General features: G+C 37.1%; 1 protein-coding gene across 1 annotated transcript; it reads right to left on the bottom strand.

Annotated features, from left to right (window-relative positions):
- Positions 1-35,408: 35,408 nt before the first annotated feature.
- LOC134740797 (SOX domain-containing protein dichaete-like) lies at positions 35,409-37,217 on the bottom strand. The gene has a single exon (XM_063673414.1). The coding sequence runs from the start codon at positions 36,790-36,792 to the stop codon at positions 36,055-36,057; it is 738 nt and encodes a 245-aa protein (XP_063529484.1). The 5' UTR covers positions 36,793-37,217; the 3' UTR covers positions 35,409-36,054.
- Between the last annotated feature and the right edge of the window lie 34,872 nt (positions 37,218-72,089).

Consider the following 72,089-nt stretch of genomic DNA (forward strand, 5'->3'; position numbering starts at 1 on the left):
GGAATATAGAAACAAGGATAATTTGAATAACACGTTGATCTTAAACATGTCACTTAAAAATCCGGACATCCCGCATCGTAGTTTATGTCTGCAACAAAACGCCGGTTGACTCCTTTCGCTCTGGTTTCTCCATACAAAACTATTTATATTCAAATGTTTCTCAAAACACGTCACGCTCACGTCATAACTAAGCATCAACCGTCACCCCACAATCGATAGAGACAGGATCCATGGGAATTTCAATCACCCCAACCACCTGAACCCTTTGCTATTAACTGGTTTCACATAATAACTATTTAAAATACATGTGTCCGTGCTAGTTGAATGTATTATTGATATTATATGATAGTTTATTTTAGAAGCATTGTGTTCTGGGACGTTCCTGGATTGGATTGTGATGGTCGAACAAAACAAATTGCCTATGGAAATACAAGTTTATCTAAACAGTTAGCGGCGTCACTTTAATCTTTCCTTTTCTTTTCTTTTTCTTACAGTTGACTGTAGTTACAATTTTGTTCGTCTGCAGTTAGTAAGTTGGTGGTCAGTAGATTTTGGTCTGAGTCGTTAGTTCGGGTCACCGGGCCCGATGCGATTTGGGACAACTTTTGACGGCTGTCAAGTTTTATTCTTATTCCTTTGATTGACAGGCAAGGGCTGACCCGTCCTATCCTGCCGGACAATAGATTAGTTACTTTAAATATTTTGAAATACTTGAGACTATTTTGTTTTCCCATTGTTGGAATAAGATATCTACAATAAAATTCTCGTTATATTTTTGAACGTATTTTCTTCCCAACTTCTACGAACTTAACCATTTTTTTAATGTAATTATCATCATTAAAATCTTCGACATCCTGACATCCTGATTTCAGAATCATGACAATTTAAGAAAAATATAACATTTAAAACTTTCGCGTTTTGAACACATATTAAATCCAATTTACAAACGGGTCTATCGCGAATTTATTTTGTTACCTTTATTTACGGACGTTTCGACACAGGTTTCACTGGTCGTGGTCGCGACTAACACCAGCCGCCGCCACGACCACGACGAGTGAAACCTGTGTCGAAACGTCCGTAAATAAAGGTAACAAAATAAATTCGCGATAGACCCGTATGTAAATGTGAATTTAAGAAAAATGTTATACATTTTTGTATGGAACTGTGTTACTGTTGTGTTATGCTGATGCAAATAAAAAAAATCCGAATAAGAAGTGGTTAACTATAGTATATATTCTGAATAATAAATTAAGAAAATAAATACGGATAAAACTGTTTAAGCCTGTGCAAAATAAGGAAAGCAACATTTCTTAACTACACTTGGTCATTTTATACGCGGTTTTGCATACTGATAATAACGTGGTACATTATTTACGTTAAAATTCATGTGGAATGACGATTTTTGAACACATACACATTAAATACTTCCACATAGGTACCTACTTTGATGAGGATATTTTTTAAAGGTGAAAACATTGAGGTGTTCTCTATAATTTATTATAGAACTTAGGGCCTACTTGTAGATCAGACTTTGCAAATTAAATCAGCCAGAAAAAACCGATCTAATTGATAAACTTCTTTTTTTTTTAATCAGAAAATACGATGAAGATCTACACAAGTCTATTGAAAACTCAATTTTTGGCACATTCATCTTCCTCGCGTTGTCCCGCCATTTTTCCACGGCTCATGGGAGCCTGGGGTCCGCTTGGCAACTAATCCCAGGAGTTGACGTGGGCACTAGTTTTTACGAAAGCGACTGCCATCTGACCTTCCAACCCACAGGGGAAACTAGGCCTTTGGGTCAGGTTTCCTCACGATGTTTTCCCTCACCGAAAAGCGACTGGTAAATATCAAATGATATTTCGTACATAAGTTTCGAAAAACTCATTGGTACGAGCCGGGGTTTGAACCCGCGACCTCCGGATTGCAAGTCGCACGTCGCACGCCCTTACCGCTAGTACTTTTTTTCATTTTTTGCACATTAAATCCAATAAATCCAACCACGTGACACAGTGTTTTATGTCCCATAACGAATCCTAAAAGCCCGCTATTAACGCATAAAGAGCCGCATCACTTTTGTCACAGCCTTTCAATAAGCGTTGATCCGGCCTCATTAATCTAAGTTTAACAACGGTTTAAAAAAGGTTTAACAATGGAGACGGTTGTACTGAAGAATGTTGTGTTATGTTAATGTTTGTTGTGTACTTTGTTGTGTAAGGACTATTCTGGTAGGTACTTTACTTGACGGACTTCTAGTAGGTAAATCAAACCTTTAATTGCGCACAATGAGTTGTGACTATACGTGACTATATCAGGCCACTATAGGTTTAAAGTAGCTCATTGGACCAAAGAGGACAGGAGCCCGATTTAGATTTAACGACTTCCTGAATGAATGAATGAATGAATGAGTGAATGAACGATTAATGATCGTTTATTTGCATTAATCAAGCGTGTATATACATAGGTGTTCAATATTTAATTACAGTTTTAACCTTACTGGTTTAACGGTACTTTTGTAATTAAGTTGTATATTATGTGTATTTACCTGAATAAATAAATAAATAAATAAAATAAATAAATCCTTTTTTGATTCGACCTTGAAGATTACTCATGCTAATTAGTGCATGCAAAATGAAGTAAAATTCGTGCGGGAGATTCGCGCTAATCACCAAAACGATTTTGTCGTCTCAAAACCAATTCAAAACTATTTAAATTGCAAAGAAATTTATAGTCGGTGCTTAATCTTGTCTAGATTTGATAGCACAGTGTGGAAGGTTATTTTAATTGTCATAATTTCATTCAAATTTGACACTTCCACACGCTTAGCTTAGCACAAGTTAGCTTTGACGGACTCTATATTGTTACTGTTACGTTTAGCGGTCATAGGCAGTAGGCAGTCAATACCTAAATCAGCAAGACCCTAACTTTATCTAAATCTTAATCAAAGTACCTGCTTCATATTAGCAAGCCGTCATAAAAGGGCAAACGTGTCCACCAATAGCGGTCATTGTTGTGACGTCATTAACTTCCTTCAATCACACTTTACGACCGATCCGACATAAAAATATTTAACTATTTGTTTACAGATAATATTAACGGCTTGTAAGCCCCTTTCTATTATCGTCCTTATGTATAGTGTGTTAAGGGTGGAGTGTTTCGGCCGTTAAATTAATTAATGTAAATATTTGTGTTGAGGTTGAGAAATAATCAAGATCCATGTTGATGGATTAGATTGTACCTACAGTATTAAACGGTAACAGTAACATGTAGTCTTTTTTTTTCTTTTCTTGATGGACTTGAGGGCGGTGTTGCCCGTAGCCAATGTCACGTAAAAGGGTAGGAACAAAATAAATGCTCTTAGAGCACGACGCTGTTCGGTGGTTGTTGTAGTTGTCTCGTAAAACCGATAGCTGGATTTTACGAGAAGCACGTGGACTACCGGCCGTTGACTCCAAAATGGTGGTTAAACACGCTTTGAGATTAATTCTCCATTCACTGCACACTACCACATTAGATTATTGTATAATAAAGCTATCGATAGTACACTTTAAACAATATTAATGAGCAAAAAACAAAGGAATTAATCACGAGGCTACTATCAAGATGGCGTTCGAACCGGAAGTCCCAACATGTAGTCCATCTTCTTTAAAGCTTTTACTGTGTTCAGATGGCAAGGCGATTTCTTTTTAGAACGACGCGGCATTGTAATGAGACGATGGATTAATTAATAATTTACCGACAATATCCATTTTGATTGAATCACATCTTGGTTTTATCGAAACATAAACATACAGAAATATTCACAATTAATTTGAGGAAGCAAAATTACGTAAATAAATGTGACGTTTTCAACTAAAAGGTACTACATTGTCGGTTGTCGATAAGGTTGATTACAAATTGAATCTTTACGGAAATAGCGCCTTATTGACTACCGACAATAAGTACCTTTCTGGTTGTAAATGGCACGAATATTAATGTGATAATTTAAGCGGGAAACCAAGTTGGAGTTCGAACTAACCTTGCCAATTAAGATGGCAGTTTGATTTTAAAACCGAAAAGAATCTAGGATATATGTAGGTAAGTAAAAAAACGACTCAAGGAAAACACCAAGAGAAAACAGAAAAATAGTTGTGCACGGAATATGACCGATATCTAAAAACATCGCCTGGGTGGAAAAGATTTGCAAGCTACGAGTATGCTATCTTTGTTGTTTGACTTTATTTGCCAAGTAGACAATGTAGATTTTGTAGACATGTCTAGTATATATTGGCACAAACTAACAAAAAGTCAGCATACAGCAGAAAACTAAATGGTGGAGAATAAAAGCCAATAAAGTACTAGATTTCATGAATTTTGTATCTGTGTATTCATCGAATCAAGAACGAAATCCTTTTTGTACGGACCAAATACAGATAATATAACTATACCTACACATTTTTTAACCTAAAAGTGTATATAAACTGAACTGTCGCCTGCGGTATTTCCGGACCGATATGACCTTCAAACCTTCAAGAAAAGAGCGTACTCCCATCTTAAAGGCCGGCAACGCACTTACAACCCCTCTGGTGTTGCGGGTGTCCATGGGCGGTGGTAATCGCGTACCATCAGGTGATCCGTCTGCTCGTTTGCCTCCTATTTCATAAAAAAAAAGCGTTCTTAAATTGTATTTTATTATCACAATAAAAAATACTTTAATTAAGTTTATCTGGCGGTAAACTAAGCTAATTTTTACTTTAACACACATAAATATGCTGCCATTGATTCTGGTTGCATGTTTGAGCCGTTTGGGATGGAGACCCTCGGGCCTTGGGGACCCGGAGCACATTGTATATTTAGGGAGCTAGCAAAGCGTCTCACTGATGCTACGGGTGACCAGAGGGCTGATTACTTCCTTGCCCAGCGCATTGGTATCGCAATTCAGCGCGGCAATGCTATCAGCCTTCTGGGCAACTTACCATCCGACGCCGAGCTAGCTCCCATTTTTTACTTTTTTTTTAATACCACGTCGGTGGCAATCAAGCATACGGCCCGCCTGATGGTAAGCAGTTACCGTAGCCTATGGACGCCTGCAACACCGGAGATATTACACGCGCGTTGCCGACCCTAACACTCCTCTCCCTCGTTGAGCTCTGGCAACCTTACTTACCGGCAGGAACACAACACTATGAGTAGGGTCTAGTGTTATATGTAGATATTTTTAGTTAATTTATGTTTTTATATTTTTATGTTTGTTAGAAATAAAAATATACACATAATGGGTACAATTTCATTACAAGGCTAACATCATTGACTTCGTTTATAGATATTCTTCAGAATTTTTCATTCCATTTAAAGGTAAAGAACGCCAAAGGAGCCAGTTATCGGGTCCAATAAAGTAATAAATAATAACAATCAGTCAAAGCGGCGGGTTCTGGGAAATAATAAAATTATTGCATTGTGCGCTTCAAGACAAATGCTTATCTGATTAAGCAGCGTCATTAGGACGAACCGTCGATGCAGACGATAATAGATACGGCGATAATACCGATAGTATTTTAAGCCTTTAATAGTCATCCTCTAGCGGCTAGCTATACAAGAAAATTTGGCAGTGAATCTTGAATCATTATGACAAATTAGGCCTTTCCTAAGACGAAAGTGGATGACCCGCGCGAAAACGCCTTTTCATACAAACGTAGCTCTCATTTTCCTCTCTGGATATTAACATTATTGCAAATATTTTGACACAATTTGTTGAATATCAACCACAGCTATGCCCCTGCGTTTGATTTTTTAGATTTTTTTATTATTATAGGAGTTAGGAGCATTTAAAAATTTGTATGAAATCTGTTTTTTACTCCTAATTTTTACCATAATCAAAAAATCAAAAAAGTCAAATTTAATGTAGGGGCATAGTTATGGTTAATATATATCCAATTATGTAAAAAATATTTTCCATAATGTCAATATCCAGAGAGGAAAATGGGGACTACGTTTGTATGGAGAAACGGCCGTCCCCTTTCCTCTTAACATCTTGAGAAATGATGATGTAGGCGGATTTTGAAAGAGCCACTGTTATTACTTCGTTAATTTCTTCGGAATGAATTCTTTATGAACTTTTGTAGTGAAAACGAATTGGTCATAACCTAGAAACTAATTTTAACTCATGTGAAATTCGCTCCGAATCCAAAGAAATAATGTAATTGGCTCTATCAAAACTTAACACCTTTATGCTATTTCCTCCTACTAATTGGATTTTGGTGTCCTATCAATTTAACTGCCGAATCTACTTTCGAAATCATCTACGGCAACGTTCCACAAACAGTAATGACGATCATTTGCTTGTCACATTACATCGATTCGACCGTTCACGATGCAGAGCTTTGGCGCGACAAGATCCCATTCACTCGGGATTCTGTAGCGTATGGGACTGTGTCAGGATAAAGAGGCGTGCGATAGGAGATACAGAATCGAGTGTCCGTTTTCTTTGAATATTTTGGAATAGGCATTACATTTCTAAAACAAGTGAGCATAATATGTATCCATCTTCACCACTTAGATGGTTGGCAGTCTTCAATTGTTCGTTTCTCCAGAAACTTACTGCCTCGCACAGCTAAACTGTGGAACGAACTCTCTCCCTCGGTATCTCCAGACTCCAGACCGATACAACGTTAAAGAAAAGAGCGTACTTCCATTTTAATCTTTTGGACGCCAAGAACCACTAAATAGGTCGTGTGCAGTCGTGCCTGCCACGCCAGCGACACTAAAGTGGTCATGGCGGACGCTGTCAAAGCAATTGTCCTGCTGACAGATAAGGTTTATATTCGTTATTCACTAGAGATATTGGCGTGCAGACCACGTCTTGACGCTTGAGGAAAAGCGTTCAAAAGGTTAAATGTTGCAGGTGGCCATGGGTAATTGCTTACGGGCGATGCGTCTGCTCGTTTGCCTCTTATATCATAAAAAAACATGTCCTGTCTAGATCCTTGCTCTTGGAGCACGATCTCCAACGCGATAACGGCCCGTAGAGTGTTTCTTTGTGCGCGCGTCAATCTCTGATCGATGAAAACGGAGCGGACTGCGCTTAGTGTTTAGTTACTATACTCGTATGCCCACGACGACGTGGAAATGTGAGTGACCATAAAGGCTAGAACACCAGTTAGTGACTAGGGTCGCCGTGCGTCAGGATTTTAGTCCTTTGTCCGGGCGTCTCCCTACACTACATTTTTTACATCTAGACAATAAGCATAGAATCAGTAGACTTACTAGTTGGTTTATTTATTTAATGGTATGGCATAAAATATAAAAATAGTATTAACATTATTAGGTCTAGTAATTTACACGTCAACATTCAGGGTGCTCAGCTAAGCAGCTGCATCAGGTGTGAGTTGCAGCAGATTTTCTGGTGGCCCCTGGTATAAATGGAGGCACATATGTTCCATGGTCTGGTCCTCTTCACCGCGATCACACCGAGATGAGTCCCTCCACTCCCACTTGTGCAGAAGGTAGTTACATCGGCCGTGAACGTGAATCATTGTTTTCCTGGAAGGTCAAACCCCTGGAAGTCGACGTGTAGGGCTTGTGATTCTCGAGTTTGCATTGGCGGCGGCCCATTCATTTTCTTATTTTACCTATTTTCCGACGCTTCAGCTAGGTTGCACTAGCTGCGGGTACGGAAGACTGACGTCCCAGCAAAATGACATTTACATAAACTAATGTCGGCTAGTTTAGTGTTGTTTACCAATATCTCAATTGACATTTTGCTGGGCTAGCTGAAACGTCAGAAAAAAAGGTAAAATAATGAAATTTAATCGCGTTAGACCCGGGTCTAATTTATGTCATTACCGGTAATGACATTAATTATATGCGGGTTTTCTAGACTTCAGACGCTGGTGAGGTGTGTTACAGAAATTTCTATGAATGGGTAAGGAGAGATGTTGAGATGATCTTCTCTGTTTCCCTCCTTAATGCATGCTTCCTACGCAGACGTTGAAGAGGTATGTGGCACAGAATTGGTAGCCAGTATGTGGGGGACGGGGGAAGACTTGACGGTTCTGGTGAAAGCTGAAATATTCGCAATGCATGGAATGCTAACTACCTACTAATTATACCTACGTAATGCTTAATACTTATAGTCAGGAAGCGAGCATTGTCTATTTGTCGCCTAAATTTATATAACTAGTGGCTTTGTGAGCTGTAGATCTCGCGAGCATAGCTTAAAACTCAAACAAAAAAATTCAAAAAACGAATTGACAAAAAGAATCAACTTAATCATCGAACGTACTGACAAATTTTAACGAGAATCGGTTGAGAATTGCGACCTGTAGAGGAGAACATCCGGACATACCTACGAAAGCCTTTTATTTTTTATTTATTTAGCCCAAGCTTTTTGCCCAAGCTGAAACGTAGACCTTCGCTGACGCTCGGTGAATTATAATTACTATAGTTGTGTGGTTATACTAATACCCCTTTGACTTTTCACATACTTACAGGCCTCTTACTTAAAGCGAAAAATTCGAGGATCACGATGTACAAGCTTTTGTAAACGGCCGATGCACATTTTCATCAGCTAGAAATAACAGACAATTTTCTGCTTGAAAACACAGGAAAAAGATTATCAGTAATGTAATGTAAGAGCGTTTGTGCTCGAACTATTAGTTACGGCGGTTCCCTGAGCCAGAAGGCGAAAAATCTCCTTATACATATGATCATGTTTTTCTAAGAGGCGTTGATATTCGTAAACATGGAAAAAATATCTGTAGTTCTTGACTATATTATCTTTAATATCATAGCTTACGATACACGAATTATGACACTTCGCTCGATACAATTAATTCCCAAAGTAACCTCTAACTCGGACTTTTAATCCAACTTTACTCGGTTATTTATTATGTGATACTATAAACAAAAAAAGAAGAAAAAACAATCTTAACTTATATAATAATTTCATAGCTTTCGAATTTCGATATTGTAAGGTAACGTTTTTTGAATAAATAAAAATCGACAAAATTCGATCAAAATTGACACTTGGCGCGCATGATCTTTCCCGTTCTTTCTTGCGAAATGTGACAGTGACAGCGGAAAACCGATGGAATGGCCTTAAGAATAAGTTGCCACTATTCAGGTGATCTTTTATAATATAACACAATAAACTGTAGTAACTTATTGCGGCCATGAAAGGCCGTTCAGGAGGCTCTGTTTGGGATGCCTCAAAAAGCCTCGAAATTTTACAAAAACACGTTATTACATAACAGTAGCACGACAATAGTCAGCGAGCTGCTAATTGTCATTGTGGCTTTGTGACTAACAACCATATTGTCGACGCATAGATGCCAATCGGAGAATAATGGTGTGGCGATACTTGCGACACGACCGCTTTGTGGTCGAATGGAGGAAAAGTCAGCGATAGGGAGCGTGCATAAACTGTGACTTGTACCAATCTACTTTAAAATCTCAAACCTGTGATTAACAAAAGTATTTGCGTATGTTTGCACAGTGGTTAGCGTCGGCGACAATGATATGGTCGACATTGATAATTGTTTGCCACAATGCGAGGAGCGCCCACAAGGATGTTAGTGCTTCTTTCTTAGATGGCGCCGTGAATTATAGGAATATTATGAAAAGATTTGACTAATCTCAAATCAAATCAAATCTTTTCAAAATATTCCTATAATTCACGGCGCCATCTAAGAGAGGAGCGCCCACAAGGATGTTAGTGCTTCTTTCTTAGATGGCGCCGTGAATTATAGGGAGGGAATTATAGGGAATTATAGGGAAGGGAGGAATATTATGAAAAGATTTGACTAATCTCAAATCAAATCAAATCTTTTCAAAATATTCCTATAATTCACGGCGCCATCTAAAAGAGGAGCGCCCACAAGGATGTTAGTGCTTCTTTCTTAGATGGCGCCGTGAATTATAGGAATATTTTGAAAAGATTTGACTAATTCTAGGCAGGATCGCTGGTAGTCTAGCGGTAAGAGCGTGCGACTTTCAATCTGGAGGGTTCAGGTTTAAACCCTGGCTCGTACCTTATGAGTTATTCGGAAGTTACGTACGAAATATCATTTTATAAATATTTAACGGGTCTCTATTGTTTCCCATATAGTTTTAAGTCATAATGTATTGTTTGTCCACATTTTCGTTAGTCATAATTTCTTTTTTCTCAGAAACACGTAACTTTTCAGGATTGTCTTTAAAAACAAACCCATATCTATAGGATAACCCGAGGAAAATCCTGAAAAGTTAACGGTTTCAGAATTATGACTAATGATAATATGACAATCATTACATTATGACTTTCAATAATTTTGTCAAACAAAGGGACCCCATATGTGGTATTTTCTATAAAAAGGGACCTTATTGTCGATGGCGCTTACGCCATTATAAACGATGCTCCGAAATAAATACAATGCTGCGCGACGCTGTGCGGCGTAAGCGCCATCGACAATAAGGTCCCTTTTCAGAGAAAATGCCCCAAATAACAGTCGCTTTTCGGCGAAGGAAAACATTTTGAGAAAAACGGACCAATCCCAATAAGGTCTAGTTTCATCCCTGGGTTGGAAGGGCAGATGGCAGTCGCTTCTGTAAAACCTAGTGTACGCAAATTCTTGGGATTAGTTGCCAAGCGGACCCCAGGCTCTTAAGAGCCTTGGCAAAAAGCCAGGATGGTGATGGACTAGTTTTAGGTAGATTTCATAAAAAGCGTTTAATCGTTTTCGTTAATATTTAAAATTCAAATAGAGAGTCACATATGTATGTACATAGGTAAGTAAATTTTTACTTAGGTACAATTATTATTATTATACCTAAATAACAAATTAGATTAATTTGGTAGATACCTAAGTTTAGAATATAAATCCTTGAATGAAACTTAAAATTGTTTCGTAGAAATTTCAAAATTCGTGGAACTTTTGGCACCAAAGTTAGTAATTGTTATCTTAATAGGCATTCTTTGAACGTTCCAAATAACGTCAAAAAGAAATACTACACATCATTACCAAAGTTTAAATGCAAATGAAGAATAAGGGCGTATTTACGCTCGAATAAATTCAGCGTTCGTGAATTCTGTGATAAATTATCACTTTGCAGCGACTTTACGTAACATAGCTAATAACGCTAACAATTATCATATTTTTGATATTCACAAATACATTGTATACTTTTCAATAAATTCTTAAACTTGTCTGTGTCCAAAGCATTGCTGTTCTAAATAGAATCTTCAGCAGTGGCAATATGAAGGATGTTAAAATTATCATTTGTAGAAATAACTTTGTCAAGTGCTTTTTCACATAATTATCTTGCTAAGTTAGGCTTCACGTTGGCTTTTTGTCGTTTGTTTGCGTTCAGCTTTTGACTAATATCCGTAAGTTTTTCAGTCGTGTGTGTGTCATTCTCGTGTGCGACAAAGGGCACAATATTTTTGGCCAACAATACTCTGGATTTTGTATTGGTTGGACAAATAGTGGCGATTTTTACTTGTTACTTGTCGTTATTTTGCGTGATGAATGATCTGCCTTGTTTACTGTAGGCTGTTGAAAGATGGGACTTTTCACGGTTATTTTAAAAACCGGCCAAGTGCGAGTCGGACTCGCGCACGAAGGGTTCCGTACCATTACGGAAAAAACAGCAAAAAAATCACGTTTGTTGTATGGGAGCCCCATTTAAATATTTATATTATTCTGTTTTTAGTATTTGTTGTTATAGCGGCAACAGAAATACATCATCTGTGAAAATTTTAACTGTAGCTATCACGGTTCGTAAGATACAGCCTGGTGACAGACAGACGGACAGACAGACAGACGGACGGACAGACGGACAGCGGAGTCTTAGTAATAGGGTCCCGTTTTTACCCTTTGGGTACGGAACCCTAAAAAGCTAAATATGCTTTATTTGGTTTGATTTAGCGTCATATCTTAAGTTAACAATCCTCTGAGAACGATAAAAGGAAAATCTTAGATAATATAACCAGTAAAAAGACCTGAATCACCCGACACCCGATTTTACAACGATAATATCAGATCCAATATTATTGCCGATACAGTTAATACAATACAACGATTCATTCCATAAAGTTCCATAAAGCTCTTTTAAAAACTTGAATAACTTTATAACCCACAATGTCTAAGTTTTGTAGAAAGAAAAGGCATCAATAAAACGCCTCGGATTCTGCATCGCTCTTAATTTTCCTTCATTTCGTGATCTTCCTGCCTCGCACAGCGAAACTGTGTAATAAACTGTCGCCCGCGATTTTCGGACCGACACGACCTTCAAACCCTCAAGAAAAGAGCGTACTCCCATCTTAAAGGCCGAAAACGCACTTGTAACCCCTCTTGTATTGCAAGTGTCCATGGCGATCAGGCGATTAGTCTGCTTGTTTTCCTCCTGGCTCCTATATCATAAAAAACAAGATACTGCATTGCTCTTGATATTCCTTTCATTTCATGAACTACCCCACGATCCGAAACACTACAACATAACGTATTAGACGTGATAGATAAGACACACGTTTACTCCGAACATCTTAACAGAAGCTCTGAGTCATCCGCCCTCAGACAATGAGGGTAATCGAGGGCCAAGTATGCATTAAACGGGCCTGCCCAGGGGACTGGACCCGTGACTCGCCACTTCAATGTCGATAGGGGAGACAGGCTACAGTGGACTCATTTTACTGAGGAAAATAACACAACGCTGCTCGTTTAGTAGGTGCAGTCGCCATCAAATATATCGGAGCATCTCGACCGCTCATAAATATCTGAACACCCACTCTAACGGCTTGACAATAGAAGCATGTTGTGATATTTGTAAATACCATGGTCGCTTCGATATATCTGATGGGGACTGTAGCTAAAGGAAACTAAATACGAATAATTTAAACATTGACTCCACTTTTTTTCACTGCAATTATCATGAGAAGTAAACTGCCTAACTTATGGAGGTTAAGGTTAGGTTAAGGAAATTTAGTCTGCAGCAGTTGAAAGCCCTTGTTCAAACTTATACGTAGTGAAAGGAGATGCCACAAATGCCACAATGCATCTGTACAATCCGTTTTACTCATGAGGTCTACGATATCTAACGCAAATGCGAGTTACTAGGGCGCTACGGCGCTAGCTTGTGTCTGCCAGGTATTTTTATAAATATTGGGATATATCTCAAAATTTATAGTTTACCTAGGAAGTTCAAAAGTTCTACACATCAGAATAGGTGACCTCTAAATAACTTGTCACTGAGACATTTAGTTCAATTGCTATCCGTCAAAGTGAAACCTAAATAATTACACAAAATTTGGTAAGTATGTCAGTAGATAAAAAGATAGTAGAAAAAACATCAACGCACTTCTTACTCATTAAATAGTAGCGCATTGATGTCTTTTGTTCTATCCTTTTGCGACACATGAATCACATGATTGGTCGAATTCATTACAGTTGACGAAAGTGTTTTGTAAGAAGTCATTATAAAGTCGGAAGCCCATAGTGAAAAGCATGCTATTACATTATTATTTACAACGACGGGACTTAATCGCGTAAAATAAGTATTAAATTTACCTCCGACGTTTCGAGGACGGCGTTGTCCCCGTGGTCTCGGCGTGGTCCTCGAAACGTCGGTGGTAAATTTAATACTTATTTTACGCGATTAAGTCCCGTCGTTGTAAATAATAATGAGTAAAAATCGTGAAAGTTTAAATCAGTGTCATGCTATTACAGTTTACCTAAACGAAGTTTTGATTCAACCATTAGTTGACGAAGAAAAAAATCTTTGAGGATGATCTGCATCTTGAAAGGGTATTTTAGTGAGACAGCCTACTGTATTTTCTCTATTGCCCTCAAATCCCAGCGCTCATGCAAAAAGGGTCACGCGCAAGATTGATTGTCTCAGTACTTTGAATACGATAGATCCGAACAGATCCCGAATACATTCGAACTTGAGTTATTCACACTATCCAACCAGACAATTAGATCCATGGTTACTTAGAGCTGCTACCAATCTCGAGGCCAAGTAGTGTTGGAAAGCTTATATATCAGTATATAATTTTGTGAATATATAGACGGTGCCATTGTGAAAACTGGCCAATCATCGGTTTAAAAAGGTTTCGCTTATCTGATGAAAGGTCGGGAACTATGATAGAGGAGTGATTTAGCAAGGATTGAAAGGAACTGTAGGTTTTCAAGTTGCAAGCAGAAAAGAGATATAATATATGGAAACTTCTAAAAAAGCAAGTCTATCAACATAATCAAACTGATCGCACTTAAACTATCGTGAGACATATTTCAAAATGCACGCGGCACGGGCAGTGCACGACGTACAACCGCCGCGGACACTCGTGCCTGAGGAAGGATTCCCAAAGAATCCGAAACATGTCGCCAAAAGCGACTAAAAATAATAGCGAGTAAAAACCGTACTGATAAATATTTTATAATCAAACTGAATGAAATTGTAATCATAATAGGCGTTTTGTACATATTTAGGGATAATAGTTTCAATGAAATGAGCAACAGTATAACAGTATCACTCAATGCAATAACCTAACCTCGAAAGCATATCACGAATGTTTATAATGGGCATTGCATCACGTTGTAAAATCATTAAAAATATATATTTTAGGTCGTTTCACGAAAACAGCCGCGCTTCTTTCCGCCATGCCATCGCCCCTCGCTCTACGCTTTTCCATCTTCACCACTTAGATGGTTGGCAGTCCTCTACTGTCCGTTTCTTCAGTAACCTTGCCTCGCACAGCTAAACTGTAACTTCCAAATAGGAAAAAAAAAATAACGGTACCAATATTATTATAGGATAGGATAGGATAGGATAGTAATCCTTACATTTTATTTCAAAAAGTATTGTAACAATAAGAAACGCAAAACACCGACAAAATCGCTATTTCCTTGTTTTCCATACATCGAAACGGCTTCTAAGCAAAGGGGCACAGTGACGTCACGATGTGTTACCATTGTGTTAGAGCGTTTGCTCTGTAAAGTGCGAGTGCCTGACTTTGACCATCATTTGTGACTTTTGTATTGCTTTAAGACAATGGGTCCCATACAGACATTTGATCCTCAAAACAAACCTGATCGACGGATCACGGATGCCATACAAAAACATTGTCAACTACCCAATTATCATAAAACGGCCTCCTAGTTTGCTTGAGTCAAAAGTACTGTACGCGATAGGAATGCTCTGCCCGTCGGATAGTCTGCCGTTGACAACAATAGATCCCCATTTTTAAGAATTTTGTTTCGGACCTAGGGTGGGTTAGGGTTCGAGTTTCTTGTTCAAATTGAATATTGATTCTGCAGCGATAGGTAAGGTGAAGTTAGAAAAAAAAGGTCTCGAAAAATTGTAACAGCTGTGAGCTTGCAGGATACACTATTAGACTTAGTGCCAGTTGCACCATCCGCACTTGACAGACTGATCAACGTCAACCGGCGCGCCGCGGCGGTTTACTATGAAACTTTCCATACAATGAAATTTAGCAAACTCTTTAACGATCACAAACAGTTGGTGCAACCGACCCTTAGACTATTAGAACTTGAAAAAAATCACAACTTTATAGGTATTTGTTATTGTATATAGGTAGGTATTATGATACAAGCTTGTCAAGTCTCGCGGTGCATCTGGCGCGCACCAATAACCCAATCGTCAGTGCTGTTAATTGTTGATTCTAAAAAACAGTGTGTGCGTGTAATCTTTACGCGCGATTGAAGTAAAACTTCTTTGACGTTTATCGCTATGTTGGCACTTTGACGTGTGTCCTATTGTGCGTGTGTCACTACTGAGCGTTAATTCCGTCAGAAAAAAAACTGAGTTACCCTCTAGTCGCGCCTAAAGAAGTTTTACTTCAAAATAGCACTTGGATGAACTTTCTACTGGTATATTTTTGACTAGAAGGAACCCATTATTTTTGTAGAATCGTTACCTATGCAAAAAAAAACATTAATTCGTTTAATTATTCAAACGTATTTAATTAGTTGCAGCTTAATGATTCACTCACAAAGGTACATAATTTTAGAACATTTTTTGTTCCACTATAATATTATAAGAATAGCGGCATGTATGATGGATTATATGATTATAATAAAGGTGTACATTGCACAATAACTCCACTCAAAAATCAACAATATATCGCTTTCAAAACGGATACAGCCACTTGAGCAAAAAACATTCGAATTTGAACCTTATTGTAAAGAGGGAGATCGCTAATTTAATTACTCGTATTATTGTATTATGTGTTCCGATTTTCTCATCGAACACAGGCGAGTCGTACGTTATCGTGAACCAATGTAGTAAAACTTATGAACGTCAAATAAAGCTACGCCGCGCGCCGTCTATAAGCCTACATCTCTGCCCTGCTAATATGGGGCTGATTATATGGAAATGTCATGACATTTGAACGAACAATATATAATAAATATTATAGTCTGACAAAAAAGAGTAGATATTAATAAGTGGCAATACTGTAGTCGTCCCTTTCAAATCAATCTATATAAGAAAACGGGACGACACTACATAATAGTATTGCCACTTTTTAATTTCTACTTTTTTTTGTCAGACTATATTTCAGATTTTAGTTTTAGGACAAAAATCGCAGTATGTCACTTTCTTTGATACAATGAGTGACGGATTGAACATCATAATCGCGAATAATGCGTAATCTAATGCGGCAAACGTCACTCATTTTATCAAGGAAATTGACAGATACAGCGCCCGCGCTAAGGCCGTGGCAGTTTTTTTAATTTTCATTTAAAACACCATAAAGTAATATGTGCAATTGTGCATTACATGGTATGTCGTTACAAGCAATCAAATACTTAAAACAGTAATGTCACAACAGAAATGCAGCTGCAAGTTCCATCCAAATGTCACTTACATATAGTTTGTCAAAGGACCGTCTTATTTCAAATATAGACAGAGAGAATCATATTATCTTTGTCTTATACTAGTACTAGCACCCAAAAGATGAAGATGAGTATAGTTTTTTTTTGTTCTTATTTACTGACAATTTGGTTTGACCAACTATACCTGTATAAAGCTTTGCACTTGATTTTGACTCTCATCTGTGTGTGTGAAGTTCCATTCGCTCTTCTAATATACGATATCTATACCGATTCGCCTAAACGTTCGATTCGGCAAACGTTCAGAATAACAAAACTGAACGAACAATAGGAACCGTAACACTGAACGAATGAACGGGTCCACTTGAAAACCGGAAAGCTTCAGTTTTTGCGCACGAATGATCTTCAATGAGCGCCATAATGTACATGGTATATATTTTTAATAATATAATAATACAGTTTAATATGGAATGATAGAGGAACAAAGAGAACGTGCGTGGAATAACATTTATTCAAGAAGGCCTGTTGGGTTGGAGTGGGTATGTTAGGGGTATCATAACTGAGGTCAAAATGCGCAGCTTTCAATTATAAACTTGACAAGGTAACATAAAGAGGAATGATGATACGTAAAAGTTTCCGTTATCAAGAATTTCGTAGTTAAGACTAAAATAACAGTCTCGAAAATATCGCAAAGTAGGACACGTATCGGGACACCTGATTCATCTAACAGAAATAATTAGAAGGTAGCGATACAAGAAAATTGGGAAAAATCTTATTTACTTTATTATCTACATACTTTACTATAGTGCGAAAAATAGATCGATCTACTTTAAATGTATTTGGCCCATCAGACGATAAAACCAAAACGGCTGTGGTTTTTTTTTTAATATTTTAGACTATCACTTATCGCCTGTAACCCAGGTTATAAGAAATCATCAATTCATGTCTCATTGGCAACTTGTGCGAACAATTCTGGGAAAATATTGAATCAGATGACATTATAGGCTAGTAATTTTTTCCTTATTTATTATGCCTTATTAAACGCAATAGGGTCATCAGCTTATTAAGTTCATATTTATCAAAATTCGGATTTTCTCCCACGTTTTCATTGTGAGCTCTCGGACCCTCAAAATACCCTATCAACGCTAAATTCGGTTTACCTCCACGTTCAATTCATAAACAAGTTGATTGTGCTGTTGTTTCCACCAACAATGTGTGACCTAAATAAGTTATTGTGTCTCAGGATCTTATTCCGTCTTTGTGACATTGTGTAGCGAAACAAAACATACCTATACATGAGCGGGGTTTCGGTGATTGTGTAGCTTGGTTATACAATTTATGTTCTGTCTGAATTGTTATATTGCGGATATTGACGTATAGGAATAAAGCGCCAGTGGGTCTATAGCGCTATTGGCGCTTAAGACCATTGTGACTATTGTGAAATAATGACTCAAGCAATTAATATTTTTCACTTTTACATTATTTTACCTTATCGCGAGGTCTAGATTTCACAGAGCCACTAACTAACTAACATGGCTCATCGACCCAAAGAGGGTCTTGGCCTCCGAAACGAGACCACTCCACTTCCCGATCCTGCGCTGTTTCCTGCCTATTATCGGCTTGAAGCTGTCGCAGATCTGCTTCTACACTGTCTCCCCAGCCGAGCGGTATCTGGGCTGACCTACCGGGCCACACTGACACACACACAGACACACTAGCCACACACAGCAGAGCCACTAGTGTTTTAAAATGCACAAGAAGGTTGCTACCTCTACATTCTCAATTTAAAGTGAATCCAATTGTCACTAACACCCGAGTAATCAAACTAATCAATTTAAATACGCCTCACAACAGAATGCCTAAATTAAAGAGTAGTAGACACCCTCGCGTCGTCCCACCTCGGTTTGACATCTTTAAAGGCAGGCAGTGCTGTCGCTACTACTACTACTCCTCTGGCGCAGCGACCCAAAGTGTGTCTTGGCCTCCAATACGACAGTTCGCCACTGATCCCGGTCCTGTGCCGTTTCTCGCCAGTCTTGTCGCTACTGCTGAAGCTGCAAAACGTCGCAAATACGTGTCATCAAATTGCTGTAGAACCTCTAGGTCCATGGAGCCGGAGGCCCTGAAACTTAAAAAAAAAAATATCTTCACATCCGTTCCACGGGTGACCGCAGGGCTAACTCGTTCCTCGCTTAGCGCATTGGCATTGCCATCCAGCGAGGAAACGCGGCCTGTCTTGTGGGCACACTCCTAAGTGCCAGCGGCGGGCATAGGGGATATTTGTAGATATAATTTAAGGGGTCCACTGATTATCAGTCCGGAGGATATCGGCCTGTCAGTTAGAACAAAAATTTGACAGTTACGAACAACTGACAGGCCGATATGACCCCATGGGTTAAGATAGGTTAAGTTTAGTTTTTATTTGTATAGATGTGTTATTATTGAGATACATTTTCGAATAAATATAATTAGAATAAAGAGGTTTGTCTTTAATTTGAATACGCAATGTTTAGTGCAGTCGGCACCCCAACAAACACATCACTTGCAATATGCTAATACGCATTGAATTACGCAACATGCGTTTGAGACCGGTTATGTTTGGGGATATACAGTTTTTGTGACGCTATGAAAGGGTTTAATCGAAATGTAAATAAGCTTTCACGGAAATTGAATATTGAATAGTTCACAATCTTTATGAGAGAGATAGTCTCTAGTAGTCTGACTAGAGCTACAGAATAAATAATAGTACTAGGTATAGAAGGTTCACTCTAACAAAACGCCTCTATTACGACAGATATGACCGCTAGATATCGTATTCTTCTCGTATCTAGTAATTATCACGTTGTTAGAATTGACCGGTTAGTCTCAATTTCTTGATAGAAGTCGCGCTAGACGCGCAGTTTCAGAATTTAGGTACCCTTCTTAAATTAAGCGTATACGTAGCATGAAGTTTTAAAATCAGTTAATTATAACTGAATGAATGAATCTACTGTTGTACATATTAATGTACAACAGTAGATTCATACCTTGTTTAAATGTGCACTTCGCAATCGTCGATTTCCGATATAGATTGAATATTTAAAAAAATATAAACCACCCTAATGAGACAGGGTATTACGTGTGAGTTGTCGCCAAGGACTTATGGTTAAGGGCATTTTGTGCAAGGCAAGGGCTTGAGCCCTTACGCTATAATGGGAGCTCAGCATTCATTTATTATTTCTTTAAAAAAGAGCAATTTGGAATTAAATGGAAAATATGGGACGAAAAGCTGTAATTGGTTTGGTATTGGTTTTATTTGCCTATACAGAACTCAGTAGCAATCTACCAATGTATGTGTTTGCACGTTTTGAATAAATTAAATCTACTTAAGAAAATAATGGTCACTGTCCGTCCTTTTTGATAATATTTGACTAGGTTTTAATTTGCTTCTCTTGTTTTCCTTTCCATATATCTTATATTATAATATTTTTCAGAATTAAATGTGGCAGATCTAGACAAAAGTCCTCCACCAAAGCAGGACATAACACTCGTGTGAAGAGACCATTAATAAAACATGCCACGATACATTAATAACGTGATCACACCATCCCACTGTCCCGAATCGCATTCTCTCCGGCAATGCACCGCAATAAAAATCACAATCGTATCATTGCTGTATTTAATTATCATGACAAAAACCTCACTAAGTTCCCTTAAACAATCGTCAACAAACAACAATGACTCTTTTGCGTTAGTAATAGAAGTTACTTCTCTTTATTAGCCATTCATATTAGCAAGCACATCTTCGACATAAACATAAGCTTTAGGGTTATTTGAATTGGGTTGGAATTCATCTGTATCAGGTCTCGGGTGCTGACCTCGGAACAAAGTATGAATATATTAATTTGTAGCGTAGACCATTGTGCTATAGTTTCTATTATTCTTGTCGGCATTAATTGTTGAAGTTCGTCTGACAGCTACACATTGGGTTAATGCGTTCTGTGTGTTCAATGGTTACTTATCCTTTGTTACACTGTTTTAGGATGAAAGCTCCATTCGGGTCGCAATCACTGAATTAGAACTGTAATAACCAGTGAATGACCGCTGGGGATCGAGTTTATTAGCCAAAGGATTATTCAACTATGAGAAAGGTTATATAAGACTCAAAGGTCTATAAACGTTGAAGTTACTTCGAGACTTCGACCTTTCTTAGGTATTTTATTGACTTGTGAACTCATGTATTTATAAATTTATGAAACTTTATTAGTTTATGACTTGAGAAAAGAAAGCAAAGACTACAACAATATGGGAATTCTATAAACATGTTTCTTTGATTAGAATTGAACAATGGAATGTGGTGTAATAAAAACCACGACAGCAAACATATTCCAAAGCGCGTCCCTGATGACACTGGGGCAATAAATATCCGCGACAACGCACACGTGGATCGCGAATAAACGTCACCTCGTCTTGCCATTTATCTTTTCAACAATCATTTTTACAGGCTTTCCATGCAACCCCAGCCTGTGATTAATGATGGATGGATTCCTGAATAATTACCAAGACTTTTAATATTCAAGTGATTTTGTATTGTTGTTGCAAAGGATACTGAGTTTTATAATAATAACGAAAAAGCTCAAGTTGTAATGTTGAAAGCGGATGACCCTTCAGGATTTTGCGATTCTGAAATGATTCAAATACAAGTCGAAGGTGTAAGAGAAAAGGAGCTTAAAGATGATGAGTTTATGGTTGTTTTTCATTTGGGTTGGTGTTGAATAACCAACAAAAGCGAGAACACCATTGAATGCAAATCTCCACTGGAGTTTTAAGGGTAGTGTGTGCGTTATTAATTTGTTATAATTGTCCCCTCATACGCATGCGGCATTTTTATTGCAAATTAGTCGCCATCATTAATTTTGTTTTTCTTTTCTCCCGTTTTGTAAAGTTAATGTGTTTCGAGTGCGGTATTATGGGTGGAATAAAAAATCTCAATTGTAATTATTACGAATGTATTGGGTTCTTTTGTGGGTGATTGTGGCGATCGCTTACAGCTTGTAATATGCACGTGTATTGTGTTGTGTGAATGATTATTTGCGTTTCGATTGAAGTTATTAATGCTTGTGCTTGCCAACAGTCAATCTGTAGCTATTCAGATGTTGAAATGTGGAGTTTAATAACGGTTTTTGTTACAGTGTTATGTTACCGTTTGATGGTATGTAATATGTAATTAAAGAAAGTATTCTTTAAACCGCCTTACAACAGGGCCTTCTCGATTACTTAAGTCGTGTAAAAACAAGTATTACTTTGTGTTTATAAACAAAATACTTATTAGTATTCAGTTCATTTGTTATTGAATCAAATAGCAAAATAACAACGAAAAACAATAAGTAAGATAAAATAACGCACCCATTCAATTTATGACACAGAAAACTGGTGAAGATTAAAGCTGGCCAGTACAAATTTCTAAATAATGAAAAGAATTTCAAGTTCACAAATTCTTCTTCTTTTTTTTATTACTGTATACCTACACGTAAGCAAGCAGTGGATGCATCATCAGATGTTTCAACTGCTTGCTTGGTTAATAAGGTGCCATTCATTTTAAGTAAGACGATTTTTGCCAGTTTTTGACCCCTATTTTGCCGATTTTTGCCAGTTTTCTTGACGTAAGAAAAAATAAGAATAGCCGACCCCCTCCCCTCTATATTACGTAAGAATCTTAAGGAGGAAATGAATACACTTTAGTTGACTTTAGTTTTTATTTTCCACAAAAATCATTTCTAGAACGTTAATTTTGTAACTACAAAGGTACCGGAGTCTGTCTAAGCTAACTCTGCACCGTATTTGATAGCATAGTGTGGAAGTAATATTTAAAATGTCATTAAGTATTTCATAAAATTATTAATATTTCTTATCTTTGTGATTATACGTAAGAACTATGAAGACCCCTTTCCACCCCCTTGTAAGAAAAAGTAAGACAAGTTCGACCTCCCTTCCCCCTAAATCGTCTTACGTAATAAATGAATGGCGCCTAAATACTATACAAAATAATCTACCTACGTTTCATACGTAATAACTACTTAGATTTTTCTTATAGGTATATTCCACGAAAAATGATTGTTTTTTTTATTTGAATTAGTGTAGATAATTAGTGTGAATAGTTTTTGTGTTTGTTAGGTTCTAGTTTAGGTTAAGATCTTTGTAATGTTTTATTTTGTATGACATGTGTGTTATAACGTGTAGATAATAATTAATTATCATATGAATTTACTAACTTATTAGCTAGCAAAACCACCCGCTTGTAATACATTAAGTCCCCAACAACCCCTGACACGATCATCAGTGTTTATTGCGTTACGCTGCCTCTCCCGGGACCGAACCCCGGTCCCGTCACTCGCAATATGCTAATGCTCGCTAAGCCCACATTACGCGATTTATAGCTTAAATCATTTGTTAATATACATTTTTAATTTTAGATTTACATGTATTAAATAGGTACTTTAATAAAATATCAGAGGGCCTACCGCGAACATTGCACATCAAAATTTCGTCTCTCTATGCAATAAGTAATATAAAATCTACTTACTCGTAATATGCAAGGCAAGAGTGAAAGATTTTGAAAGATGTTGAAGGCAACGAAATTTGGATTTTCGATGTTTGCGATAGGCTTAGTTTGACCGAGCACGCTTACAATATGTCAAAAAAACGAAATTAATATTTAGGCAATTTTTCCAAGAATTATATTTGTCTAAGCAAAGGCTTATTAAACATATCAAACCTCCTCGGCGTTCAGTATCTTGAACGTAGTCAAAATAAAGGTTAAATCTATTCGAAAATACGAACTTAGAAATAGGCCTCACAATGGCTGTTCTTATAAATATCCTTCATCTTTAACCGTGCGGTTCTCCAGAAACTTCCTGCCTCGCACAGCTAAACTGTGGAATGAACTGTCGCCCGCGGTATTTCCGGAACGATACGACCTCCAAACCTTCAAGAAAAGAGTGTACTCCCCAATGCACTTGCAAGCCCTCTGGTGCTGGAGACGTCCATGGGCGACGGTAATCGCTTACCATCAGGCAATTCGCCAGCTCGTTTGCCTCGAATCCTATATCATAAAAAACGAGGTCTTTGTTCAACATTGGGATGTAACTTGTATCCAAAAAAATTTTCAAACCTTTGACTGCCACACAACAGTATTTCCACATAGGTACCTACTGGATTATTACTCCCTTACCCTCACATACTAAATAAAGAATTCAATGATTTCACAAATAAGACGTGTATTTTGCATCCGTCGGAAATTATTTCGAAGAGTCTTTGCCACGCTTTCTATGCGTCAAAGGGAAAATACGTATTTGATTTGAGTGGGTACCTAATACGTGATGTGCGTGAATACTTTATTTCGTCGCTAATTTTACAATATTTATCGATTGTGTAGGTAGGTCTAGGGGCCTTCGAAAGTCTTACCGGTCAATTCGAACAACGTGATAATTACTAGATACGAGAACAATACGAGATCTAATAGATACGTTATAGTTCTCAACTAGTTATCTTTTGCAGTTCGATTCGAGTAACCAATTGTCATTTCACGCTACAATTATTGTGACGTTTTGGGATATCCATTAGATATCCATTGGATGTCTAAGTAATATCTTAAGCAAATCTTAAAGAGATCGCCAAAGAGGACATTCGGAATAGCGGAAATGTCAAATTTGACATGACTTTCTTAAATATCTCGTTATCGTTTCTGTTTCATATCTAGTGGATTGGATATATAGTTGATATCTAGATCATGTATGTATGTATGTATGTAAACACTTTATTGCACATAAGACAGGTTAAGATATACAATTAAACAGAAAGTATACAATGTACAAAGGCGAATTTATCCCTGTAAGGGATCTCTTCCAGTCAACCTTTGAGCGACTGAGAGTAGACAATTAAAAATGAGTCATTTTAAATGACAGACAAACGAACACTATGTACAGAAAAGTGAAATTATGGTTCAATTATTATACGAGTAAATCGATCATTGTTTGAATTGGCCCGAAAAGAGTCTTAAAGTACTCTGTTACTATGAGGAAATTGCCTGCAAGGATTTGGACAACTTTGAAGTTACTATAGACCTAGGGGCCTAGCCAAAGATGACAATCATTTGCGCTACGACAATAAAACGCTATCCGTCTCTCTATCACTTGGATTGTATGAATATTAAACACAATCTTTTTTAAGCTTAGAAACAAATTAAAAGTGGAAAAATTCACTGTCTTGGATGGGACTTGAACCTCTGCGCTCTGCCATCTGAGCTACCAGGACCGTACCTAATACATCAAATGTGGTATTTTCTATAAAAAGGGACCTTATTGTCGATGGCGCTTACGTCATTATTAACGATGCTCCGATATAAATACAATGCCGCGCGACGCTGTGCGGCGTAAGCGCCATCGACAATAAGGTCCCTTTTCATAGAAAATGCCCCAAATATTTCCACCATATAAGAGCCTTAGGGAGGCTCTAGCGACGTCTACCTTAAGCTTAATAAAATCTTAACATCGTTCGCAGACGTTTCTGTCTGATACAAAATTAATTTAGAATCTTTTTAGGGTTCCGTACCCAAAGGGTAAAAACGGGACCCTATTACTAAGACGCTGTCCGTCTGTCTGTCTGTCACCAGGCTGTATCTCAACCGTGATAGACAGTTGAAATTTTCACAGATGATGTATTTCTGTTGCCGCTATAACAACAAATACTAAAAAGTACGGAACCCTCGGTGGCGAGTCCGACTCGCACTTGGAAGGTAGTATAAGGTGTCCAGTTATTGAAAGAAGGTAATAGACGATTTACCCTACCAATCAACTTTGGGCCTTACTTCACAGTTCATGGACATTTGCAATACGAACACGTAAATTAGATACTCATCTTTATTGAATTTTCATAATGAAATATTGCTACATCCATCTTTTATTCTTTGCAATTAAGTACTACTTAAAAGCGTTATATAACTTGTATTATTACCTACAAATGCATTGAGGCCTTAATTTGAAATTTTACCTAAACATAAAGACAATTTTGTAACATCTTCCAATGTATATGTATACAATATGTTTTAATAAACAGTAATGACAAGGCCGATGCCTCACAATCGACAAAAACCGTAGGACGCAATGCAACTGTATAAGAAAAAAACAATATGAGAACTACGATTTCAATATTGTAACCAGTATTTCAACTCGGTAAAAACGCGCATTTCTTAGAGACACGTTTATATCAAGAATAATTCGTAGATATATACACAGAAGTTGTTTAATTGTCATTTTATTGCTAAATGGAAGTCAGATTAATGTAAATTTAAAAGTGGAAAAATTACTGCCTTGGGTGAGAGTTGAACTCACGGCCTCTGGATACTCCAGCGCTCTGCCAACTAAGCCACCAAGACCTCATCCATAGTCAGTAAATCTTCCCACTATATGGGTCTAGGGGACCCTAGCGACATCTACCGTAAGAGTGTTACACTTCTTAAACGGCCACCGGAGTTCCAAGTCATATTGGAAATTCACCAGTTACGATGTGCTAACCATTCTAAATTAATTTTTAACAAGCAGAAACGTCTGCGATCGATGCTATTAAGCTTAGAATAAAATTTATCCAAATAAATTAAATATCCAGATTATTAAATTATCCAGAGACCTCGAGTTCAAGTCTTACCCAAGGCAGTAGTTTTTCCACTTTTAAATTTATTCTAAGCTTAATAGGATCGATCGCAGACGTTTCTGCTTGTTAAAAATTAATTCAGATTAATGTATTAGAAGAACTAGTTTTTTTACGATGTAATTTTATTATTCACTAAAACGGTTCATAACTTCATAGTTTCATAGTCGAATAAGCTTGTAAATTATCTTCGTTTTGCCCGAAGGCGACACTGTCACGTTTTAGTTATTACGTATCACTGTCACATTAGTTTTTGTCAATAAATAAATAAATATTATAGGACATTCTTACACAGATTGACTAAGTCCTACAGTAAGCCCAAGGACGGTAGGGTCAATGGACTTACAGATTATTCAAAAGCCAGGGGACCTAGCCAAAATGAATCGTCGATAGGAAACGTCAAACGGAACTTTAATAACGTATGGAAATAGTCACGAGACTTTACGTAGCATCTGTCATCCCGCTACATGTTTACTTTTTGTTTGGCGTTGTCGATGTACGATTGACATCTTGGCTAGGTCCCCAGACATTAGTAAAAGGATTAGATTTGAAATAACACAGCCACTGTAGGGCCACCCCACTCTATAGCGTCTTTTGACCGTCGGCGTCTAGTCAGCGCTATGGAGAATGGCGTCGCTGCGCAGTTGCATCAACGTTGCGTCGGGCAGCAGCCATAAAGTTGACTGGACGTTGACGCTCGGGAGACGCTAGTGTGGGGTGGTTCTTAGTTGTAAGTCGGAATACTGTCATCCATACAGTAACCGTGCTAACGGCGTATCTTTTCTAAAGGCACCGAGTAACCGCACAAAGCTACCCGTTCTGAATTGCCTAACTAACTATTTAAGCAACAGTTTGGGCTTTAATTAATCTTGACAAGTCATTGTTGAGAACCATTTATCAATATCAAACGCTATCCGGGCAAGAAATGACGTTTTGATCGGGAGAATTACCTATAGTCACTTTTCTATGGAAACATTGCTATTATACGACTATTGTCTTGGTTTATCGCTAAAAAATTAAGTGAGGTTGTGTGTTATTCGATTCTGAACTTAAATAGTATATAGTAAGGTTCTTTTAAAATTGCCGTGTTGACAAGAGTTTGCGATACTCATTTCCACGTTGTTTTAGATTAAAAAATCTCGTTGATTCGCTAAAATAGGCTTTACTGCTGCAAAAATAAACAACAAGTGAAAAAATAACAATGAAAAAGCCAATTTAAAACGTTTTAAACGTCGAAAATAATTGACGTAATTAATAGATAGGCATTGACGGATATGTGGTCAAAAGAACGGTCATTATGGCTCATTGTTGGCCGATAGATGTCTCTTTTGTACATAAATAGAACGTGCTGCCATCTATGTCGCAATAGTCAATAGTTTATTTTTATTAAGAGGTATTTTCCTATCTTTTGATATGTATTTGGTATTTGTTGTATTCATAGTTTCCTTTGTTTTAAAATTGTTATTTGTTCGACTTTTTTAGTGTGAGTTAAGGTTATGCAACTTTCCTGTGGACATTATATTTAAAGAGACTTTAAAACGTTATTTTTGTACTTTATCCTTATAGGCACGTTAAACCCTTCCTAAAATTTGTATGATCAAGTCTTAGAAAAATGTTTAATAATTTTTATTTACGAGCTATATAAACGGTGATTCAGAAAATATGCAGACAACAATATTCTTAAACTGAAATAAATGTCATATACGAAGGAAAAAATGACCAAAGCCTGATGATGAGTTTATAGTTTAAATAGTAGTGTGTCTACTTGAAAAAAAAACACAAATTAAAATATTTTCATAGAAAATAATTTAATTCGTTCTGAGAACAATATTCTTCGCTGATTTACATTACATCTCGTTGATTTTTCCAGCTTCGAACGTATTAAAAAAATTGTAAATAACATTCTTCGTAAAACATTACGGTACCCGTCTCCAATAACGCGATAAAAAACTGCACAAAACCCCAGTCAAACCTCCCCGAAACACAATGTATTCAAATTTTCAAAAATGGAACGCGTTTGAATTAAGCCCGTAGTGTTGCCAGCCCCGAGTGTGCCCCATTTTCCCATTTCGATCCAACATTGTCGGGAAAATATATTTTGTATGCCCGGAATTACAATGCGGGCCGTGTTATTTATTTAGATGTATACCATTGTGAGTGGCTTCGATCCCAGTGGCCAGACGGGAGGCAATCGAGGACGGGTGTTGCCATTGCTGTGAGTTGGAAGGTCGGATGACCAGAAAAGCTGTGACCTCGAGATCCTGAGGGGCTAGAGATGGACTAAACTAACCTCTGCATAGCATGCAATAACTAAATATGTAAATAATCATTAATGTCATAATATCTGTGAAAATAGTACGTTTATAATGACACTTCCTTACTTCTGCTTACGTGGGTGCAATTGGTGCAAAGTTAGCTTAAGCGGACCTCCTTGCGACCCGCGTCCTACATGTACGACAAAGGTCCTAATTAAATTTCGACTCTTTGTCAACTTAACAGAGTTCAATTTAAGATGGCAAGTATTGAAACCCGGTCGTCAGGTTAAATATTGTTACCCGAATATTGAAAGACCGAAATGTATACAGAGATTCTTTAATTTTCACGGCTGTCAGCTACCGCGAAGATTAAAGAAAGTACAGACACAGGTCAGATACAGATACAGGTCAGCCTGTATAATTAGGTTTATAATTATTATCGTCGTCGTCGAGTAAAGAAAATAACACAATTTGACATTTTCCATCAGTATCCGTATATTTGATGGTTAGGTACAGGGTTTTATAACAAAGTATTCCGTATTAGGTTTTAACTACTTACTCAATAAAACCTTTCTTAACCGGGCCCAATTTCCGGTTGCAGTTTGTTTTATCCCTGATATGAATGTACATAATAATGTGTATGTTCATGTAAATTAAATTTGTTATATCATAGTTTCTGATTTTATCATACTGCCCCCAATGGCACAATTGAAAATCGCAAAAAAAATTCTTCAGATCACCACTATTTTGTTTTTGATTAGTTTAATTTTCTTCCACAACATAACATGCAAATTTATTGCTCTACAAAATGACACAAAATTCATTTGGATGCCTAATTCTAAATATAAAGTTACAGCCTATTTATTTATTTATTTTTTATATTTAGTAAGTGTAAGTAGATAATTGAAGAAAAGGACTGGCAATTACTCCACCGACAAGAGCAAAGCTCTTAAGTGATGATGATGATGATGATGAAGTAGATAATTAGAAAAAATTTCGAACTGCTGGGAAATGAATGTAGTGCACTTCTGGTAAGTACCTACCACAAAATATATCTTCAAAGATTTTATTAAAATCGAAGTACATGCAGCACATGTGACGTTTTCAATCAAAAGGTACCACATTGTCGCTTACCATAAGGACAAAAATGGCTTGTATCTTGAAAAACCTGTCAGAGCGTCCTTATGGCAAGCGGCAATGTGGTATTTGCTTGAAAACGACACACATTTTTTAAATCAATTTGTTGAAATCATATGGAATCGCACATTAACCATCCGATCAACTTACTCGGTAAGCAATCAGAATAAGGCATACTCCAGGACTTGTACTTATACAGGTAACAGCTAGGTATTGGCAAATAATTGAAAAGGACCACGAGTACCTATCGAAAAATGGCGATATTACGGGGCTGAATAAATTAGTGTAACTAGAGTATTCTGTAGCTACGTATAGTTGAGGGTCTTGAGAGCAGTGTTGTTATTGAAAATATATGTTTCGGTAGGAGAGTAGGTAGATATTTATTATAATAAGTTTATTTTTTCTTTACATAATGAATGCGAGTTTTGAAAAATAGAAGAAAACAATCTACGATAACGGTTCTTGAAGGCTACTACAATTGTTATCTATAACTTCATATACGCAACACATAATTTAATAAGAATCAATACTGATTTTCTTTCTGGTTTTGCCTCAGTTTTTTCTTTCCTTTGTGAAAATGTTTTACTCAGCCTCATTCAAATAATATTCACACCTGAACGAAAATATTCGTGTAAGTTTTTGATCATTAGTTGGGAGCTTTTCCTTTTAGTAGGGTGGTTAAAAGATACATAACTGATAACCTGCTAGTCCTGCCACCTACCAGCTGATGGTAGTACTTCAAAATTGGAACGCGAACCTTCAGTAACTAGGTCATACCACTCAGCCTACCGCTTCAGACTCATGAATACCATTTAAATGAATAAATTTGACAAATAATCCTGACTTTAAAACAGATAAATCCACTTCATAAATCCAACAAAGGGTCCAAATCGTAACTCCAAACAATGACCTACCCAACTAATAATTAATTCAAAAGTCGTTGAGTTCCTTTTAAATGAGGCCGCGAAATCAGCGAGTTCGGCACAAGCGATGTCAAATTCATATGATTCTTTTAGCAGTTAGTGAATGAGGCGAAATAAAATTTATTAAATTTAATTTATTTATGGAGCGCAGTATACTAGGTGTTCGCAGAACTGATAGAATCAGAAACACGGAACTGCGCTCCAGAACTCGAGTTGTAGATGTAGGTGTCCAGACCGCTAAGCTTAAGTGGGACTGGGCTGGGCATGTCTGCCGCATGCACCCTGAAAGGTGGGCCAAAATGGTTACCGAGTGGGACCCACGGAACACCATAGATGGTGCTGGCCGGGGTGCAGGCAGGCCGAAAAGGAGATGGCGGGACGACTTAGACGCATTTTATCCGGATTGGCGGGACACTACAAACGACAGGGTCGAGTGGAGGAAACGAGGGGAGGCCTTTGCCCAGCAGTGGGACACTAAATTAGGCTAGTAAAAAAAAAAAAATTATTTATTTATTTAATTAAATTAAATAATCATCTCGAAATAAAATGTGAAAAAAATGTGAAAAAAAATGTGAAATTAATTCTGTTTTCTATCTCCTCTTCTTATAGGCTTTAAGTTATGTTAATTAATTGTATACTCATTCGAGTCTGGGTTACCTACGAGACAGGCTAAGCCTAGTGTAGGAACCAGAGTAACCTGACTGTATTTTTCTATGCCAGGTACATTTTGTCAACTGTGTTTAATTTAAGTTAATCTTACGACCCTGTAAATATTTTTGTGTACCTACAATTTTTTTTTTTTTAAGTTTTTAAACAGTACCCATAGTGTACATTTTATTTGACAGCGTGACGTGACGTACGCATTTGCGTTAAGTGTCATTTTGTTAGGGATTTTGAGTTACCACAAACTCAATAAGGCTTATATTGTGTACATAGAAAACACACAAATAAATACCCTTACCTGGATTCAAACACTAGTAAGATTGTATAATAAACTTCCAAATATCATCACAGAAATGCCTGCTAATAAATTTAAAAATTATGTAAAACGTAAGCTTATCTCTAAACACTGTTAGAAGTATTAGAACAAATTAAATTATTTACAGAAAATACTTTAATTTGTTTTTATTTTAAGTAGAAACACTACCATATAAATTATAAACTGAAATAAATGTCATATACTAAGAAAAAATGACCAAGGCCTCCAGTGCCCCAGGCTGGAATCACATGGATGATTCAGTTAGAAGGTCGAACCATACTGTCCACCTTAGGGATGTCCAGGGGGCGCCTTAGCCTTTAGTAACAAGTGCATATACTTGGAAAATTTCGACCTATCCCGCTGTGGCCCAGTGGCCGAATGGCCTCACCTGCCGCGATAGCAGAGGACGCTGGTTCGATTCCAGCCTGGGGCACTGGAGGCCTTGGTCATTTTTTCTTAATATATGGCATTTATTTCAGCTTATCTCTAAAGCCTAATAGCACAAGATAAATGAATGATGAAACACCGTGGGATTATGTGTGATTGAAAATAATAAATTATTTATGATTATGTTAATAATTATCAAATTGATAATTCCATGAATATATTAGGTAATCCGTATTTTTTGACATTTCGATTTATATTCTAGAAAGTTCTAGACTAGTATTTTTTATACAGTTTTGGTGTTTGACGATGCTTTTGTGAAATTCTTATTATTCAGTTTGTTATATATATAACTATAATAATTTTAAGAACAATAATAACTGCATCAATAAATTGCTCTGATATTTAGATTAAGGTATTTTTTCTAAAAATTGACAATTTAAAAGTGCTTGTTGCTGGGACTATTTGTATAAAGAATATATTAACTTTGACTTTGAGTACCTACACTAAAACACTTTCCAACATAGTAAGCTACCATCTAAATCTTGCAGAAATCGCGAAGCGTCTGTTTGACGTAACTGGTGACCGAAGAGCTGGCGGCTTTCTCGCACAACGTATCAGCATTGCGATACAGCGGGGAAATGCCGCCAGCATCCTTGGTACAATGCCTCAAGGGCCTATTTTAGATTTAAGCTAGTTATTAATTTCGTTTACGTAGTACCACTGTATATATCTTGTATGTAAATAAATTCTTCTTAAAAAAAAAAAAAAAAACTAAACTAAATCATATAAAATGACCTTTAAATAATTTTAATCCTCCATTCCCGCTCATCTCCTGGCTCTCTCGCGAAAGCTACGGAAGAATGGGATAAAACAATTGAATCGAAAAACGCCCCCAACTGAAGCGGGTCCGTAATTATTAAATTGAAATCCGTGTTCGCCGCCAACGGGGACAGCCCCCAACTTAGCTATCGATCGTCTATTCTGTACCTGCAGTAGGTAACCAGAATTTGAGTGATATTTATTGTTCTTTGGGTTTTTTTGTAAGAATCCAGGGGTTTACTTACCGTACAACTACACAAAAAAACGGGCAAGTGCGAGTCGGACTCGCGCACGAAGGGTGCCGTACCATTACGCAAAAAACGGCAAAAAAATCGCGTTTGTTGTATGGGAGCCCCACTTTAATATTAATTTTATTCTGTTTTTAGTATTTGTTATTATAGCGGCAACAGAAATACATCATCTGTGAAAATTTCAACTGTCTAGCTAGTAGCTATCACGGTTCATGAGATACAGCCTGGTGACAGACAGACAGACAGTGAAGTCTTAGTAATAGGGTCCCGTTTTTACCCTTTGGGTACGGAACTTAATTATAGTCTGATAGAATGTTGGTTCTACTAAAATCGGCAACTAGAAGTAATTAATAAAGAGGGGCTAAAGCTTTTGCTACTACTACTACTAACTCTTTTACTATTTTTACTATTTTTATTTTTACTATTTTTAGTAGTTCTTATACTGATTTTTTACACGTTTTAATCAAGGGCAAATGCCATGGAATCCTCCTATTATCTACGCAAAGGTTAACTGTAAGAGATCGCTCAAAGGGATAAGTTTGCCTTTGTACTTAGTTTCTCCTAATTGTAAGTTACTTGTGTTGGACTTATCTTCGACTTAGATAAAAAATAAAATATGAAATTTAAAATTGAAACTGAAAGTTTTATTTAATACATGATTGGTTGTTGTTTGGCCTCTCAACATTTTATAATATATATATTATTAAAGCCTGACCAGGGGCCTATTTCTCGAACGATATTAGTCTAATATTATTAGTGTGTTGTCATGACAACTCATACAATATGACAGTTCGTGGACTAATAATATTAGTCTAATATCGTTCGAGAAATGGGCCCCAGTAATATAATATGTAATTATTATTATGATCATTGTGAAGAAAGCGCTGTTATTCTCATATGTAGGTAGTCAGTAAGTATAGTATGAAAAAATTTGTTTCAGTAAAATTCCGCAACATGGCGCGTGATATGTATAGATATTACTGGTCAGGCTTTAACACCAAGGTACATACCTAATTAACTTCATCATTTACAATAAAACAGTAAAAAAAGTATAGTAACTAAAAATGCCTATGTGGAAGAGTTAACGGTCAAGCTATTTGGATTTACTCACTAAATACCTACACATAATATGTAACTAAATAAATATATCAAATATTTATCTTTAAGATTTTCTGTAGGTACCTAATGCGTAACTACATAACTTTTTGCTAACGATTCATAAGAAAAAAAAAAATCTCAAATATTTAGAAAATATGTATGTACTTACTAGTGGCGACATCTAGCGGAGTCTTTCCGCTGAGATAAAAAGTAAACTACAAAATCTGTTTCTATTTTTTTAATACCTTTACTAATTATAATTGTGTTTTATACCTACCTATATTACATATTCACAAACCTATAAAACTGAGTGTCAATATACACATCACCGTTCGTGCCTTTGCCTTTGTGCGTAATATTCTGTAGGTACGCATGGTACCTATTTCTAAAAAGTTAGTACCGTTAAGCTATGGTCCAAAATTAACACAATATTAATTCAGGTGTAACTATTATTTGAATGTTGTAGTTCTGCGGTATACCTACAAATGGAAGAAATAACTCGTAAAAAAAACAAAAAAAACATTGATATTGATACTTAATTGCGTAGGTATTGAACTTGTAGCATGGCTACAAGTATGGAGTATAACTATGGAGTTATTGTACTATACTATACTTGGGTTTTATATGGTACTGAGAAAAATAATAAACTATATGTAAGAGTAGATAACTGGCGACGGGTGTTCTGCTTGTCCAACGCAGTAATAATGTGCAAGTAACGAGACTTGCCCCAAAACTTCCCCAAAGGGTCACGTTAAGTCTCGCCAAAATATACTTTTTATTTGAACAACATTTCCATGGATCACTTATAATGTCGTGTCGATCAATTTTATCTAAGGCGTTTCTTGGAAGTATGTATTATGTGCAAAAGTACCTATGTGTTTAATAGGGTAAATGATAAGTAAAATCCAAAAACTTAATAGGCGGTCACAAAATTTAAATAAATACACAGATAAGTATGACGAAAAGTAGGTAGTTATATAAAAAATGTGTTTATTAAGTTTTCGAAATTCACTTAATTATTTTGAAGATTCATTTTAATGAAGGGTTGTATGGCACGGAAGAAAAATAAATTTTAAAATAAAAACAATTTAGTTTATTTTTATGGCATTAACAAAGTTTTTTCCTCATACTATACATCGTTGGTACTGACATCGAATTATAATTAAACACTAATATTTACATTTGGGATGCACTAATACCTTTCTTAGCCAGGCGGCTTATCGTAGACAGGCTAACACCTAGTATACTAGGATCAATAAATAAATTACACAGTAATTGTTAAAAGTAAGGCTAAAGTCTTGATCGATACGCAGGAAACAAGTAAACTCAACAAGCCGACGCGAGAAGATTACGAAACAAATCTGGAACCAGTCTTAAATATTTAGCTAAATGTCGCGACATCTATAGAAAATAATCTCTTTTTGGTACCAATCTCACTTCACATAACCAGCGCTACTTTACCTTAAACATTTAAAGACGCATCGAAAACAAAAATCACAGTTAACACAATTCGATACTCTATTCGTTAGAGCCTAAGCTATCATAACTCCTCGTCATAATTATTTACAAGCACTTGATATGAGACGCACTCTTTACAATTCTCTAGTAACTATTTAATTCAATAAATAAAGTACGCGCATATGGCCTCACAGTTCGTAACACTTATAACTACACTGCCAACCTGGAAGGTGTTCTTCAAGGCAGGCAAGTTGGTCTTCAATATATGACGGAGACTGGCCGCCGGAGCTGGTCGTCGTGGGGGCTGTGCTGCGTCGGCGTGGCGGGCGAGACCGGTGATGATGGAGCGCCGTACTGCGGGAACAGGGGAGACGAGAACGGTTTCGGCGGCCCCGTCGGCGTCGTGTACAGCGACGAATAGAATGAGGACACTACAGCGGCGGCGGAAGATGACACCGTCGGCATTTTTTCCGCCGTCGGCGCCATCAGTTTGGAGAACTGAAGATGATCCAACTGATGTGGGAAGTATGGCGACATCGCTGGGTATGACAGCGAATCCAAATGCCCAACACCCGGTGCTGGGCCTGCGAAATATGGCAGTGGGAAGCTGGCGAACGCTCCTGCGCCAGGTGCTCCTCCGGAAGTCGGGGGCTTGGGCTTCCTGCGCGGCCTGTACTTGTAGTCCGGATGCTCCTTCATATGCAGAGCTCGCAGCCTCTTAGCTTCGTCAATAAACGGCCTCTTCTGCATTTCGGACAACAGCTTCCACTCCGCGCCGAGCCGTTTAGAAATCTCCGAGTTGTGCATCTTCGGGTTGTCCTTGGCTATCTGTCGGCGCTGAAGTCTGGACCAGACCATAAACGCGTTCATCGGCCTCTTGATGTGCCCCTCGGAATGCGGCGAGGAGGCCGGTAGCGGCTGTGGCGCGCTCGGGTACTCCGGCAGCATGCCCGGATGCATGGAGAACGCGTAAGGGTGATGGCTTAAAGTCGACATGATTATTTCCAAGTGTCGAAGACTTTAAAGCATTGATTGTAAGGTGATTTATGGCACAATGCGGTGAATAACACTAAGAGCAGGTGAATGTGTCGCGTCGAAGTCGAGCGATAGACTGACGGGAATGCGAGGAGCTCGCGTGGTTATCGGCGTGAGGGGGGCGCGGCCTGGGGCGGCGTGACCGCTGCCAATAGAGGGCCCGCGTGTAAAGCCTGCGCCCCTCCTCGACACTTGCGACCGTCCCGCTCACTCTAACTACTTTTACTTATGTTTGTCCCCCTTTGTCCAACAACACCCTGTACCGTAGCTTGGAACAACCGTACAGCTGTTTGGATCTGTCGCGGACTCGGCGCTCAATGCATCATATAACTGGTACAATAATGGGCTATTTTAGACATTTCTTTTGGAATGAAAAATATGACAAAACTTGCCCGAATCAGGTGTATTCAATGCTTTCTTGGATTCTTTCAACCTTACTTTCTTTTATACAATAATGATACTGTCGCAATTTCTTTTTTAATTAGCACGTATTAAATTTGTTGTAATAAGTTTTGAATTTGAAAATCTAGACATTGTAAAATGTCTATTATATACTTAATTCATAAATTAAAAGAGAATTTGGTTAGAATAAACAAACAAATAGGTAATTGTGATTTTTCTATCGTTAAAAAATTTAACATAATTAGGTAATGGTATAAATTTAGTAATATAACAGTATAAGAAAAGTATATTGTATTTAATTGTTGCATAAACGGAACATTTTAGAAACCTCTCGACAATTCCCTAGGTCAATACTTAGGCAAAGTTAGTTATCTCCCTATGCATAGATATTTTCAGAACTTGCCCAGCAGCTCTACCTTGGTAATTGAATAGGTATATACCTGAAAATTTCTTAAAAAATACAAAAATTGTATTATTCGATTGAAAATAATCGTAGGTTTTGTATGTTACAATTCGTGTGGGTAATTTTTAAGAAAAATTGACAAATAAATCACCTTTTAAATTTTCCACTATTCACCCCAGCCATCCCTATTCACCCCGATTGACGGTATTAGATTGTGGAATAGTGCACAGTTTTTAGTTTTTTTTCTTCTTGTTTAAGTCAATTCAGTAAGTACCATCCCCTTAGTTTTAGAAATTAGTTTAATTTGATTATTTTAATACATCATTACTATCATTAGGTATTAAAATGTAAGTCGAAAAAAGAACGAAGAATGAATAGTGCTGTGTTCCTGCCGGTGAGTAAGGTTGCCAGAGCTCGAGGGATAGGAGTGTTAGGGTCGGCAACGCGCATGTAACTCTGGAGTTGCAGGCGTACATAGGCTATGGAGACTGCTTAACATCAGGCGGGCCGTATGCTTGTTTGCCACCGACGTAGTATAAAAAAAAGATAAATAACACAGGTAACAAATAAACGACATACTTATATTACATGTAGGTATATTGTCAATGTACATTCTTCTTTTTCTTTTTCTTTTCTCCATCCCAGTTTAGGTAGGGTCGGCTCTCCTAATTTTTTGGCGCCAAGACTGCCTGACTAGGGTTGGCGGGTCGGGTAAATTCAATTTATTTGTAAGTTTGGTCATGCTGGTCCACCATGTCAGCAAAGGGCATCCGCGGCCTCTCTTACGTTCCGGGAGGCATAGAGCTTTTTTGACCACGTGTTCTTCCGGTTCTTCGTCTCTACGCATCACGTGGCCATACCACCTTAAACGACTTTCTGTTAGTTTTTCGGAGATAGGGGCCACTTTTAAGCTACCACGGACATATTCATTCCGTATATGAATTTAATTAGGCACGGACTTCCACACTAACAGTGACAACCATAAAGACAGATTGTCTCTTTGTTACTGTGATAGTGGTTACAAGTGTAAATATTTCAGTCACACACGGTAGTGTCGCGTGATAATATTAAAGATTTCTCATTTAAACTAATAAGATACAGGCGGAGACGGGAACATCGTCGTCCTAAATTTACTTGGCGCCGTTTCGTGGAGCAAGAGTTAGGTGTATTGGGGATGGGGTGGGAGGATATTATATGTTACCCAAGCTGCCCAGGACCGAAGTCGGTGGAAGAATATAGTTCGAGCCATACACCCCAGCAGGGGAGGAGAAGAAGAAGACACAGGCACGGTGTCGAAATTGTGACCAACTCGATATATATGACTATCCCCGTAAGTCCCCGCGTACTTATTCAAGTAAACATTCAATTCGAGATTTGAACTCTTATAGAAAAAATCCAAATTCAAAAACGCAGAAAATGGCTTGGGTCTTAGGCATGAGACTAGGTATATATGGTACCTTTCCTTTTAGGTCCATCTGCCTTTCAAATACTTAATTGATTTTTAAGTAGATATTGTACATTTTAATAACAAAACTTCCGTGAGACATAGACATATTAAATATATTAATAACGGGTCACTCACGTGTTTTAAGTCGAAAACGCTCGACATGTTTCAGACAACGACGACGCAAGCTCCTGATGACGCTCCTCGGTACGGAGTGAAACATGTCGAGCGTTTTCGACTTAAAACACGTGAGTGACCCGTTATTAATATATTTAGATATTGTACATATTGACTTGAAGATAAAATAAGCCAAATTTGTGCAAAACAGTAAAGTTAGACTCCGTCATGCCTAGGAGACCTGATATCTTGAAGTCTAAAACAATTTAACTACCTATATTATATTTTAAAATTTCTCAAAAACTTTAAATTATTAAACTATAACTACACACAGTCTTGTTTTATTCAATATTTATTTGTAAAAACTTCTTAGATAATAAAAGTATTAAAAGTGTATAAAGGCAATAATCATTTGTATAAAATTTTATTGCATTTTTTGCCTTCTTTAATCCCCTAGAACTACAATTGTCCCTACTATGCGATTGTACTGTGCCGCGCTAATGCAATATGAAATCTATTTCAATGATATTAAGTCGACATTGGTTTGGCATTTACTAAAAATGTACCTCGGTTCCAAAAGGCTTATCTAGGAAATGTATTTTATTTCCCTTTTTTGTTCGGAATATTTGAAATTCTTAATCTAATAAACAATTTCCAAGTGTTTGAAAAGAACATGATGATAATGAAACTTTATGGTTTAATAAAAAAATATATTAGCATCTATTTTATCTTATGTCTAGCTTTTATTCCTGTGTTTACTTGATCAAGAAATATTTGGGTTACCAATGTCTTTGTTTTGAATTGAAAGCATATTAAGTAGATATGATATGATATACATATGATAATAAACTTTCACGTTTGGTACTCATTATTTATTATTCACTCACGCGCTTCGAAGATGTTGATGTCAACTTTACCTCGTCACTTTACCATGTCCACGAAACGTCGGAGGTAAATTTAAAACTTAATTTTACGCGATTAAGTCCCGTCGTTGTGGATAATAATGAATATATGATCATTCATTACATTGTTATGATTTCATAAGTAATAGCAAAGAGGATATAATAAGATAGAGCGGTACTGTCATAGTAAATTTTGTAACCACTGTAAATTCACTGCCATCTATCGACATACTTTAAAACTAAAAATGAAGATTTATAAAAATACGTTAAAATGTATTTAAATATAGATAAATGATTTTTTTATTTGCATTAATTATTTTTATATGATTTCGACCCATGTTCTTTAACGGATATGCGTTAAAATTATAAATAACAAATGAGAAACCGTCAACGCCCTCTATCCGAGAATAAGCCAAAGGTAGTGGCGCCATCTGATCGAGAATCAAATTTTCTTGATTTTCCAGGCACGTTTTTTCCTAAGACTGTATCCATCTATTACGGAGTTATATCTATCTTTGGTAATAGTTAGTACTATTTTTGTAATAAGTAGATTTATTCAATAAAAAGACACATCAAAATTGTTTACCATTTTTCTAATGCTAAAAAAAACGAAGCATAGTGATAGTGGTTCGAACAATACTAGATATTACTCGTATACCTACGTAACGACTCCCCTCTCAATTAATATTCTGGCGTGCGTTTACATACTACTAGCGCCATCTATTATTGACTCGGGGCACTTTAACTTTTAATAGTTAATTTTTATTTGTAACAGTTCGTCCAAAGATAGATATAACTCCGTAATAGATGGATACAGTCTAAGGAAAAAACGAGCCTCGAAAATCACGAAAATTTGATTCTCGATCAGATGGCGCCACTAGTTTTGGCCTACTCTCGTATAGAGGGCGTTGACTGTTTTGTTTGTTATTTATAATTGTTACGCATACCAGTGAAAGAACATGGGTCAAAATCATATAAAAATAATTAATGCAAATAAAAAAAAACATTTATCCATATTTAAATACACTAACGTATTTTTATAAATCTTCATTTTTAGTTTTAAAGTATCTCGATAGATGGCAGTGAATTTAAAGTGGTTACAAAATTTACTATGACAGTACCGCTCTATCTTATTATATCCTCATTGGTTCGTCTAAGGTAACTTTGCAAGTTTGCACCGATTTCATCAGAACAAAGTGAAGCGGTGTCATATTTTCATATAAATTTGACATTAATTACGACATTACCACACTTTGTTATTGCAAATTACATCCATATGTAGTTCACATGTTCAGACTCTGTTCTTTTTAGTTTTTATTTATTTTTAGGCTTTAAGTTGTATTGTTTAATTATTCAAACTTGCCTAAGTGTGTGTTAGTAGAACATAGACAGCTTTTAAAAACACGAAGTTTTAATCAAACTTTTTTTTAACATTCATTAAAAAAATAACGATAATCCTTTGTTTAATTAACCCTAACTAATTCTAATACCAAAGAGTAGCTTAGCATCTACTGAATGCGTAGGTTTGAACCCTTTTACCTGTCCTGAATCAACCTGTAGGTGTACCTATGTGGGTACAATTTAGAAAAGGATTCAAATATCAAAAAAACCCTGTTTCTATAGCTAACTTTAAATTAAATTACTTAGTTTACTTCGTTTAAAGATAAATATTATTTACAATACACTACTGTTAATTTTATTACTACTCACAAAAGATGTATTGTTAAACATAATAATCACTTTTTATAATAAGTCTTGTGCCCGTAATAAAACCCTCATAATCGTCTTTTAATATAACAAAGTTGATTTGAAATCAAAAAAGACAAAAGCCGCTGTGTTTTGCCGACAAAGATTTTGTGTTTGTCTGTGTCGTTAAGACCGTAAAACAATTGGTATTAGTGGATATAATGTATTTAAGCAGTAGAAAGAATCATCTATTGAAAAAAATGGATGAAAAACTGAAAAATAACATAAAAGGCCTGCGGCCCTGCGCAAACCGGCGGAGCGCAGCGCAGATCACCGAGGAGGATTTATTCCGCGCAGCGCACACCGTCGAGGTATTTAAAAACTGGCCAAGTGCGAGTCGGACTCGCGCACGAAAGGTTCCGTACCGAAAAAAAACAGCAAAAAAATCACGTTTGTTGTATGGGAGCCCCATTTAAATATTTACATTATTCTGTTTTTAGTATTTGTTGTTATAGCGGCAACAGAAATACATCATCTGTGAAAATTTCAACTGTCTAGCTATCACGGTTCATGAGATACAGCCTGGTGACAGACAGACAGACAGACGGACAGACGGACAGCGGAGTCTTAGTAATAGGGTCCCGTTTTTACCCTTTGGGTACGGAACCCTAAAAAGTAAAATCCCCCGCGATACCGCGAGCCCCGCCAGCGCGAAGCCGGCCACCGGCGCACCAGGGAGCACTTCGGGACATGCCGGGGGATGCCGCGTCATGCCGCCGCCTACCGCCGCATATATTCTATAAAAAGGGATTATTGACTAGTGTGCACGAGTTCTCTCCCGTCGTCCGCCGAGTTGCGCCAAGCTTGCGCTGCGCTCCACGGGTTTGTTTGCGTAGGCCTTAAAGTATACCAATAATCATCTTCCTCGCGTTGCCCCAGCCTTTTGCTACGGCTCATGGGAGCCTGGAGTTCACTTGACAATCTCCAAGATTTGCGAAAAGCGACTGCCATCTGACCTCCCAACCCAGAGGGCAAACTAGGCATTATTGGGATTAGTCCGATTTCCTCACAAACGCGAGCGTCACTCATTTTATCAAGGCAATTGACAGATACAGCAGCGGCAGCAACGACGCCTCAACAGAAATGCAGCAGCGCCGCAAATGTGCTGGTCTATTACACAACCATTTTGTAGCGATATTAGACCAGGAGACCAAGATATCCACAGACTTTTGAGAGCAAAGCAAAGGACCCCTGTTATTGCTACAAACTAGCAACTAACGACTACAAAGATACCATACACAAGAAAATTTGGGACGGGTACCGCCGTGGCCCAGTGGTCTAGTGGTCAGGACGTTAGCCGCGTAAGCCGAAGACGCGGGTTCGATTCCCCCTCGGCCACCGGTGGACTTTGTAACTTTTTCTTTAGTGTGTGATATCTATTTCAGTTTATAAACTGTTCGAGCACCAAAATAATATTCTCATTATATTCTACTCAGGCCTGATTAAATCCACATACTACCTACACAAGTATGAGATAGAAGCTCCCCACATCTAATGATCAAATGTATAATGAATCCCCATTAGTACAAAGGGCACATTATGCAGATTGCCCTGGCTCTGGTGGGGACAAAGCATCACCGGCGCCCATTAACGGGTGCATTCTGCTGAAAAATAATAGATACTGCGGCGTGAGGATATAAGGAAGGGCTGGTGGAGCAGACGTGGACTAAGTGACGTGCGGTTAATATTAGTTGCAATTAGCTGCGGTTTACTCGGTCACGATATTGAATAGACTGATATAAGCCGGGCCGCTCTAAAACATCGATAAACTGACAATTCGAAGAAAATGAAAGGCTGAGCCAGCAGCCTGACCGTTGAATTCACTGAGCATTTTGTGACCGTCAGATGAGAGTAGAAACTCAAACAGTTGTGGTCACCTCTGTGGTTGTTATAGACCTGTGGTCATTCGACAAAAATTGTCCTTTTAAATGAGGCAACTGAAATGAATGAATAACAATCTAGTCAGGAGTTTATCTCATATCTATTTATCATAATCACTTGTTCTAATAATTTGGATTTTGTGTGTATTGTATGTATGTGTGTACGTGTGTGTGTGTGTGTGTCGTCGTCGGTTGTCCAACAAGGACCAAATCAGCGCTGCAGCCTCCGAGTTACTGAGCTTGAGCCTTTTTGCTGGCACACTTAGTTTAAATAATTTATTTTGTGTAGGTACTTAATTGTTTATATGTGTTCGCAACTAAAATACTTTAGCTTCCTTATTTCTCTAATTATTTCTTTCATAATTAAATTATCATAGACATTAACCACAGTTAAACTGTCGCTTAACACTCACATCAACCGGGCATTAAAAAAACCAGCCATAATGGCATGTTGGGTGAGGTGTCATGGGAAATTTGAGTAAATTAAAATAGGAAGATGGGGCGAATAGGCATTAAGGCCCGCGACAATGCTGAGCCGCGGCTCCGCCTGCCTCTGGGGCTTGCTAACTGGCTCCATATGGGTGTGTGTGTGTCTGTGCACTGATACTGAACCAATATCGATAGTTGCCACGACCAAACTATCCTAGTTCGATGTTCATTTATTTTGTGCGGGTGTCGTGCGAAATAAGTAATTAGGTGCATGCTCATTTACCACATTTACATTATGTATTATTCGCCGCGGGATTTGAACAGAGCATTATTTATTTTCAACATAACCAGTGTCTTATTTAACTACACTGATTAAGTCTTGTAAACTAGCGGTATTCTTAAAATGTAGGTATGTCAATTTCTAGTCAAGCGCCTTTCCCCGAACATGCTATTGCTAAGTCATAATTATCTAAACAAAAGACAATGACAAAAACAATGGTGACAAAGCGAAGCCCGTGCCGACAAACGGACAGACAGACAAAACAACCGCAATAAAGATATTACGGCTTACAAACAAAAATTAACGGTCTTTAATAAATTAAACAAATGACAATACTTTTCAAAACAAAAACGTTCTGAGTCTATTTCTAAACGCATTCAAATATCATCCTTAAAACAAGAGAATTGTGTTTAAAATAGAAGCGTGGCTTGCGTTTTGATGTTCTTTTGTTTAAAGTCTTCCATTTTGTTTATAATAGGGCGACAATGGCTACTTATTTCGAATTTGGAACGAAACCGTTGCAAAAGAAATGACCATAAAGTGACCATAATAAAGTCCGTTGTTTCTGAGTAGTGACAACGGACAAATGGCGGGATGTTTGTCGATTTCACGGTTTTTGGTATTATTTGTACTTTTGGGTTTGGGCGCCGTTAGTTGCGTTTTATTGGGTATTTAAGGAAACAATAATAGATAAATACTCTTCTGTGTATTGACGAGTGACAAAATATAGGTTTGCTTTTATCTTGCCCGTGCCATCGACGTTGTTATTATGGTTAAGACGAGAGGGAACGACGTCAAGTGACCTACTATGTTTTTAGGGTTCCGTACCCAAAGGGTAAAAACGGGACCCTATTACTAAGACTCTGCTGTCCGTCTGTCCGTCTGTCTGTCACCAGGCTGTATCTCATGAACCGTGATAGCTAACAGTTGAAATTTTCACAGATGATGTATTTCTGTTGCCGCTATAACAACAAATACTAAAAAGTACGGAACCCTCGGTGCGCGAGTCCCACTCGCACTTGACCGGTTTTTATTTTTTTCATACAGATGTAGCGCATAATTGTTTTCCATCGTATTTTCTCGGAAACATTCGTATTTGTCACGCTACTTCAGTCAAAATCAGTATTTTTTGTACCGAGACTGACTGAAATAGCAAGTCACGTTCGTACGTTCCCGTGAAAATACGATGGAAAATAATTATGCACTACCTATATACCTACAAGCGTAGTCCCCATTTTCCTGGATATTAACATAATAGAAAAAGCTATGCCGCATCGTTCGATTTTTTTCTATTTTTAATTATATAAGGGTTAGAAGTATAAAAAATGTACCTAATGAATTTCTTACTGCTCCAAACATTAGATCTACATAATTATTTTCAGTTATTGAGACTTAAACAAATAAATAATATATACAACCAAAGATAGATATAACTCCGTAATAGATGGATACAGTCTAAGGAAAAACCGTGCCTCGAAAATCACGAAAATTTGATTCTCGATCAGAGGGCGCCACTAGTTTTGGCCTACACTCGTATAGAGGGCGTTGACTGTTTCGTTTGTTATTTATAATTTTAACGCATACCAGTGAAAGAACATGAGTCAAAATCATATAAAAATAATTAATGCAAATAAAAAAAACATTTATCCATATTTAAATACATTTTATCGTATTTTTATAAATATTTATTTTTAGTTTTAAAGTGTGTCGACAGATGGCAGTGAATTTACTGGGGTTACAAAATTTACTATGACAGTACCGCTCTAGTATAAGTTACTCTATGGTGTCACACAGAAGTCACTGTTTTCTGTGTCTGAAAATGTGTTTGAACCATTCATCGATGCTCTGCCTAATGTCTATGTCTATTCCTGAAATTTCTCTACTTACGATATTCCAATTACATAATATACATATGTCGGAATGTATACATGCCTAACATCCAGATTTCTGCCTTCCCGTCAACATTTCCCTCACCTTACTAAAACCGCATCGCCGGACCGGCTATAACCGGACATGGGCACCGGCCCGGACCGATCCGAACCGCTTACGCCGGATATCCGACCGCGGATGCCCACTCGTGCAAAATCCTAAGCAACTTGAATTTAGAACATGTTAATTTAACTATTAGTTGAGGCACGTGCGTCAAATATATGTATACATTTGTTGCCGTATTAGAAAGGAGTAAGATGCAAAATTGTTGATATATTTTTGGGTTTAAGTTCTAATTAGACTTAGAAATGCTATGAAAACGGATAAAATCGCGTATATTGAATTTATAATACATCCCGACGTCTCGAATATAAATTCAAATGTGTGGGATGTATTATAAATTCAATATACGCGATATAATCCGTTTTCATAGTTTTATTTCATGAGTAACTATCGCGGTAACCGAAGACAATATTATTTAGAAATGGTTGAGATTATTCTAATGTGAATTTTCGGTTGCATCAATTTGAAGATATTTACCTACAAGCAAAAATCAGATCCTACTTACATAATAAAATTATTAGTAATCACTAATGATGTTATGAATACATTTATGAGGCCTAATTGTAATTGATAAGTATGAAATGTATTTAATACCTAATAAAATAAGTGTCATCTACCTATTCTGACTGTATTGTCAATTAATTGCAGTCGTTACGTGAATAAAGGTAAACATGTTGGAGTTAAAATAAAAAAATATGAGACATCAACTTACATTAGATATGTATGTTGGTATGGTTTGTACTAGCATCTCGTTTTTGAATTATTCGGGTACCCATTGGTACTGGTCAGGGGGCCTACCGCAAAAAATTAATATATGCGAGCGATAGATATATAGAGGCAGATAATGAAATTTTGATTTCGATATTTTCGATTTTCGCCGTAGGTCAGGACCTGGCAGATTTATCCAAAGAGGTGTAAGCGACAAAACTCTTTCATCATATCTATTTGTAACGTTACTTATCTCTAGACACCGTTCTTAATCACAGAGCCACATTTAAAAATTCACCAAAACACTCCTTAACAAATTCTTTTAAATTTCGAATTTGTAAAGGCTCCGTATAAAAAGTTATCTGTACATCAAAGCGGTGGCAACCCTTAATGAGTATTTTGATGATAATCAAATAGCAGCATATTAGAGTGAAGGCGCTATGCCGGAAGGGCTCAGGGCTGACACTGACAATGCCACAGTCCGCCGCGGGCGTACACTAATTGTCTAAGTGCATAATGAACTTGTTTGTGACAACCCTAGAATCTACTGACGCCGTCAGCGAGCTTTGGACTGTTTTACAATTATGGAAAGTTCAAATTGGAATGTTTAATTTGTAACTGACAACCCTATACACAGGAATGTTACATCATTGAATTTTAGACTTTATAGTGATGTGATAAGGTTTGTTTTTAGTTGTGAAAGGGTATAGGATGTGATATTAAGAGATCTTGTCACCCTTCTTGGTGCATGTGCACACTTGCCTTGTTCGTTGGGTTAATTAGAAAGTTTGTCTTTCAAAAATGGCTGCCAAGTTCTGTTGAAGTGACAACTTGCATCGTTATTTTATTATACGTGCGAAGAAAATTATTAAATTCAAAACTTGGTTTCGCTAGGTGTGAGCTTGGAAATGTTGTGAATAATTTTTATTTAAGTTACTATAGTCGTAACTTTTTACATATTTTCATGTCCGTCGAAAAATATACGACTCGTAAAAAAGATTTTCTCTAATAATACAATTTAGCTACCTATCTATTTTAGTCTTAATTGTTTTAAAGGGTAATTCAAATTTTAGGGATTGACAACAATTTAATGTTACATTTAAATAAATTTTAAAGTAAAATACGTGATCCGACTATTTTTGAAGCTTCCAGAGCAAAGTTCGACATTAGATACTATGGGCGAATATAATAATTTTAAATAAATATTATAGGACATTCTTACACTGATTGTCTAAGTCCCACGGTAAGCCCAAGGAGGCTTGTGTTATGGGTACTCAGACAACGATATAAATAATATATAAATACTTAAATACATAGAAAACACCCATGACTCAGGAACAAATATCATCACACAAATAAATGCCCTTACCGGGATTCGAACCCAGGACCATCGGCTTCACAGGCAGGGTTACTAACCACCAGGCCAGACCGGTCGTCACGTAACTATGTCAGTGTTGTGCTCTTTTCCTTAAATTTTAGGACTGAAATTTCTGACTGCCAAACATTAGAACATAACCTCATCGATTTGTCATTTAGAAAAATCTAAACCTAATAATTGAAAGTCTGCATTAGTTAAATAAACTCAAATAAATACCTAAATACGATCTTAATAACAAAGATAGATATAACTCCGTAATAGATGGATACAGTCTAAGGAAAAAACGTGCCTCGAAAATCAAGAAAATTTGATTCTCGTTCAGAGGGCGCTACTAGCTTTGGCCTACAGTCGTATAGATGGCGTTGACGGTTTCGTTTGTTATTTAACAATTTTAACGCATATCAGTGAAAGAACATGGGTCAAAATCATAAAAATAATTAATGCAAATAAAAAAAAAAACATTTATCTATATTGAAAAACATTTTATCGTATTATTATAAATCTTCATTTTTAGTTTTAAAGTGTGTCGACAGATGGCAGTGAATTTATTGGGGTTACAAAATTTACTATGACCGTACCGCTCTAGTATAAGTTACTCTATGCTAATAATAATCGGTGAACATACAAAATTAAATTGCCACAACGCCCACAACCGAATACAGAACCTCCCCCTTTTTGGCATTGAAGTTGGTTAAAAGTTATAAAATAAAAGTAGGTACTTAGGTACCTAACTTTAATCCATGTAAATAGTGTGAGATTCGGAGCATCGGCATTATTTAATTAAATACGCCTAATTTTACTTCAAATGTTGGATACGTTATTTAATGTAAACGCTTTATAAAATTTAAAACTTTCGCGTTTTGATCACATATTAAATCACATTTAAACATCAGACATCAGTTGGCCGCGAGTCGCGACCACGACCAGTGAAGCCTGTGTCGAAACGTCAGTAAATAAAGGTAACAAAATAAATTCGCGGGGGACCCGATTTTAAATGTGATTTAATATGTAAACGCTTTAGTTTCAATGTAACACTAAATTTAATTAGAAATGAAAACAGTAGTGTAATTAGTGTAACCCGCAAATGTAACTACTAATGACGAGGAGGCGGAGAGGTGCGAAAATTGGCTATTTTCGCACGATGTGATTACGATGTGTTTACCGCACGGTTCCATTGTTGTACGATACGGCTTCACATTGGTCACAGTCGGTAATATGGGGTCCCTTTGTTTGACATTATTGTTGAAAGTCATAATGTAATAATTGTCATATTATCATTAGTCATAATTCTGAAACCGTTAACTTTTCGGGATTTTCCTCAGGTTATCGGATAGATAGGTTAGGTTAGGTTTGGTAAATTGGCAATTTGGCAATCCTGAAAAGTTAAGCGTTACTGAGAAAAACCAAATTATGACTAACGACAATGTGGACAAACAATACATTATGACTTAAAACTATATGGGAAACTAGAGACCCCGGTAATATACATACGGAGTTCCGAATGAGGTTTCACGAATTATGTTATCCCTCCCTAATGTGTATGACATGTCCTCTTATGATATACCTATCATCCACTATCTCTCGCGTTGAATGATAGTTCCTATAACAGTCACGTAATGTAAACATAATAAATTATTTGTAGATATATTTATTTGGAAGTTAAGCACAATTATTTAGCATTTAAGTAATAAAAATACTGTAAAAACATATTAATACAATTAGTGCCAGTTGCACCATCCGCACTTGACAGACTGATCACCGTCACCCGGCGCGCCGCAGCGGTTTACCATGAAACTTTCCATGCAATAAAATTAGTAGTAGTAGTAGTAAAGTAAACTCTTTATTGTACATACATATTAAATATTATATTAAAATTTAGCGAACTCTTTAACGATGACAAACAGTTTGGTGCAACCGACCCTTAATCTTTCAAATTTTTGCTCAGCAGTGGGGCACTCGGCTAAGAAACATTTTTATTAAATCAAGCTCAACCAAAAGAGACTTGAAGGAACTATCAGGGACCATCTGATGGTCAAATCTATATCTACTCTACCTGTCTACGTTGAATGATTCATTCAACGCGACAGGTAGTCTAGAGTAGATATAGATTTTTATTTTTTTGGGCGAAAGATGACGCCAAAAGTGACAACAAGAGGCCGTTTACGCCTACCTGGCTCGGAAGCTAGGTGCTGACGCCGCATGCGGCGTGCAACGGTGTCGAAAGTCTAGTAATAAATACTGGGTGACATTTTAGTTGAAATAAGATAAATGTACGCGATTGTACTTATTACTATGATCAACTCTGAAATCACAAAAAAAACTTTAGTATGTAACAATTGATTTTTAGCGATTTCAGGTTTGCTCTCATAACAAAACTTGCTTACAGTAATGAGTATCGTCGCGTCATTTTGTATTACACATGATGTCCCCCCACATGATAAACGTCCTGTAACTTCGTATTTATGTCGTGCGACAATGGACACATGCAAATTCTATGCGTCGCAAATTATCGCGAGTCGCGCGTCAAATTAGCCAGCTTGTTTCCGTGCTCGTGTGCTGCGGCCTTTAATCGCACGTTTGTGTGTGGCAGCCTTTATTTAGAGGGCGTGTGCGGTCGCCCTAATACTCGGTTTCGGGTTACGAACGTTTAAACTACGGTTTTTAGTGTTAATTGTTTTTTTGTGGTATTCGGCTCCTTTGTTATATGGGAAATGTTGTTTTGATAATAGTTTAGCTTAAATAAGCTAACTTAGCATCTATTTTAATATAGCAAAGTGAGGGAGTGTCACTATAATCGTCATATTTCCATATAAATTTGACATTAACGATGACATTGCCACACTTTGTCCTTGCAAATGCCATGCGAAGTTGGCGTGACTCTAGAAACGATGATGAAAACCAAAGATCACGTATAGTTTGTAATTATGCTAAGGATCGATTTGAATAAAACGAAATGATGATGATGATTGGAGCCCTTACGTGCCCCACTGCTGGGCAAAGGCCTCCCCCCAATTTCTTCACAGATCTCTTTACAATGCTGTATCTGGCCACTCCTTCAAAAAGGAGTCTAGTTGATCCCGCCATAGCCGGGTCTGCCAAGCCTGCCAAGTCCCCGATTTGAGTTTTCGGGCTCCCAATCTGTTGCGATTTTGCCCCAACTCATTCGGCATTCGGCAGACGTGACCAGCCCACTCCCATTTTCACTAGACTTATATTGACCGGGATATAGACCGTGATTACCTTTTGTATTATTTATGAGCTCCCGATATTTCGACGCAGTTACATGCATCTTGTTCACGGGTGACTAAAGATAGCGGGTGGGTGTCAAAGTTGTGTAGAACGCGCTCGGTCTACCCTCACTCCCATTTTAACTTGGCCGCCTTCAGAGCTACATCAAAGATTTGGGTTTTGTAGCGCAGCGTGGTGTTCCGGACTCGATCCACCAATTTGACACCTAATATGCTACGCTCCATGGCTCGTTGGCAAACCCCGAGTTTGTACTTCTGAGCTTCAGTCATAGACCAAGTCTGTGCACCGTAGGTTAGAAGAGTATGCCCATGTCCATAAGCTTCCGTTTGAGTGACATCGGAAGGTTACCTTTCATCATGTATCCAATATAACTGGATCGGTCATGAGGGGCGGGGGGAAATGACCGAACGGGATAGTCTTATGTATCTTTCAGTAGCAGTAGCAGAGAAAGCGCTGTATTGTTTGTTCCTGTCACAGTCTCACTTTTTTTTATTCGCCACCGTAAATTTAGTATGGTTTATGGTGAGCAAATCTCGACCAATCATATTGTCGCATTGCGTATGTTTTGTCCCTCACGGGCGCACGCGTATAGCTAATCTATGTAATGCTAGGTCTATGCCTTTCATCAAGTGTTTCGAAAACGAAGTATAAGAATTAAATCTGTGATAAGACACTCACCTCCCTACATGGACCGCCGAAACTTTTAATTAAATTAAATTACCAAAACATTTCTTATTCAGGTAAAAACATCGTTATTTTCAATAGATGCACTTACAGTTTTCTTTACAACAACCAATAAAACACCAGTAACTTTACCAAACAAATACCATATCAAGATATAAAACTTAAAACATTATTTATGCACTATTGTCCTTACTGTTTCACCTTACATTTTGACACACCGTCAACCTTATTTCAACGTCACAAGGTTCACAAAAGATTACTTTAAAATTTCGAATAAAAAGGCGGTATCTCAAAAACAAATGGTCATGAAAATTGAACTTTCAGATAAAGGTTTTAAGGTACATATTTGCACTTGAGATACCGCTTTTTAGCTTAAAGGGGCAGAGTTACTTTTAGTACAATACTACCGCTATCAGATCGCACGAATCAGAAAGTATAAAGGAATTAAACAAAACTATTGAGTGAGTTCTCAGAGTACTTGAGTTTGAGTACTTGGGTTGAGTACGTGTTTTGTAATCGATATTTTGAGCTGTTGTTTTCATTTGTATTATATGGTTTCAAGTTGGGAATGCAGGCTGCTGACTTTTTTATATTAATCAGAAACTAAAATGTCCAACTCTATCAGCCAATAGCTACGCAAGAAAAAACTGGCCGAGTGCGAGTCGGACTCGCGCACGAAGGGTTTCGTACCATTACGCAAAAAACGGCAAAAAAATCACGTTTGTTGTATGGGAGCCCCACTGAAATATTTATTTTATTCTGTATTAGTATTTGTTGTTATAGCGGCAATAGAAATACATCATCTGTGAGAATTTCAACTGTCTAGCTATCACGATTGATGAGATACAGCCTAGTGACAGACGGACTGACAGACAGCGGAGTCTTAGTAATAGGGTCCCGTTTTTCTAAAAATCAAATATAAATCAGACTCTGCCAAATGGTAGAGGTGGATTTACTTCCGAAGTCTTTCTCCGAGACTCTAAAACGTCGGTAATTTGAAAAGCTTAAGCTTAAGTAGGTACATGTCGTTAAAGTAGATAGTAAAGTGTGAAAATCGTGTAAGTTTAAATTAGTGTCCTTACACTCCTTACTGCACAGGGGCAAATCGAACCTTGCGCCAAATGTCTACAGAAGAACCTAATTTTAGACCTTAGAATTCAAAATTAACCTTTAAGAAATTCAAAATTCGAATCCTAATCTAAATTAGACCGTTTTTACTTCCGAAAAGCCCTACTTGAGCGCTTATAAAGTTACAATAGCCTTATTTTTAGGTATGTCCATAGGAGAAACTAAATTTTGTGTGACTTTCTTACAATTCCAAACACCTTCCAAACCTTAAATAAATAAGAAAAAGTCAAATGTAAATCAGATTTCTCCGGGAATAAGAAGACGTCGTTTTTACTTCCGAAAATCCCGGAACTTATTGCACGGTCAGCCGGGCGGGGGGCAAATCGAATCATGCGCCGAATTGAGCGCTAATTCGCACCCGTGGGAGCCGCGGGCGAGCTGGGGGCACCAGGCGTTGGGGGACAGCGGGACAAGTCTCGAGTAGACGCATGGCGGAAAAAGTAAGCTGAGAACTAAATTAGTATAGAAACACAAAATGATTTGGGCCGATTTCGGCAGATTTCGATAAGGGTGAATAATAGAGTTCCCTATTCCGTACAATAATAAATAAATAAATAAATAAATAAAATCATTTATTTCGACCAACTTAGGATCATATCACATTACATTGGGACATTACATTAAATAATAAAATTATAAAATTATAGCAGTTAAAATTAACATTAAAATTAAATTAATTAATAAAATCATAAATATTACTTAAAATCTAACCTAAATAATAATGCCCGGTCGAGCCTTAGGAAGGCTTGGACACCAGCACGTGAATCATCTGACAGTGATTCAAGTACTGGCAATCAAACCTCTCCGCAAACGCCCTCAAGATGCCGCTGGAACTAGCCCGCACTCTGCGCACCAGGGATGTGCAGCGTTTCCTCATTGTAGCGTAAAAACAGTCTACCCTGGCCTCCGCGAACATCCCCGACGCACTACAAAAACGAGGTAGTCCCATCAGCATCCTGAAGGCGTTGTTATATTGTATACGAAGAGCGTTGTACTGTTTTTGCGTATAGCACAATGAGCGCAATGAGAGTATAATGAGCGCAATTTCACCGCATGTCCAGAATTTTTTTCCCTGAGTTACAAAAACGTATGAAGTTTTCGTAACTTACATACATTTTTTATGGATATCGTGTTTATTCCACCCAGAACGGGGACTGTAAGGAGTTCTTAAAACTAACCAAATTTTATCAAATTCTGACGAAAAAATCGTCAACAAAATATAAATCGGGCCATTTATTTGTAGAAAAATGTGTCAATTCATTCAATTGTTCCACCTACTCCAGTTGTTATTATAATAAACGGCTTGATAATTCATGCAGTGTCTATTGTAGATGTCGTACAGTCAAATTGCATTAATACCTTTTTGACACAATCTTAATGTATAAGACACGCTCGTATACCAAAATTTAACAAGTCTTCTGTTACATAATATTAAGATGAGCTATTTGCAATAGTTAATATCCACTACGATGAATTTCAAGTTCACAAGTTTTAATCAAATCAAAGAAATTATTCTAATATAAATTAAATTACAGAGTTAGAAATGAAAGCTAAAAATACGTTGGCATACAAGTCAAATCCTACATACAATACTGAGTCAAAAGGAGAGTCTCCTAGCCCCATTAAATTGTGGTAACCCCAAAGGCTCCCTCTAGCGTCAGTACCCAAACACCGCCCCATGAGAAACCACGGGCTCCACTCAAAGATGTAATCGCGCCATTTTTTTGTTTTCTCTTTTCAAAATTCGAACGCAATTGTTTTCTATACGCGGCCAGTACTTTTTTTTATATTTTTCTCTTTCAAAATAGGGCCTTGAAGTGTTTTTCAAGTGGCCATGGATATTGAGAACCTCTTCAATATATAAAGGGTACGGTACAAAGGTTCGCATTGTTAGTAATATTAAAATCATAATTCTTTTTTAAAGAAACTTAACTTTATGAGAAGTTGCGCTTGAGAAAAATATGAAATTTATTATACTTTGTTAAGTTTAATAAGTCACGGTAACAATAAAATCTTTGATATTAATATGACTCAATTTTTAGAACACTAGAAACCACTTCAGAATATTATTGTGCTTGAAACGAAAGTCGAAAACAAGTCTGCAATGATTTTGATAGCACACGCAGTGCGTTATTTTAAACGTCAAACTTCTATGAAATTATGGCGTATAATTAACACTTGCACTGCGTGTGCTATCAAAATCATTGCACAGTTCTCTTGGTCCAACTCTATTATGGTTACATTGTTGGCCAAGCAAATTTTGTCAGAAGAAAAAGGCGGCAAATTTAAAAAATGTAGGCGCGAAGGGACATCATCCCATAGAAAATTTGAATTTCGCGCCTATTTCTACTGATTGAACTATAGTTTAGGTACACAGCCCTTAAAACAGATGTCAGTGCAAATTAACATTTGAAGGAAAAAAATTACAGTCGCCTTCAGATATATACGAGCGGCCAACGTACTCAAAAATATCAGAACACGCACTCTAACGTTTTGACAATAGAGGCGTGTTCAGATATTTGTGAGCACCTTGGCGAATGTATGAAGGTTATGTCTGCACCGCACCGACTGGCCAATTCGAACAATGCTTATAAGATGTCACAGCGATACGGTACCGATCTGTCAGTGTCAAAAGTGATATTTCTTCAACCAAAAACATCACTTTTGTCATTGACAGATCGGTATCGTATCGCTGTGACGTATTATAAGCATTGTTCGAATTTTTCCGCAAGTAACAGTAAAAAATATGGCTGTCTATAAAGTCGGTTTACGGACGATAATTTTGCGTGATAACGTCATAAGAAAACAAACAAACAGAACGTTACCATGGAGATCCGTCCGCAACGTTACCATGGAGATCTGTCCACAACGTGACACTTTTTCGTGCATGCTACCGGTGTTCATCGATTTATAAGACGTTATCACGTCAAAAATAATGCGTGATGCATTTTATTTAACATTATATATAGACTATAGTCTATAGACAGACATAGACAGAGATAGTCTTCTCCGAGACCACGGGGACAACGCCGTCCTCGAAACGTCGGAGGTGGGTTTAATACTTATTTTACGCGATTAAGTCCCGTCGTTGTAAATAATAATGAGTAAAAATCGTGAAAGTTTAAATCAGTGTATTATATATAGAGTACAAAAATGACAATGGACAGACAGACAGGATGCGGAAACAAAAGCGTGGTGTTGTTTTATAAAACGAAACAGCAGCAATATTCTGACAATGAAGAACGATTGTAAAACTATATCGTTACGATAAAGTCGGTAATTTGGAAATGTGACAATGTATAGGTAATTACGCGCTACAATTGTTAGGTTTTTGTGGACTGACTCTCCGGTCAATTCGAACAATGTGATAATTACTAGATACAAGAACAATACATAATAAAGTATTTTGACGGATAAAAAAAAAAAAAAAAAAAAAAAAAAAAAAAAAAAAAAAAAAAAAAAAAAAAAAAAAAAAAAAAGAACTATACGAGATCTAATAGATACGTTATAGTTTAGTTCTCAACTAGTTATCTTTTGCAGTTCGATTCGAGAAACCAATTGTCATTTCACGCTACAATTATTGTGACGTTTTGGGATATCCATTAGATATCCATTGGATGTCTAAGCAATCTTAAAGAGATCGTTCAAGAGGACATTCGGAATCGCGGAAATGTCAAATTTGACATGACTTCCTTAAATATCTCGTTATCGTTTCTGTTTCATATTTAGTGGGTATCTAGTTGATATCTAGATCATTGTTCGAATTGGCCCGTAAGTGTGGCCTCTTGATGCAGGGTTAAAGACGAGAACCACTACGATCGTAGGTAAGCCTATAATATATTTGCCTCTATCGCTTTATAGTAAATATAGGTATGTATATGCAAAAGCGATAAAGAAGCATATAATATAGCCGTTACATATTTGGTGCAGGTATTTATTTTCTTTTCCTTGTTGACTAGGGAATAGGAAAGAAGCTTTCGTTTTGAACGTCTTTAACGGTGTAGGTAGTGTAAAAACTTTCAACCACATTTTTACTCCCTCAGATGAAGATTAAAGAATCTAATTAAAGATTTGAAGAATACATGTCTCAAACTTAAAGGGGCCCACTGATTATCAGTCCGCCGGACGATATCAGCCTGTCAGTTAGAACAAAAATTTGACAGTTCCGAACAACTGACAGGCCGATATCGTCCGGCGAACTGGTAATCAGTGGGCCCCTTTAAAGTCCTGTCTTTAAAGTGCAGTAGGCTCAGAGAACGGAGTTTTCGAAAAGTAGTAGCGCTTTTTTAGATCAGAATACGGTTGCCAAAAATTTAATGAGTGAGAGTGAGAGTAAGAGAAGAACACGAACCTACTGGGCCTTAACGGTTTAGCTATAACTATGGATTGTCTAACAGTATCAATATATAGAGGCAATTTAGATAACTGATTATTAATTATATGAAATTTACATTATAACGTCACAATAAAAAAACAGTAAATAGAAGAGAATAGTTAGTATTACTAATTTAGATAATATTATAACAAATTAGGCGAAAATCGCGCTATGACAAACAGAATATGCGTCACTAGACTTATATTGACCGGGATATAGACCGTGATTACCTTTTGTATTATTTATGTATAGCTCATAAATAATACAAAATGTAATCACGGTCTATATCCCGGTCAATATAAGTCTAGTGAAACTAACCGTGAATCATTCAAAACTCTAAGAATATGTTTTTACGTAGAAAACTAATACCTTAAGCATCCCTTAATCCGGGGTTAAGCAGTTAAACCGTTAACCCAGTGTCAAATTGTACTGGTAACCATGGTAACTCCAGGTTTAACCGGTTAACCCCGGGTTAGTGAATGGTGCAAGTGGCCCTAAGAATAGCAATTGCAATATGAATTATGTATCTCGTCTCAGAATAGTGCTCTCATCAAAATCCCGACGCGGGAGATAAGCGAACTTTTCCGCAGCGGGATTAAAGTTATCAATTTAAAATAAATGAGACGTCTGCGTTTTAAATGACATTGACACGCTTTGTGTACGCAATGTCGCTGACTAAATATACAGTAGAGTCTACGCGGAAAGAGTCGTAATGTATGGGGCCTAATACATTCCACGAGTTCTCTTTCCGAACAGACTACCTAGGTAGTTCAGTGAAATCAAAATTCGATCAAAATTGACACTTGGCGCGCATGATCTTTCCCGTTCTTTCTTGCGAAATGTGACAGGCTCAAACCGATAGAACGGCTTTAAATTGTACAATAATGAAGGAAAACAAAAAGCATGGAAAATATTTAAAGTAATCGGAAGGTTTTTTTCATACATTCTATTGAATGAAACAAACACATAAAGGTACAAAGGCGTTAGACCCCCACCCCCCACGTATAATGACCGGCTGGGCCCATTTCCGGTCCACGGGAACCGGATCGGAAGTGACGCGGCGGCAGAAATGGCGTCTAATAGTGGCCAATAGCGATTTGTTAAACTGACCAGTATTATGTTATTGTAAAAAAATTCTGTTATGGCTTTGATATTTTTTAGAAAGTGAAGGGAAACGAGCAAAGCAGCAAGCCTGAAATACTAGTCTATGACTGTTTAATTGTAGGGTTGAGAAAAATATGAAATTTATTATACTTTGTTAAGTTTAATTAGTCATGGCATAGAGTAACTTATACTAGAGCGGTACTGTCATAGTAAATTTTGTAACCCCAGTAAATTCACTGCCATCTGTCGACACACTTTAAAACTAAAAATAAATATTTATAAAAATACGATAAAATGTATTTAAATATGGATAAATGATTTTTTTATGTGCATTAATTATTTTTATGATTTTGACCCATGTTCTTTCACTGATATGCGTTAAAATTATAAATAACAAACGAAACCGTCAACGCCTTCTATACGAGTGTAGGCCAAAACTAGTGGCGCCCTCTGATCGAGAATCAAATTTTCGTAATTTTCGAGGCACGTTTTTTCCTTAGACTGTATCCATCTATTACGGAGTTATATCTATCTTTGCTTTTGTTGCGTTGTTGCATCCATCCGGTAAAGTTAAGGCTTACTGTACTATTTTATATACAGGGTGGCTAAAAAATAAATGCATTCCCGTTGCCAGGGAGGTTTTGGGATTATACTGAGCAACTTTTACTTTGGGACCAACCCCAAAATTGCGAAAAAAAATTTGGCTGCATTTCGGCTGGTTCATTTTCTATGGAGGGTACTTTTTTAGGGTTCCGTACCCAAAGGGTAAAAACGGGACCCTATTACTAAGACTCCGCTGTCCGTCTGTCTGTCTGTCAACAGGTTGTATCTCATGAACCGTGAAAGCTAGACAGTCGAAATTTTCACAGATGATGTATTTCTGTTGCCGCTATAACAACAAATACTAAAAAGCACGGAACCCTCGGTGCGCGAGTCCGACACGCACTTGGCCGGTTTTTTACGTACGCCACCAGAGAAAAAATAAGATTCGTTCGGATACAAATTTTTATAACATGTTTTCCTTTATAAAAGTAATAAATATCAAAAGGTAAACGTAGCTTACAAGGAACAATTAACTCACTGGAAAGTATGATCTTGATTCTAAAACATGAAAAACTTAAGAGATGCTCTATCAAGTAATTGAATTTAGTGAAGAGCAAACTTAAAGTATTTTGGATGCAATAAGGTTAGTATAAAATTATTGCACCCAAAATCCCTACTAATTATAAATGCGAAAGTAACACTATTTGCCTGTCTGTCTATTACCTCTTCACGCATATACCGCTAAACCAATTTAGATGAAATTTGGAACGGAAGTAGTTTGGGGCCTGTGGCAGGATATAGAACAGTTTTTACCAATTATCATCTTAATTCTACGCAAATGAAGTCACGGACAGAAGCTAGTGCATAATTAATTTCATTATAGACAATCTGTTTCATGTGTAAAAATTTGTAAAATTTATTATTTAATAATTCTCAACGGTGTTCTTCCTTTTTGGCGAAATTTATTTCGCTTTCACTTGGCAACCAACTTTTCGCCAAAGTTTCATTTGGCAAACCAATCGTTGGCATAACCTTACTTCGCAACCATTTCATTTCCCAACCCCATACTTGCGAAATGAAAATGACGTACTAGGTTGGGTTAGGTTAGGTTGGATTATGTAAATTTGCGAAATGAAATTTCGCCCAACTAAAAATATGGGATAAATAGTTTGGGAACTGAAAGTTTGTCAAGAATTTCCGCCGAAACATCAGTAAACCATCATCAACATATTCAAAGCTAAATGAAAATGAACAAAATAACATTCATATATTCTTCAAAAAGCCATGAAAAGGCACCCACACACCACAGATCAGCCAAAAAGAAGTCATTGCGTTACTCACATTATCTATTTCTCCACGCGATTGTGAACCTTACCACCTCGTGTTAAGGAGAGTGGGTGAGGTGAGCTGGACAATGCCGCTTTCAGAGGGCGGATGCAGGTTTTTTTGACAAATGGCCAGCTGGGCGATTTGTCTCGTGTGGGGCGGGCAAAGAGTTGAAGTCTGCCAGATGGTACAGCGGTTAAAACGAGAAACACGGCAATAATAATGTTTCACATCACCTATACGGAAAATAGCTTTTCACATCATCTATTCGAAAAGGGGCTTTTTCTTCCCCGATAGGAGTGATCACAGTAGCACTTTTCTTTCCTGCTAGGGGGATCAAAGTAGCACTTGTCTGTTCTAGGACATGATTTTTTTTCTTTTTTGTATACAATATTTTTAGGTTAAAATAATATTTTGGAACATAACAATTTCCTCATAGATGATGTGAAAAACAGTATGTGTCACATGGTAGCAAAATTATTTCCACCTTGGGCGTTAACACTTGAATCCCTCACTACGCTCAGGATTATATTTTAGAATCCTTCGCTACGCTCAGGATTCAATTATAGAATTCTTCGCTTCGTTCAAGATTTAATGTACGCCCTCGCCGTAAATATGTCATTTTGCTCCCTCGTGACACAATCTACTATTCTCATTGCTCGGAGGGATCAATGTTACACTTCTTCCCTGATAGGAGGGATCAAAGTGGCTCTTTCGTCTAACGACGATCGTCGCACGACGTCTGTCTTCCGTTGACTACGAACGCTGTAAAGAGTTCGAAACAATTAAGTCCGCCATTTGCATTTTCTTGTATACAAGAATACAAGAAAATGCAAATGGCGGACTTAATGCCTTATTCATTAAACGTGATATAAGAAAGTTTACACGTCCTGAACGAGGAAGCGTAAAAAACTTGTCTTAACAAGGTGTAGGTATTATATTAAGAGGAAAGGGAACGGCCGCTTCTCCATACAAACGTAGTCCCCATTTTCCTCTCTGGATATTGACATTATGAAAAATATTTTTACATAATTTAATGTGGGTATATTAACCATAGCAAAAATTATGAGCGGAAAACAGATTTCATACAATTTTTTCAATGCTCGCTACTCTATTGTAATAATTAAAAATTCAAAAAAATCAAACTTAGGAGCATAGCTGTGGTTGATATACAACAAATTGTGTCAAAATATTTTCAATAATGTAAATATCCAGAGGAAAATGAGGACTAAGGGCGATTTAGCGCGGGTCAACTTTCGTCTTAAAAATCTCAACTTGATATTGCATCACAAACCGCGTTGTCATGGGCTAACCTCTCAGAGGTTTAACACGCTTAGGCACAACGTCAGTAGATAACAATTAGGCACAGTCTCTTTCCTAACTCATTTCTTGCCTCGCCCTGAAAGGATGTTATGATATTATATCATTTTTCCCGCACAAAGCCCATCCGGTCCTAATGCGGCCTTTCTTATTCGGGGATTATTCACATTATGACTGCTGTAGGGTTGATTTTTCGAATGAATTGGTGTATTTGTGCGTATTTATTATTTGTGTGCGTATTATTGGAGTTTACTACCTAAATTTTAAATTAATTCGTCACCAGAGCCTGTGAAGTGCGGACATCCCACAGCAGAGACCCTGAGCACTCTCTTTTCTTCCCTTACTGATGATATTTTGTACAAAACTAAAATGAAAACATGGAAAACGACTAATATCGTTCGTTGAGTTAAATTTCATCTAAATCGGTTTCAGCAAATCAAATTTGACGATATACCGATAGCAGCGCCACCTACCGGGTCCAATTGGTTTCAAACTCCTAAAAGCTTCTCCAGAATGTAACAAACACTTTTCTGAAAACCGCATCAAAATCGGTTCAGCCAAACGCGAGATAATCGCGAACAAACATACATACATTCAAACATACGGGTCAAACTGAGAACCTTTTTTTAAGGCGGTTAAAACAAATAACCGAGTAAAGTTTGATTAAAAGTCCGAGTTAGAGGTTACTTTGGGAATGAATTGTATCGAGCGAAGTGTCAAAATAAAAAAAAAATAAAAAAAATAAACGTTTATTCAAAGATCTTACTTACAACTAAATACATATTTTCTTCTGCCAAACCACACAGTGGTTTGTTGGCAGACGAGGCTCCTTTGCGTTTGTGTTAGCGGTTGATATGTAACTTAATTTTATTTTAAACCTAAACTTACCTGCTTAACCCTTTACTGCATGTGCAGCCTTATATGGTTGTTATGTTTTTAGCTATTAAAGTTTACTTTTAACCAAATACTTATTTATTTTTGACATGAAGTAAGGGGTTAACTTTCTAATCTGAGCGTACAGTTTACAAATGTAATGTATTATAAGGGTTATGTATTGTAATGTATTTGACCCTTTATTTTATTTAATAAAAAGTCACTTAATAATAACCATAATAGTCATAATTAGTGTATCGGAAGCTATGATATTAAAGATAATATAGTCAAGAACTACATATATTTTTTCCACGTCTACGAATATCAACGTCTCTTAGAAAAATATGATCATACTAGCTTTTGCCCGCGACTTCGTCTGCGTGGACTTAGTAACCCCAGCTAGAGTAAGAATAGCGCCTGGAGAAAATCTTATAGCAATTATTTAATTTGAGCATATTATGCACACAAATTAGCAGACACTTCATTAATTATCTCAATTCCACCCCGCTTTTTACTTTCTTAAGGGATGATTTTCGGGATAAAAACTATCCTATGTCCTTCTCAGGGATTCAAACTATCTCTATGCCAAATTTCATCTAAATCAATTCAGCGGTTTAAGCGTGAAGAGGGAACACACAGACAGACAGACAGACAGACAGACTTTCGCATTTATAATATTAGTATGGATAGTATGGATAAGGAGATTTTTCGCCTTCTGGCTCAGGGAACCGCCATAATATACGAGTTTTATGTACCACAAGAAAATAACTACCTTGGGTGTGGCTTTACTACTCTACCAAGACTAGTTGTTGCCTAACACTAATTTTTTTTTTTAATACTTCGAAAGTGTCAATTATTTTATCACATGCGTAACGCCATCTATTTAGGTACAGACAGTTTAAATTTTACTAAAGCTTACAACTCCAACAATCCACAAACTGCAGCTCATCATACTAAAACTCTTAAACTCATTCAATCCACTCAGTCCGCATTACGGCGAGTGAATGGCTGAGTGAATGGCTTGAGACAAAGTTGCCTCTTCCAACTCAATCACTTTGTTTCGACTCTCTTGATTACAGTGGGGTCGGTGAGGATTGGTTGCGATTCATTATCCGTTACGTAAATAATTATGGTAACAAGTTTCAAATTATTATTACATATTTTCTATACTTTCAAACAATTCTACAGTCAGCAGTAGCAATCTTATTTACATCTTTACAAACTACAAAAGTAACTCCAATTTATTGATGAAAACGTACAAATCAATGCCTTTAAAATTAAATTCAATCCAAGACCAGCTTTGAGCTAAGTTGTTGCGGGCTGAAGTTGCAGCCAATTGGTAGGTGCAAACGCCATCTATTGGTTTAGCGCGAAACAACTTTGCTCAAAGCTGGTCTTGGATAAATTAGCGCCACCGGGTACTTACTCCCCAATAATATCTTATTTTCTTAACAAGTTGGTTTCACTAGACTTATATTGACCGGGATATAGACCGTCACCTTTTGTATTGTTTTTAAACTTTCGATATTTCGACGCAGTTACATGCATCTTGTTCACGGGTTCTTGTTCAATATAAGTCTAATGAAACTAACCGTGAATCATTTAACTGAAGTTGGGTTCACTGTGGCTACCACTAGTTTGGCAATGGCGTAACCGGTATCGAGAATGTAACTTACTTTCTATGCATCTCACTCGTACTGAGAGATGCATAGAAAGTAAATTAAGAAGACGTTAGAGTATGTCAGTTTTCACACTGTTAGTGACTCATGGTATGGGTACAGATCACACCACGACGCTTACTTAGTCTCTTCTATATGTGCCGTTATGACTGACTTTATTATTTTGACTGGAAACTAAAGTGCCTTGTATTTTTTTTTATACTACGTCGGTGGCAAACAAGCATACGGCCCGCCTGATGTTAAGCAGTCTCCGTAGCCTATGTACGCCTGCAACTCCAGAGGAGTTACATGCGCGTTGCCGAACCTAACACTCCTCTCCCTCGAGCTCTGGCAACCTTACTCACCGGCAGGAACACAACACTATTAGTAGGGTCTAGTGTTATTTGGCTGCGGTTTTCTGTAAGGTGGAGGTAAGTACCTCCCCAGTTGGGCTCTGCTCTAGATCTGAAATGACATCCGCTGTCCTGTGCCCTACCACACAAAGCGAGATGTCATTCACAGTGCCCATACCTCTCTTTTGGACGTCGTTTAAGGACATACCCGGGTCCAAAAATTTGTATCTTGTGTCTTATGTATCATCACTACATAGTATAAAACAAAGTCGCTTTCCGCTGTCTGTCCGTCTGTCCCTATGTATGCTTAGATCTTTAAAACAACGCAACGGATTTTTTTTTTGTGATTCAAGAGGAAGGTTTATATGTATAATTTGTAAAGGTTTTTGTGTAAATTATTTGAACTACCCGTGCGAAGCCCGGGTTGCTAGTAATAGATAAAATATAATGAATAATAATGATGTAGGTGATGTTAGTAATTGTGCCTGTTTAATATAGGTAGGTTAGTACTTAAAAATATATTCCAACGAATTGGGAACTCGTCCTTTTTTCATTGGGTAAAAAAAAAAGAAGTTACTAAATGTACCCGAAGTGAGAAAGTTACCGAGTGAAACATCATGCTACGAAGATGTAACGCTACGAAGTCTACAATATCTTCGTAGCATCTACGCCAGCAAATGTCGACACATTGCTAGTCAATTTTTTAAGGCGCACAATAAACACAAGGCAAGTATTAAATTAAGGTCTGTTTTTTTATTCCGTAGACTAAAATGACGTTTCATGTGTAAGACATGACATTTCTTAGTACCACGTGAAATGTCATTTTAGTCTACGGAATAAAAAAACAGAATATAGGTAACGGCACGAGAGTTGCAGTGAATTACCTAAATACCATGTTTTTTTATATCTGAAGGCGAAAATTATAGAAGTGACAGTTGCAACAAAAAGTGACTTGATATTTTCGTTGCATCTGTAATCTCGATGCATTTTTACATGACGGGACGGGTCAAATCTTGCAAGTTAAATTTGACCCACTTCCCGACTTCCAATGAAGATGAAAATTTGCATACATATTTAAATCGGGTGAAAATGCAATATTATGATACCATCGAGCTGATCTGATGATGGAGACAGGAGGTGGTCATAGGAACTCTGTGACAAAACAACTAAACCTAATTGTGTTTGGGGTTTTTAGAATTGTCTCGATGAGTATTAGTTGCCTGTGGAAAAAAGTACAGTATAAAAGCTTGTACCAAAAATGAAATTTTTGCCAAAAATGTATTGCTTTTCGTTCAGCTTATTTTGCTTAAGTATGAAATGTAACGAATTTCATCTTAGCTACAGCCTTAGTCAGTCGCTCTCGTACATACACATACATAGAGACCGACTACTGATATTTAAAGTTTTTGACCTCCTGAGAGTGTTGCCACCCATACTATAATATATAGTATCGTACTATATTTTAGTCACTTGTACTATATATTATACAAAAACAATATAGTACAAAAAATACTATATTTTCACCACTCAAGAATGGGGTATACAAATGTCACCGATATCGCATCGTATGCGACTTGGACTTTTAATTCGCCTCAAATAGGCGTCCTATTTTTTTTCATATATCCCAGTAAATACTATATTTTTTCAATATTTTGACAAAAATACTATGTGTTTAGAAAAAAGGTGGCAACCCTACCTGAATACCCAGAAGTATCTATTTGTTTTTGTTTTTTTTTATTTGAAACCCTTTAGTTACACAATAAAAGTTCAAAATAGATTGTGGAATACGTAATGTATAACACTTCGCGTTTTGAACACCTATTTAATCATACGAACGGGTCTACCGCGAATTTAAGATAAAAACAATGAAATTCATGAATAATGTATAAGTTAACAAAATATCATTTGCACTGATTCGACATACAAGTTGTTGGAGAGATCGGTGCAAATTACATCTCATCAATAATACGAGTAGGCTTTATTTCGTAGTTATTCCACTTTTTACTTCTATTAAACTAATTAAGGCGGTTCCCTGAGCCAGAAGGCGAAAAATCTCCTTATATGATCATGTTTTTCTAAGAGACTTTGATATTCGTAGACGTAGAAAAAATATATGTAGTTCTTGACTATATTATCTTGAATAACATAGCTTCCGATATACGAAATATGACACTTCGCTCGATACAATTAATTCCCAAAGTAACCTCTAACTCGGACTTTTAATCAAACTTTACTCAGTTACTTATTATTTGATACTATAAACAAAAAAAGAAGAAAAAACAATCTTAACTTAAATAGTAATTTCATAGCTTTCGAATTTCGATATTTTAAGGTAACGTTTTTAAAATAAATAAAATTCGACAAAATTCGATCAAAGTGGACACTTGGCGCGCATGATCTTTCCCGTTCTTTCTTGCAAAATGTGACAGTGACAGTGGCAAACCGATGGAACGGCCTTAAGTAATTTTGTTTTAACTGTCAGTTCACGATAACCGCACTGCACGCCGTCTTATTCTCCTCAATGTCTAAATGGATGGAGCCATAAAGTGGCCATAGTCCCGAGAGACCAGTCAACGCCATGTCTGTCCACTTAACTGGCTAATAAAATACATAGCTTGCATGTATTTAAATATATTTGTTACAGCAAAAAGGCAAAAACATTAAAATAAATTCGTGTCCGTATATGTAGGTACATAGGTACCTTAGGCAAGGGGTCGGCAATGGAGTAGGTAACTTCACTATGTAGAATAGGGAATATTACGCGAAACTCTGCGAAGGGGGCGCCACTAGTACAATCTGAGGGTCTATCGCGGAACAAGAAAATCGAAATTTCGTTATCTAACATTTCTGCCACTTGAATATTCGAGCGATATAGAGGCAGATAGCGAAATTTCGGATTCACGTTTCCCGGTAGGTCCTCTGTAAACAAACCGCCTTGATGCATCAATCTCATTTTTTATTATCTGAAAACTTGTCAAAAAGATGTTAAAGGTACAGTATGTATATGTTACTCTATGGTTGACTAAAAAGGCTAGTGCTGCACTCTGGTGGCAGAACATTGCAGTAATATCCCCTATTGCAAAAACCCATAGGCTGCGGTGGCCGCACAATTTTTTGCCTCCGTTGATATAAAAAGAAGAAAATCCAACCCTTGACAATGAAAACCCTTGAAATATAATAATACTACCAAAGAAATTTCTACCACTTATTTACAGGATAAATGCCATATTGGCGTCCCCTCGCCCTAAGCCTCTTAGCCCGGGTAATTATACCCGGACTTCCGGACTTCCGACCGGATTAGATACGGATAAGTGTTTCTGTGACTAATGTGACCGAGTGCGTATGTTATGATGGCTATGTGGCAGAAAATTTATAGATGGGGGCGGATTTGTTTTTCTCTAGTAACGAAAAGGGTGCGTTGTGTTTGTCAAGTGTTTAAATTTCTATATTTATTTAGCGCGTAATATTGTCAGGGGGGTGTCACTGCGCAGTTTAAGTATATTTGGCCGGCGCACCGCCCGGGAAGGTGTATGGCAGTGGGCTGCCGCTCGGCTCGCACGATAGTCGTGTCACGTGGCGCTCGCGCAAAATTGTAAATACGCAATGGCTTCGAACCTTCGAACGAAACCTAAATCGCGATCTAATCTTTATAAAAGATAATGTTCTGTTTACGGATGTCTGAATAAACGGAAGAACAAGGAAGCATAAAAAATCATTTTTTTTTAAATTCCTGACTATATTGACCGACATATTTTCAAAGGAATAAGTACTTTTAGGGATCCCTTATAGGTATAAGTCCGCCTTTGTACATTGTATATATTTTTGTATTTTATTGTGTTTGTAATCTGTCTTATGTACAATAAAGTGTTTACATACATACATACATACATACTTCTGTGGCATAGCTACTTCCGTGAGAATCAGACATACTATCTCCGGCTAAAAATTTTATGTTTACAGAATCAACGTTTGTAATTCCTACATATTTATCTTAAAAATAATAAATCAATAGGTATAGGTACAAAAACTTGTCAAGTGACAACCCCGTGCCGACACTCGCAGCTCGGTCATAAAACTGCGGCGCGCAAAGAAGATTCCCGGTTCGTGCGCGGTTATAAGTTTCAATTATGCTTGCAGGCGGCGAGTGTAGGTATAATTTTATACCTAAATCTGGCTTTTGTGAAGGAGTGAATTTTCTGTACGGTAGTACTATTAGTTATTCTGTGATATTGTTATAAAATACAGAAAACTTAATAACGTAATATAATAAGAGTATATAAGATAGATAAGATAATGTCGGAGACAGTGGAGGAAAAAACCGGCCAAGTGCGAGTCGGACTGCGCACGAAGGGTTCCGTACCATCACGGAAAAAAACAGCAAAAAAAATCACGTTTTTTGTATGGGAGCCCCATTTAAATATTATTATTCTGTTTTTAGTATTTGTTGTTATAGCGGCAACAGAAATACATCATCTGTAGAAATTTCAACTGTCTAGCTATCACGGTTCATGAGATACAGCCTGGTGGCAGACGGACAGACGGACAGCGGAGTCTTAGTAATAGGGTCCCGTTTTTAAGCTTTGGGTACGGAACCCTAAAAACATCGAAAAGTGGACGCAACCGGGACAAACGCTACGCGATATTGGTGCATTCCACGAGGATGTCCCTTACGAAACGCCGTTATTCTAATAGTTGTCTCAGTCATAGTCTCAGTAAAAGGCTTAGAAAATGATATTATGTTTGGTAATATTTCATGACTTTGCTAACGAATTGTCAGTATATTCTCGAGCTTTACGAATTTGATTGAATTAGCTGCCATACAAGGCAAAAGCATTTCGTAAGGGACATTCTCGTGGAATGCCCCTATTAAGGTGCCGTAGGTTCAAAGAGCGAAGTTTTTGAAAAATCGTACCGCATTTTTAAATACGGTTGCTAAAAACTTTTTTAACAATGTTGAGGATATTCTGTAGTTAATAGTCATCGATTCGAATCCTGATTTTTTGACTTTCGCTCTACAGAAAAAAATTACGAACATAGGAATAACGTACTTTAAATATTTTTTTGCACAAAAACTTAAAATATGAAAGTTGCTTCTAAAATGGGCAATTTTATTTTTGAGGGAACTCGTCGATTACTTTTTATTTGTAAAAACTTACAAATTAAAATTAAAAAAACATAATATCCGCGGTCCCGAGCACGCACATCCATCTTGCTCACGCTTGCGCTCATTGAGAGTGAGAGAAGAACTCGAACCTACGGGGCCTTAAAGCATCAAATCTGTCAAAGTATTGAGGCGTTAGCCAAAGAAATATGTGTACCTATAAGCATACACTCAAATACCATTATCTCTCTATTTTATTAGGTGGTTGTAAAAGTCTCCTTGGTTGTTAAGAGTCCCCGGCAAGCTCGGTTCTCCATACAAACGTAGTTACGCTCTCTTTTCGAAACGAGTAGCTAGTTTGCTCTGAAACTTTGTACTTACAATAGGATAAGGTATATCTATGTCTGTAATTAGTTTATGTAGCTTCAGATACCATAGTTAAAAAAATACAGCGAATTTAAGTTTTTCATACAAAACTTGTTTGCTCCATTTCGTTTGTTTTATAACATACATACATACATACATACATATAATCACGTCTATTTCCCGGAGGGGTAGGCAGAGACCACGGATTTCCACTTGCTACGATCCTGACATACCTCTTTCGCTTCCTTCACTTTCATAACATTGCTCATACACGCTCGCCGGTTTAGGGTGCTCTTGACCTGGCCTTTCTTCAGGATTTCCCCGATCTGATCAGAGAAAGTCCGCCGAGGTCTGCCCCTTCCAACTCCCGTTTCTACCTCTCCCTTATACACTCTCTTTGTTAGCCTTCTTTCACTCATTCTTTCCACGTGTCCAAACCATCTCAACATACCTTTCTCAATTTTTGTCACTACATCTTCGCTCAGTCCACACTTTTCCCTTATTCCTTTTTTGTTTTATAAACTAAAGCTATATAAACTAATTAAATACCTAGATATACCTCATGTAATTGTATGTGCAAAGTTTCATTACAATCCAACCCGTAGTTTTAAAATGAGAACGAAACTCCGTTTGTATGGGAAGGTGAAATTGCTGAAATTGAAGGTGAGCTTGCCGGGAACAGTAAGTACTTATTCTTGATTATTAAGCAATATGTGGCTTTTCTGATGGAAAGAGCCGGATGAACATGAAGCATAAGGACCCTTCTCTGATGGAAAACCACATATAAATTATCATAAATTGGTATACTAACAGTTATTAATAATATAAGTTTCAGACATTACGCTCACTTAACAATAAAACATCTCAAATCTGAACAAATTACCACAAGAAACACATTAAGCTACCCTCTTGATCTTGTTACTGGCTAAGTAGCCAGATTATCATAAAACAACGATAAACGACCATTTTTGTCCAGTAAATAAACCAACAAATAAAATATCAGTATAAATATCCCCCCAATGCCCCTGCTAATGTATCGCACAATGGTGCGATTCGCTGCCAAAATGGACAAAATGAATAGACGCGTATTACCGACGTGTCAAATGACCCGGAACGTGCATTTACTCGTAGTTTTGTTTATATATGTTTGCGTGATGGGGAAGTTTAGCAGTTTGTGAGATTATGCGTAAAATTGAGACCCTTGAGTATAATGTACCGTGATGATATTTAGGTTATAAAATAAATTAGGTTACTTTTCGGGGAGTTTTAGTTAGTAAGTTACCTATGGTAGTTACATTTGGATCACAATATGTTGCAGTTCATTATGATTTAGCTTCAATAATGACATCGGTTTCAAATACTACTTATTCTATAATAATAACAAAGTATACATTACAAAATATTACTACGAGTTTAATAATTAACACATGAGTTATATCTGCCTGAGTTTTAGTTTGAATAAACTTTGGCTTGCCCGTTTTTTTAGAAGTCGGAAAA

The sequence above is a fragment of the Cydia strobilella genome, chromosome 4 (genome assembly GCF_947568885.1).
Source record: "Cydia strobilella chromosome 4, ilCydStro3.1, whole genome shotgun sequence".
Taxonomy (NCBI): Eukaryota; Metazoa; Arthropoda; class Insecta; order Lepidoptera; family Tortricidae; genus Cydia; species Cydia strobilella.

Coding starts and splice junctions, on each gene's coding strand:
- LOC134740797 (XM_063673414.1), bottom strand. CDS start 36,792: ATGTCGACTTTAAGCCATCACCCTTACGCGTTCTCCATGCATCCGGGC.